This window comes from Triplophysa rosa, linkage group LG1 (assembly GCF_024868665.1).
Source record: "Triplophysa rosa linkage group LG1, Trosa_1v2, whole genome shotgun sequence".
NCBI classification, from domain to species: Eukaryota; Metazoa; Chordata; class Actinopteri; order Cypriniformes; family Nemacheilidae; genus Triplophysa; species Triplophysa rosa.
The window spans coordinates 14,128,661-14,189,608 of NC_079890.1; the positions used below are offsets into that span (position 1 = coordinate 14,128,661).

At 41.3% G+C, this 60,948-nt stretch overlaps 5 protein-coding genes and 1 long non-coding RNA gene across 10 annotated transcripts; 1 reads left to right on the forward strand and 5 right to left on the reverse strand.

Annotated features, from left to right (window-relative positions):
* Positions 1-13,546: 13,546 nt before the first annotated feature.
* LOC130558518 (uncharacterized) lies at positions 13,547-15,865 on the reverse strand. Of its 3 annotated transcripts, XR_008963434.1 has the most exons (4): positions 15,586-15,865; positions 14,847-14,897; positions 14,310-14,754; positions 13,547-14,178 (listed from the first exon to the last, which is right to left on the reverse strand). It is a non-coding gene; the product is annotated as an uncharacterized LOC130558518 (long non-coding RNA). The 3 variants fall into 3 exon arrangements; XR_008963433.1 differs by having other exon boundaries at positions 14,310-14,897; XR_008963436.1 differs by lacking the exon at positions 15,586-15,865 and having other exon boundaries at positions 14,310-14,606; positions 14,710-15,575.
* Positions 15,866-27,338: 11,473 nt separating this feature from the next.
* On the reverse strand, positions 27,339-30,360 carry her8a (hairy-related 8a). The gene is made up of 4 exons (XM_057339678.1): positions 30,204-30,360; positions 29,827-29,922; positions 29,633-29,711; positions 27,339-29,496 (listed from the first exon to the last, which is right to left on the reverse strand). Exons 1-4 carry the CDS (start codon positions 30,264-30,266, stop codon positions 29,018-29,020), a joined length of 717 nt encoding a protein of 238 aa, XP_057195661.1. The 5' UTR covers positions 30,267-30,360; the 3' UTR covers positions 27,339-29,017.
* Positions 30,361-43,836: 13,476 nt separating this feature from the next.
* Positions 43,837-47,846, reverse strand: LOC130556012 (lysophosphatidic acid receptor 6). Of its 3 annotated transcripts, XM_057336671.1 has the most exons (3): positions 47,768-47,843; positions 46,726-47,031; positions 43,837-46,635 (listed from the first exon to the last, which is right to left on the reverse strand). In XM_057336671.1, the coding sequence occupies exon 3, from the start codon at positions 46,591-46,593 to the stop codon at positions 45,610-45,612; it is 984 nt and encodes a 327-aa protein (XP_057192654.1). In that variant the 5' UTR covers positions 46,594-46,635; positions 46,726-47,031; positions 47,768-47,843; the 3' UTR covers positions 43,837-45,609. The 3 variants fall into 3 exon arrangements, with proteins under 3 accessions (XP_057192654.1, XP_057192637.1, XP_057192645.1); XM_057336654.1 differs by lacking the exon at positions 46,726-47,031 and having other exon boundaries at positions 47,768-47,846; XM_057336662.1 differs by having other exon boundaries at positions 43,837-47,031.
* Positions 47,847-48,357: 511 nt separating this feature from the next.
* tm4sf21b (transmembrane 4 L six family member 21b) lies at positions 48,358-50,610 on the reverse strand. Its single transcript, XM_057336683.1, has 5 exons — positions 50,365-50,610; positions 50,209-50,274; positions 49,624-49,760; positions 48,864-49,050; positions 48,358-48,719 (listed from the first exon to the last, which is right to left on the reverse strand). The coding sequence occupies exons 1-5, from the start codon at positions 50,554-50,556 to the stop codon at positions 48,711-48,713; spliced, it is 591 nt and encodes a 196-aa protein (XP_057192666.1). The 5' UTR covers positions 50,557-50,610; the 3' UTR covers positions 48,358-48,710.
* A 2,885-nt stretch (positions 50,611-53,495) lies between these two features.
* On the reverse strand, positions 53,496-54,859 carry mblac1 (metallo-beta-lactamase domain containing 1). The gene is made up of 2 exons (XM_057340309.1): positions 54,342-54,859; positions 53,496-54,219 (listed from the first exon to the last, which is right to left on the reverse strand). Exons 1-2 carry the CDS (start codon positions 54,744-54,746, stop codon positions 53,980-53,982), a joined length of 645 nt encoding a protein of 214 aa, XP_057196292.1. The 5' UTR covers positions 54,747-54,859; the 3' UTR covers positions 53,496-53,979.
* A 1,227-nt stretch (positions 54,860-56,086) lies between these two features.
* mpdu1b (mannose-P-dolichol utilization defect 1b) lies at positions 56,087-58,771 on the forward strand. The gene is made up of 7 exons (XM_057345900.1): positions 56,087-56,257; positions 56,816-56,881; positions 56,984-57,116; positions 57,240-57,325; positions 57,408-57,526; positions 57,619-57,729; positions 57,953-58,771. Exons 1-7 carry the CDS (start codon positions 56,134-56,136, stop codon positions 58,073-58,075), a joined length of 762 nt encoding a protein of 253 aa, XP_057201883.1. The 5' UTR covers positions 56,087-56,133; the 3' UTR covers positions 58,076-58,771.
* Positions 58,772-60,948: the final 2,177 nt, after the last annotated feature.

Below are 60,948 nucleotides of genomic sequence, written 5' to 3' on the forward strand. Positions count from 1 at the left end.
TCTCTTAGAAGACAATGAAAACGTCATCAATGAAATTGGTGAATTTAATGAAGTTGGTCATTAATGAAGTGGTGCATGAATGTGGTTCAAGTAGGCATGGGCCGGTATGATATTTTGACGGTATGATAACCTCTAGCAAACATTTCACGGTATTGCAATTACAACACTAAAATGTGTTGTTTTTTTTGGGGGGGAACGTATGACGGGCTTGATTTTGGACACGTGGAAAACGGGGTGGACTCTCTTGAGAGTGAGGGGCAGTTTAAGGCGGACGGTAACAGGGTTAATGACCTTGGTGATGGGGAGAGGACCAATAAACTTGGGCCCCAGCTTACGTGCGGGAAGATTGAGGGGAAGGTCTGAGGTAGACAACCAGACCTTCTGACCACACACGTAAGGAGGGGCCCTGGAGCGACGACGGTTGGCCGAGGCCTGGTTGCATTTACGTGTGCGAACGAGGGCCCGTCTGGCTAGCCTCCAGACGCGGAGACACCTCTTGGCGAACGCCTGAGCCGAGGGGACAGTAGCATCAGACTCTTGAGAGGGAAACAAGGGGGGCTGATAGCCTAGGCAGCACTGGAAGGGTGAAAGGCCCGTAGACGATACCGGGAGGGAGTTGTGGGCATACTCGACCATGGCTAATTTGGAACTCCAAGACAACGGTTCAGCAGATGCGACGCAACGCAGGACTCTCTCGAGGTCTTGATTGGCTCGTTCGGACTGTCCGTTAGTCTGCGGGTGGTACCCGGAGGACAAACTAGCAGTGGCCCCCAGGAGTCGACAAAACTCACCCCAGAACTTGGCGATGAACTGGGGGCCCCTGTCAGAAACCACGTCTGTGGGCAGGCCGTGGATACGGAATACGTTATTTAAGACGATATCCGCTGTCTCTTTCGCTGACGGGAGTTTAGGAAGGGGAATAAAATGGACCGCCTTCGAGAACCTGTCCACCACAGTAAGAACCACGGAATTGCCACAGGATGGGGGCAAGCCCGTGACAAAATCCATGGCTATGTGGGACCAGGGTCTCGAAGGGATGGGCAGAGGACGGAGGAGTCCCGCCGGGGGACGGTTAGAAGTCTTCCCCACCGCGCAGACTGGGCAGGCCGAAACGAACTCCTTAGAGTCCCGCGCCACGGACGGCCTCCAAAACCGTTGCTTGACTAGCGCAAGAGTACGAGCAGCTCCGGGGTGACAAGCTAGGTTAGAGGAATGACCCCACTGAAGGACACTGGTTCGGACTGACTGAGGAACAAACAACAGGCCCTCTGGGCAACCAGCCGGGGAAGTAACGCCGTCCAGCGCCTCGCGGACCTTAGACTCCACCCCCCAATTGACCGCCGCGACCACTCGGTCGGGGGAAATGACGGCCACCGGGGGGGTGGGGGTTGTCTCGACCTCGAACTGCCGTGAGAGTGCGTACGGCTTACTGTTCTTACTCCCTGGCCGGTAGGCGATGACGAAGTCAAAACGGCCAAAAAAAAGAGCCCAGCGAGCCTGCAGAGAATTCAGTCGCTTAACAGAGCGGATGTATTCTAAATTCTTATGGTCAGTCCAAACCAGAAACGGAATCTTAACGCCCTCCAACCAGTGGCGACACTCCTCCAACGCGAGCTTGACGGCCAACAACTCCTTATTACCGATATCGTAGTTCCATTCTGAGGGGGTTAGCCGGCGGGAGAAGAACGCGCAGGGGTGTACCCTGTCATCTGAGGCGGCACGTTGGGACAGAATCGCTCCAACTCCTGCCTCCGAAGCATCTACCTCCACAATGAACTGTCGAGACGGGTCTGCGTTAACAAAAATGGGGGCAGACGAGAAAAGTGTCTTTAGTTTAGAAAAAGCCTTCTGGGCATGTTCGGACCATTTAAAACGTCTCAGAGTGGAGGTGAGCTCCGACAGAGAAAGAGCGACCTGACTAAACCCTCGAATGAACCGCCTGTAGAAATTGGCAAACCCCAGGAATCGCTGGACCTCCTTGCGATTCACAGGGGTGGGCCAATCTGCAACTGCTTCTACCTTGGCGGGGTCCATTCGAATGCCCTCAGGCGACAGGATAAATCCCAGGAACGGAACCGACTGTGCGTGAAACTCGCACTTCTCCACCTTGACGAACAGGCGATTCTCGAGTAGTCGGCGTAAGACTCGTCGGACGTGCTGGATATGGTCCCGTTCGTTCCGAGAGAAGATAAGAATATCGTCGAGATAGACGAAGACGAACCGGTCGACCATATCCCTAAGCACGTCATTGACGAGTCTCTGGAAAACCGCCTGGGCATTCGACAGTCCAAAAGGCATCACCCGATATTCAAAGTGGCCTGTTGGAGTGTTGAAGGTGGTTTTCCATTCGTCCCCCTCTCTAATCCTGACCAGGTGATAAGCATTGCGTAGGTCTAACTTCGTAAAGATGGTTGCGCCCTGCAAGAGTTCGAAGGCTGACGACGTCAAAGGCAAGGGATGGCTATTCTTGACCGTGATGTCGTTCAGCCCCCGATAATCAATGCAGGGACGGAGGGAACCATCTTTCTTCTCCACGAAGAAAAACCCCGCCCCAGCCGGAGAGGAGGAGGGACGAATAATGCCGGCTGACAAGGAATCGGCCACATACCTCTCCATAGCCTCCTTCTCAGGGCCGGAAAGCGAGTAGAGGCGTCCCTTAGGTGGAGAAGTGCCAGGTAACAGGTCGATTGCACAGTCGTACGGGCGGTGCGGGGGAAGAGACGCCGCTCGAGACCTACTGAATACCGCCCTCAGGTCATGATAGACGGAGGGCACCCCCGTTAGAGTAATGGACTCCTTCTGAAACAGAGGGACAGGGTTCAAAGGAGACAGGGCAGAAAACAAACAATTGGAAGCACAATAAACACTCCATTCAGACACCATATTGTTCTTCCAGTCAATGTGAGGTTTGTGCTTAGAGAGCCATGCGTGGCCCAAAACGACCGGAGCGAAAGGTGAATGAATGAGAAAAAACTGGATTCTCTCGGTGTGGTTACCGGACGTGGTGAGTGACAAAGGTCTTGTGATAGCCGTAATGTTGGTGAGTAGGGTGCCACAAAGTGTCCGTGCTGTGATGGGTTGAGGAAGTGGAGTACTGGGAATCCCCCACTCCCTGGCCAGTTCAATGTCAATAAAATCACCCTCCACTCCGGAGTCGATAAGGACCGACACAGTGTGACTCATCCCCTTCCCTCGAACCACCGCTGGGAGCATCGTTCGGCTGCGAGAGGAGAGACGAGTAGGGGTGACGCTTACCCTTTGAGATGTTGAGCCGTCAGAGCGAAACCTGCTCAAGGGACAGGCGGCCAGTAGGTATCCAGACTCGCCGCAGTAAAGGCATAAGCCGTGGGTAAGGCGGCGACGTCGTTCCTGCTTGGAGAGGCGGGCTTGGCTGACCTGCATCGGTTCCTCCTCGGACGGCGGCCGAGAAGGTGGGTGACCTCTGTGCACGGGAATGCTCTCTGGTTCCTGGTTCCAAGTTCTTCCCCGGCGCCGTTGAGTTCGGAGTCCCAGGTGAAAATCTACCCGGATAGCGAGCTCCATCAGTCCGTCGAGCGTGGTGGGGGAGCTCCAGCGAGTATATTTCGTCTTGGATCTCATCTGCGAGTCCATGGAGGAACCGATCCCAGAGTGCCTTTTCGTTCCATCCGCAAGATGATGCCAGGGTGCGGAACTCGATGGCGTACTCCGAGACTGCCCTCCGACCCTGCCGTAGCAGCGACAGTGACCGAGCCGCCTCATTCCCTAATGCCGCCCGATCGAACACCTTTTTGAGCTCCTGGGAAAAAGCCTCGAACGTATTACAGCACCCATGCTTGTTATCCCAAACGGCCGTTCCCCACTCCCTGGCGGCGCCAGTTAGGTGCATCACCACGAAGGCCACTTTAGACTGCTCGGTGGCGAAACAGGACGGCTGTAAGGAGAAGGTTAAGGAACACTGGGAGAGAAACGAGCGGCAAGAGGTAGGCTCACCGGCGTAGAGGGTAGGCGGCGTGAGGCGAGGCTCTGGTCGGCGCGATGCGGGTGCATCCATCTCGGCCTGCGCTGCGCTGGCCGAGGCAGCTGCCTGGTCGGCGCGGTTCTGGTCGAGGTGTTGGGCGAGGGCGGCGAGTTGCTGGGACATGGCGGCGATGCCTTGTCGAATTTCCGCCATCTCCTGTTGCTGGCGACCCAATAGTATACCCTGACTGGTGACGGCGTGACAGAGGTACTGATCTCCTGCTGAGTCCATTGTTGGTGGCGATGTTCTGTTAGACTGGATAGTAAGGACTCAGATGCAGGAGTGACGAAAGGCAAAGTTTTTTTCAATGTCCAAGAAAACAAAAAATAATCCAGAATGAAACAGCAAAAATAATCCTGAAGGAAATAGTCCTTCCAGCCGTGCACATCGTGTCAAAGTCCACTGGCGTAGAAAGAAGGAACCGCCGTTTGAGAGAGAGATCCAAACCGGCTCTCTAAGCACCGCCTTACTGTGGGGAAACATCAGACTCTGCTCTGACAGCCGAACGACTGAAATGAGAACACTGGTAATCCTTCCGAGAAAAAAAAAAAACAATACATCGCCACGCTGAGTGAGAGGAGGCAACGGTATATATAGAGAGGCAGTAATAGAAAACAGGTGTGGGAAATTACTGGCGCTGATGTGAGTAGCTGAAACCAGGAACCAGACGAGGTGTGTTAAAGGGAATCTAACCAAAATACATTAAAAAAGAAAAACTAGGAACAGGCCTAACACTGACGTTTACAGGGCTCAAGTCTCACGCATACGCCCTTTTCACAATGACGTCACTTAACTTCCGCCTTTTTGCAAAGCAGTGTATCATAACATCCGTCTTGCAACAAACAAGAAGAAGAAGAAGAAGAAGAAGAAGAAGAAAAAGAAAAAGAAGAAGAACTTCCGTTTTGCCGTCGCGCTGGAATTTAACAACAGTGAGAAAAAAAACTGACAGAACACGTATTCAAGTACTTATCCTAGCACCTTCGCTAACACAAAAAGAAAACAAAACACTTACCTTCATAATCAAACAGGTACTGTTCAACGAAGAATTTGTATCCTTTCTCTAGCTTTGATCTTGTCTTTAGCGAAAATTTGTCTGTAAGACGTTGTACATCATCTAGACGTATTTGTGGCAGATGTGCAAGCCACTTGGTAAACTCCATTCTGAGGCGCTAGCGGAAGTAACTTCTTCTTGAGTTTTACTGGCGGTTGGCAAATCAGCTTATAGGTGCATTACCGCCACCTTATGAACTGGAGTGCTAGCGGAAGTAATAATACACTGCTTCGCGGCAGAACTGAAGATGCGTGACGTCATGTGAAAAGGGCGTATTGAGCGTGAGACACACGCATTTCAACCCGTTCACACGCTCACACGCCACACCTTGTATTTCTCACGCAGAGAAATTTCCAGGATAACGGCCACCAAGTTGCGCCGCTATTAGAAGAATCAAGCGAGTTCCCCATAGAGTTCAGAAGGCCCTGCCACGCACCAGCTAATCAAATAAAAAAATAGCTACCAGACATCCAATCAGAAAATAGCATTGCTGTATCTGGGTAAGATTTAGATATTCCCGCAACAACAACGTTTACATTCTGATTCCAACGACACATTCTGTGATTCACAGGCTCGCTCAACACGACATTAATTCAGATGGATCATTATCACTATATAAGAGCCTTTTGGTGTCCTCATCAGAAACACTGAGCCATCGTGAACAATGTAAAATAATGACATTTTGAGGTTTTATTATAAATGTCCTAATATTTACACACATACAACTGCAATAAGAAGATTCTTAAAATGTGTTTTATCATTTTATACCATTTTCTTTGATTCGATGTATGCAATGGTGTAAAGTATTGGAGTAAATGTACTTAGTTACTGTACTTAAGTATCTTTTTGGCTACTTTGTAGTTGTACTCCGTATAGGCATGTGCCCGGTTAACCGCGGTTACCACTAAATCCTGCTGAAACCGAGTTGGCTGCGATAATGCAAAATATCGATTATTTTATTGATGCGTCGCTTGTCCGTGAAGTACAGCTCTGGGATCAGTAGGAAATGCTGCTCGATCTAAAAGCAGTGCGAGTTTGAGTCGCTTATAACGTGCATTTAAAAAAGCAGCACCTGTCAAACATGATCATTATAAATATACTTTATTATCATGAAAATACCTGAGGAGACTTGAGGATCAGTGATAAAAACATGTCCTTACGCATTTCCTAGAACTACTTGTGTTATGGTCTTCTTCTGCAGTGCGTATTTGGAGTTTCTGCACGAGAGCGCCCTCTGGCTTTCGGATGCAGCAGCATTTTACCATACTTCACTCACAAATTGTGCATAAATCACGTGATATATATTTTCGGTTAACCGGGCACATGTCTAACTCGGTATTAAAGATATTAGCAACTTTTACTCTCTACTTGACTACATTTTTGAACAAGTATATGTACTCTTTACTCCACTACATTTGTAATGAATAATGCAATTGTACATTATATTTCGCCTGGTACCTATCATTCTTTTGCGGCAGTTTATTTTTGATACAGAAGAATTAATATTGCCATTTACAGGGCATTGAAGGTACTATATCTTGTGGGTTTTGCTCTTACTTACTAAAACTTGTCAACATGGCTTCTTTATGTGAATACGAGTGCAGTATCAATTAGGGTTTGGATAGGGTTATCAATGTCAATTGATTTTTATATGTCAATTGCGGTTTATATGTGAAATGAGGACATGACAGCAGCTGATGATGAGGCCAAAACCAGCATGTCCAGTTCGAAAAGGCTTTGACTTTTTAATTTGACTTAACATTATTTTATTTATCCGTTATATTGAAGAAACCTTTTGAAAGAGTTTGGTTTATTATGAGCACTTGAGCTTAAATGAGACTTGGGTGTTTGTAACAGATGTAGGTTATGGTGTCGACCATGATTTGTTGCAATTTTTAGGTGTTCAGTCTTATTTTGATTAAAAAAAATAAACGTGATTGCTCTCCTCATGAATCGACTGTTTCTTGTTTTTCACTGACATGTCTCTTAAGTGTTCAAGGACTAGTGCTGCTTTGAGCCTACATTCAGTACGAGTAAAATACTCAAGTACTGTTAAATTCAGATACTCTAAGACTTTTACTGAAGTCATTTTTGAATTGGTGACTTGTAACTTGTAATGGAGTAGTTTTCGCTGCAAGGTATCTGTACTTTTACTTAAGTATGGTTTTCAGGTACTCTTTACACCACTGGATGTATGTGATTTTGGCATGTCCCTCACACTGCTAAGCTAACTTCAGTGAGTGTAAAAAAAGTGGAAACATTGCCCAAAATTAAAATATTTTTTGAATGTTCTTATTGTCCTCAACAATGTATATAATAAAACAAATAATTTGGATAATTTATATTCTATTTTCATAATAATATTAAGCTTTTTGCATGCGTCCCTGTAATTTCTGTCTACCCTGTCATTTTGGGGTAAACGCCCCTTTAAGAAATTGTCTGATGTCCTCAGTGACATCCCCTCCCCCATTCTGCCTTTCCTCAGTGGAGAGATTAAAACATCTGCAGCACACACAGTAAGAATCTGCACTCATTTTTCCTAGTTTTCAACATAATGTGTTTGTAGTTAAATGCTGTCAAGCTTCACATGTCCACATTGTCATAGTGACATTTTAATTAACATAAAAACTTTTCAGTAATTGAAAATATATATCTTAAACAGTATACAGTCATATTTAACAGTGAATCCCTTTGCTAGCTGCAACTACACCATGTGTTCATCCCTGCTCATTTCAGCAGCTATTCTGACACTTGTTTAGTATTAGTTCTGATTCAGAAGGAAAGAAAAAGGAAAGAAAAAACTACTATACACATTTCACATTGTGAAAACCTTTGGCCTAGGCTATTTCATTATATTTTATCCAGACAATGTATAGTATTAAATATTACATTAGTCTATTTCAAAGATGTCAGGGAAGAGGCAAATGAGCATTCTTTCATGCTTCGCTCTAAAGGATCAGCTCCCTAAAAGGGTGGCCAGGTCAGAGAAGGAGACTGTGGAGAAGACACTAGATGAGGCAGTGGAGGAGACAGCTAGGGTGTCAGTAGAGGATGAGTCCATGGAAGAGACTGTGGAGGACACCATAGAGGAGACAGTGGAGAACCCACTGGAAACAGGGAAAAAGAGAGGATTAAGTAGAGCAGCCACCTATAGGTGTTTCTTTAAGAAGGAGTGGTCAACCCGATGGCCATACATCACAATGGGAACCAGCAGCTCCTTCTACTGGTGCTCAGTCTGTAGACAAGAGAACTCCTGTGCCCATCAAGGCGTGAGGGACATAAGCAGGCATGTTGGCAGCCAGTTTGGGAGGCTTTCTAAAATAGCTGCATTAGTGTTAGTGCACCCTCATTCAAATGCAGACGCTGAGAGGGTTTTCTCCATGGTTGGACTAAATAAAACCAAAACCAGGAACAGCTTGGCAGTTGGCACTGGATGGAACTCTGTCATCCATCATGACAGTGAAAATGGCTGGCCTGGAACCACAGTGTTTCAAGTGGGAGCCACCAACCCCTGTGCTGAAGGCCTCAAAACATGCTACCAACACCTACAATAAACAACACTAACCATTGTCGCTCTCTCTCTCTCTCTCTCTCACACACACACACACACACACACACACACACACACACACAAACCTGCACTAAGAAATGATGAATTAAATAAATATTTTTTTATTTGTACAAATTTATGTCACACTTTTCAGATCAGACCCCCGTCCCCACCCAAACCCCCCGCCGCCAAAATCTCACTCTGAACTCAGTTCAAAACTTGAGAGCCCTGCGTTTACGAAGTATTTGTGAATCCGCAGAAAAGTTTTCGGGAAGGTCAGTTTACGGGCAAATTACTCGGAATTTACTTTAGTTTCATGAATGAGGCCCATTGTGTTTATGACACAGTTGCTATAAGTATTAGAGTTATGTGGTATACAGATGCTTACACTTACCATTTAAAACCATATATGAAATGGTTGTCAGTCAGAGGTTTGTCAAGCTGTCCGACAGACACTCTTATGTCAACTTTATTAAACTGTTATGAGGAAAATTCTCTAATTGAAACCTGAGAGCAGGACAACAGTGGACACTTTGTTTGTCTGCATCCTGTGAAAAAAATGAAACCCCAAAAAAGTCCTTTATTACGGTTTACTTTAGTCAGACGGGCTTCTTCCAAGACGCCAAATCACTGTCCCTAAAAACCTGTCAGCTGCTTAACAAGCTTACCTTCACTAATCGACTCCATACAGGCTGCAATAATCTATTTAATTACTTGAGATAACTATGGCACAGAAACGCGCTTTAGACCATGTTGACCTGATACGAATTAAAGGCCAAAATACCATAAAAACAGTGGTCTCAATTTTTTAACACAGAGTATATTCTATGTGTAACGTGATGGCTATATATAATGCGCACGACAACAGAGTATAATCCAAAAGGGTCTCATTTATTGAATCCACAGAAGAAAACACATGAACACACGTAACACAATACAATAACCGACAAAGAACTGAGGATAACACAGGGTTTAAATGCACGGGGAATATAAGGAAGAGCAGAAACAGGCGCGGGACTAATTAACTAATGACGAACTCAGGCAAAGGAACACAGAATACAAAATCAAACAGACGAAAACTGTGACAGAATACAAAACCAAAACAGACTAAAACTGTGACCGAATACAAAACCAAACAGACTAAAACTGTGACACTATGATAGTCTGACTGTTTTCCTCTATAAAAAAATTAACGCACAGTTGTAAATAACTACACATCAATTAAAGCTTGTTTATTTACTTCTTCTTAAAATGTTATGCCTGTGCTACTCACCCAGAATGTGCCGTAGAGGCTTCAGGTCAAGGGGTATATCCCTTCACTCGAAATGCAATGAAATGTTAGCGCGCGAGGCACTCCAGAAATTCCCTCTAACGTAAATTAAGCCTGCAACAGTCTACCGTTATAAATCAAATCCTATCCGTCAAACGCAACAAAGTTTTGTTTCGACAAACAGCCTGTCATGCTGGGTGAGCCGAGTATCCTATATACTACAATTACTCCTCGTTTAAGAAGTTGAGTTCATCACGTCTGCGTGCAAAGACAATCCATGCGTCCCAACCCCCATCCATTACTGTATCCCGTCTTTCAATGCTTCCAGCGTGCCCGCGCAGCGCGCTCTCCCGAGTCTGCATGGAAGTGTAACTTTAGCCTGTTTTCTTTTCTGCAACCTCTTGATACCATGTTACATTTTTGTGGTATAGCTGCAACAATATTAAAAATGAAAGTTGTATCAGATGATAATCTTTTTTTCTAAATTCCCCTTTAACATGATGATCCATTTTAAATTGTTTACTTTTGCATGGAATGCGTGTTAGATTTAATACGTCTATTAAGTAAATACATTGGGCCTATATTGTACCCAAAAAGCCTAATAAATGATTACTCTAAGGTTCTTAAAACCTTGCCACTGTATGTGAAAGCTATCCAACCCCCATCTGTTTCATACAATATTCAAAGTGAAGTCAAACAAGCGCCCCATTCAGCTCTGAGCTCTTGCTCCACCAGCTGATTCTGAATAATGAACCTCAGGGGATCTAAGGCCCACACTGGTTTCCGTCTGCAACCAGTAGCTAGACTAGAGAGCCTGATCCCTCAACATGAATAAATCTAATTTCTTTTGTAGCAAACATAAACACATCAAAACAATACATGCTTAGCTATTTGAGCTGACAGAGATGAACTACTAAAAACCCTTTCTCTGAGGCTCAGATCCAGTAAATGAGAGGGCCAGTTAGGCGATAAATGTTGGGCCATTGTAGACCTGTTATGTCTTGTTGAAACAGTCCGTTGCCACCTGGGTGTACAATGAACATTCAGGCCTGTCATCAGGTTGGACAGCTGGGAATGTTGCCTTGTGCAAAGACTGCCCACTAATGCCCTCAGGCTAAAGTCTCAAAATTAATTTATGAGACCATGGCCCGGTTTCACAGACAAGGCTTAAAGGTTCAGTTCACACAAAAATGAAAATTCTGTCATCATTAACTCATCCTCAGATTGTTCCAAACCTGTATACATTTCTTTGTTCAGATGAACACAGAGAAAGATATTTGGAAGAATGTTAGCAATTTTCAGGTCTGGGACATCATACACTACCATAGTAGTAATAAGAATATTGTATTTTTTTGTTCTGTTGAACACAAAATTAGATATTACGAAGAATTTAGGAAAACAAACAGTTCTGGAGCACCTTTGACTACCATTTAATTGTTCCTATGGTAGTCAATGATGTCCCGGAACTTCCAAATATCTTTCTCTGTGTTCATCAGACCAAAGTAATTTATATAGGTATGACATTACACGAGGGTGAGTAAATAATGACAGAATTTTCATTTTTGGGTGAACTATCCCTTTAAGGCAGTGGTTCTCAACTCTGGCCAGCGAGATCCATTTTCCTGCAGAGTTTAGTCCCTCTGATATAAAACACCTGAACAAGCTAATCAGCGTCCTTAGGAATAGATGCGTTCAACTTAATGCGGCGCTGCGCAAATCTATCAGCGTAGGACATTAAAGTACCGCGATATCGATTCAAGTGCAGATCTCGCGGTACCTTAATGCGATATGCCAAACAATCTGCGCAGCCCAACATTAGCTGTTTTAATCTACATAAACGTGTCATATTCTCTAAAATAAAATATATATATTTTTCTGGCTCCGTATTTGTTTAAAAAAGTCAGAAACGTCACTGCTGTGGCCTCCTGCTGTCGCCACGCAACATGAGCAGCAGGTGACGCAATTAGGAAATCCTCCGCGAGGCTAGATCATCTCATTTCAGTTCGGTTCTTGGACTTTTCAGGCTGCGTGCTTTGAAAGACAAGTCCTCGTTTTTAATTCCGCGACCTCAGAAGGTTGTAGCCCCCGAATTGGGACACAGCTTAAATTGAACGCGTCTGTTCCTGAAGTAACTGATTAGCCTCTTAAGGTGTTTTATCAGAGTTGGTGCTAAACTTGGCAGGAAAATGGATCTCGCGGGCCAGAGTTGAACCACTGTTTTAAAGCTAGTCCCAGACTAAAATGAATGTGTGACCTGTCTTAATTTAATATAACTTGCCCAGAAATGTCTTAAAATATATCTGTGCCATTGTTTTGTTTCTAGATGCACACCAGTAATGTTTTCTTCTATGGCATTTTTATAAAAGTGACATTAATATCTAAATTCAACTAAGGCATAGTCATGGGGCCCGTTCTTCGTACATCGCTTACTACATAGATCAAATGAAACATCCAATATGACCTAATGAAAATTCGGTTCTTCGAACACACCTGTTGTTGATGATTAGTATATCTGGATTAAATTGTCTGGGATCATTGCACGCTCACGCACTTTTTGGAAAGGCAGCATATATCAAGTGGTGCTCGCTGCAGAGCAAATGGGCGGACGTTAGACGTCCAACGAGGAGGAGCTACAGATCCAGCGAGGAGGAGCTACGTAAGGTTCACCTCTATGGGTCGTACTTTAATTTCCTCTCTTTAACTTTTGTCATGTTTTCATGACATTGTTTCTATGAGAAACAGTATGACTTACACTATCTGCACCCCTGCTTTCGTCCCCCTACCATATTAACTCTATTTGTGAATCATATAATATATAACATATATAATTCATTAATGTAAAAAAACGCTGATATGGTTTTTGCTTTGCCCTTACAGGTGTGATAAAAAATAAATAAAATGATCACCTATTAGCTTGTCTCATCTTGTTTATTCCTTTTAAATGTAGACTTAGGAGCTCCACTTCAAAAAATTAAAACGGAGTGTCAATTTGAGTACAAATAGGTAACCTTGTTGTCGACGTAATTTCAAACAGCGGCCACAGTGCGTAAGGTATGGTGTGTAGAGGATTGACGCTGGAGATAGGGGGTTCTTATTCACCTTTAGCCTAATTCTCTTTTACCTAATTCCATTACATATCAGATCAGGGAGGCATTTGTTTTCAATAAAATCAATTTAAACTTAAAATGACCTTTTATTCAAAAAGTTTATGTTAAGGGTACGTTGGGTATTGGGGTTTATTATCTCAGTAAGTTACCATCCTTTTAATTATTTGGATAAATATAATGATTTACACGGTTATTATTTCATAATGTTTAATGCACAACAATACTGAGGTGCAAATAGTATCTGCCACTATTTATATGTATCAATATAGCATCTAACTCCTATTTACAGTTAATCAAAAGAAAATACAGCTATTTTTGGTTAGTGTAAATAGCATATCGCTAAGAAATGCTTCCATATTCACTTAGTATAAACAGAACCTACAGCTATTTAAACTTAGTGAAAATATCATCTGTCACTATTTTCACTTAGTGCAAATCCGCTGCCAAATAAAAATGAATACATGTACAGCAGTATAGTTGTGAATATAATGTATAAGGAATATAATCTTGGATGGACTCATTACCTTTTGATTAAGACAATCACATGGATAAAGTGACTTTTTTTCCCCACGAAACTTTAATTGGTCAAAAACAAGACATTTTACAACACCTAAAACTCCATGACAATACAAAACCATTTACAGAATTAACCCAGATCTACACCACCAGTTAGCTTTTTAAAGGTCAGCATTGTGCAGGCAAGACACACAAATATTTATTTTATCATATACTTCCTGCATGAAAAACTCCATGTCCTGCATTCTCTCAAAGGTGAAAAGGAAGGGAGCCTGGATTTTATCCTGACCCATGCCACCATCATAGAAAATGGTGTCAATAAATAGGTCCTGCATTGTTATAGCCAACAAGGAATAATTTACATTTGCATTTATTCATTTGGCAGACGCTTTTATCCAAAGCGACTTACAAGTAGGAGAGCATACAGTATAAACATTTTGTCAACACGCTAAACAGTACCGTTAGTTTACAAGGCCATGCTACTAGGATTAAAGCTGGAGTAAGCAAAGGAGAGAATGAACAACAAGATTTTTTTTTTTCAGACAGACAGACAGTTATTGGTCAATGATCATCCTCTTTCATTTTTGTGACCTGTGGTAGGTGAACTTTCCCAGCAAAGTGGGTTCGGAACTCCTCCACCCAGTCACAGTGAGCAGAATCTGTTTCATCACAGCCGAGTCCTTTCTGCAAAAAGATTATAACCAAATAAATAACGATAATGAATAATAATGTCAAGTGTTGCTCAAACACTTATGAAACAGGAAAGGTAATTGCATAAACAAGTCAAACAAAACATAAACATTCCCTGTACATACATGGATTCTCGTAGCTGGGGTGATCTCCATGACGTCTGGCACAGACGGGGTGACCTCCATAACGTTTAGATCCAGTTGGATCATTGGTTTGGTGACTGACTGTTGGCTTTATAGAAAAAGTGACAAAACAGTACACTCTATTCCACTGTGCATTATTTATAACAAATGACCTGTATACTGAGAAATGCACACAATGAATATCTTCATTCAAAGTATAGTTAGCAATATCATACCTTGCCAGAGGAAATGCCTGTAGTAACTGATGGCATCACCACCTCCTCTTCCAGGCATGTCAAACTATTGTCATTAATAATTGTCTTTTAATAATTGTCACTCATACTAAATTGTCTTTTCAGTCCATTTTGGTGAACAAATAACCAAAAAATTGATAAAAACTCACTGCCGAAAAATCGAAGGGCTTTCCAAGAGTCACATACATGGCGTACTAAAATACAAAATCAAAACTGTGTGTGTGCTAAACACTGCATTTGTTAATATAAGATCAGAAACAATGGTATAGCAATTATGAACACTTACCATTAACATGAATATTCCACAGTCATTCCCTTGAAGCTGAAGTGGTGCACCCTGTTATTTAAGAGTGGAATAAGATCATATTGTACATACAGTGGGCTATATAGTGTACTATGAATGTATATGACATTTCTCTGCTGTTTCTATAAAAATACATAAATTCAATTATTATACGACAATAAATCTGGGGCGGTCACAACAAAAAATTGATCATACTGTATTATACCATGGTCAGTCTCAATACTGGATTCTTATTGGCTGGAAGGTGGTGTGCATTAAAACCTTTTACTGCACATGTAGTTCCAGTAAGTTTGCATAGATACTCACAGTGTCTTTCCAAAATCAATGACAGTTTTAACCTTATTAATTGTGGCAAGACCATGATATAAGCTGGGTAATACGTGCACATCTGTGCTTCGGGTGGTTCTTCATGTCCATGTCATGCATTAAAATAATTGTATGCACACTTAGACCTGAATTACCCCTTACGTTAAAACAAGCATTGCTAAAATAAGTGGTGTCCACGTGTTAATGCAAATAATATGAAATGAATCGGTTATAATATATACTGTTAACAGTAGCGGAAACAAAAATTAAAAATGCTTCGCTGAACCACAAATTAGCCTAGGCCTACATGTATTTGGGTGTTTGACGCTAGGGTCAACTTATGCACGCTTACACATTCAGGGACATTCACATTCATTTTATGTTTGAAAGTTCAGTGTTTGCATTCTGCCATTACCTCAAATTGGCTGTGACTGTCTGCCATCTTTCTTTTCACGCATGTGCTGCGATGTAGCTCCTCCTCGCTGGACACGTGCTCCTCCTCGTTGGACGTCTAGCGAGGAGGAGCTACGAATAAGCTCCACCCATTTGCTCTGCAGCGAGTAGCCTCTCGCATATAGCGATAGAAGAACCAGTGATCAGTAGCCCTGCAATTGGCTGGTTTTTACGTCAAAAGACGTAGTTACGTCTATATTTTTTTTACCGCTGCTTGAAGATTATGACAAATTTTAAAACCTTTTTAAAATGTCAGGAACACTTCAAACAATGCACAGACCGATTACTTTCAGATTGATTTAATTTTAAAGCAGTTGTAAACTATGGAGGACGAAACCTGCAAAAACTATAAATAAATAAATTCGGAAATAAATACATAAATATCTGTATACACAGGTTGCTATTGAAATATGTATACAAATGATTGAATGTTTGGTGAGATAAACAAATAATGTAAATAAATCAAATAAATGGTCGGAGAAATGAAAAAATCCTCTCATTAACATGTTGTGTTGAGGAAAAAATGAATACGGAACTACATAAAGAAATAAATGAAAGATTAAGGGAGAATCGTTACTTTGGGTTTAGCTTCTCAAACATTTAATAATTTGTTATTAATTATGTATTTATTTCCGCATTTATTTATTTATAGTTTTTGCAGGTTTCGTCCTCCATATAGATACACATGCATCGGTGGGCGGGTCTTGCCAGCATGCATTAACTTCAGGCTAAATGTTGCTAAGAAGCATGGAATCTAAAGCATAAAACTGTTCTCAATACACAACAGGACGATATAAACTGACAACCCTACAACATATACAGACAGACGACATACGGATGCCCAGACACACACAATGACATTTGCATGTCTTATGAGTGGAGCAACCTGTTCTAGCTACTGTTCTTTTCTGACTACAACAGGATCTAAAGCCATGTCACGCGTAGCTGTTAACTGACCTAATTCGTGTAAACATGCATTTACTCTAAAAAAAAGCATATGCATTCATTGAACCTAAGTTAATACTCATGCACAGTCAAACGCGCAAGACCCCCCTATTGATGCATGATCAACACCCTCTTATTAGCCTGTTGCGCCAAGGAAAAATAAATAAACGATTAATGGGAAACGGTTATATGAGTTTAGCATTTTGTTAAATATTTTTTCATTTCTCCGACCATTTATTTTATTTATTTACATTATTTGTTTATCTCACCAAACATTCAATTATTGTATACATATAAAGCAATATGTGTATGTGGCAAGGGGTGTGTGGTTTAGCGAAGCCTGCAGCGGGAGAGAGAGTGGGGAGACTAACGGTGAGTGAGTGGTGCTCACACAAATAACGAACACCTGTGCCTCATTCCAGTAACTGGGTGGGGAGGCTTAAAAGCCAGCGAGGCAGAGACAACGGGGAGTGAGACCGGAGCTGACAACTGATGTGTGCGGAGTCTGGACGAGAGAGCGACGGACTCTAGGAGAAAGGTTCGAGAACCCGAAGAGACTTCTTATTGTTTAAAGTTAACAGTGTTGGTGTATGCGCATACAGCGCTGGTGTTACGAAAGAGAAATAAAACGTTTAAGTCGTCAGCTCTACCCCGATTCCAGCCTCTTCCTTCCTGTTCCCACGAACTCTTGTTACACTGGTGCCGAAACCCGGGATGGAAGGAAGTAGGAGTGCTGCGGCCGGGGGGACCGAACCCGTCCAGTTCGCCATTTGAGGAAGTAATATCATCGCTCTCGGTCCTCCACCAGGAACACCACCGGGCGCTGCTACAGCTGAGGGAGGACCAGGATGTACGTTTCCAGGCTGTCCTACGGGCTCAACAAGAGGACCGCGAGACGTTCCGGAGCTGGATGCACCGGGAGGTTCAGACGGGGGCTCACAATGACCTGGTCCTCCAGAAAATGGGCCCACAGGATGATCCCGAGGCCTTCCCCGAGCTCTTTGAGCAAGTGGCGGACTCCAGCGGTTGGCCTGGGGATCAGTGGGCCCTACGCATGATACCGCTCCTTTCCGGAGAGGCCCAGGTGGCGGCGCAGCAACTGCCCCCGGAGAACCTCCTGGTGTACGCTGAGCTAAAGAAGACCATCCTGCAGCGGGTCGGCCAGAGCCCTGAGGAGTACCGCCAGCGATTCCGGTCGCTGGGGTTGGCGGAACCCGGCCGACCCTACCTGCTAGCTCAGCAGCTCCGGGACTCATGCCGCAAATGGCTGATGGCTGAGGGAGGCGACGTCGGGAGCGTCATCGACAAGGTGGTACTGGAGCAGTTCACGTCCTGTCTGCCCCGGAGAACAGCTGCATGGGTCCAGTGCCACCACCCGACGTCGCTGGACTCCGGAAGACCACCTGGTCGCGTGCCCTGGAGTCGGGGAAGTTTTACCAGCGGTCTCACTCCCAACACCGACTACCCGACCGACACCAGCTCCGCGGACCTCCACGTGGACGAGGGGGCTACGGGGTCGGAGCGGCCGAAGGAGGTGGATCCATGGCCAGGAGATCCGCCGGGCTAGAGACGCCCGGCAACCCCTACACCCCGCCCTACATCCCGCCTGCCTCGCCCTCCCCACGTCATTTAGCGGGCCCACTCCCTGCCGCCAGGGCGGCGAGAAGGCCTGGGCCGGCTTGTTGGCGCTGCGGGGACCCGGACCATTTCGTAGACCGTTGCCCGATGATGGACGTAGGGACCATGATCCGGGTCACCGACGAGCCACGAGCTGCCCCTGGTCCGGCTGGCCTGTAGTAAATGCCCGTGAGTATTGGGGGGGTACATACCAGGCTTTGGTGGATTCAGGTTGCAACCAAACCTCCATCCACCAAAGCCTGGTTCGTCTCGGGGCGTTGGGTAAAAGCCGCGAGGTTAAGGTGCAGTGCGTACACGGGGATGTGGTGAAATACCCGTTGTTGAGCCTGCCCATTAAATTTAGGGGGAAAAAGCATAGCGTAGAGGTGGCGGTTAATCCTCACCTCAGGCATCCGCTAATTCTGGGGACGAATTGGCTGTCTTTTCCAGAATTACTGGGGTTATTGTGTGCGGATGCCTCTTGGAGAAAGAAGCATGGTGGGGGGGTGTGCACACGGGCAGTGTGGAACCGGGTTCTGTTGGAGCCGGACTCCGGGGAGGCGCGCAAGATTTAGAGGTTGGTACTCTCCGATCGTGACGACTTCCCCCTGGAGCAGGCCCAGGATGCGACGCTGAAACGGGCATTTGAGCAGGTCGCATCCATCGACGGACAGCCGGTTCAGCCCACACGGGGCCTCTCCTACCCGTATTTTGCTATAAGAAAGAATCGGTTATATCGAGTGACCCAAGACACTCAGACAAAAGAGGATATAACCCAGTTGTTAATTCCAAAAAGCCGTCGGGAAATGCTTTTCCAGGCGGCTCATAGTAATCCCATGGCAGGTCACTTAGGGCAAGGCAATACACTGAGTCGCCTCATGGCCCGATTCTTTTGGCCGGGCATTCACAACAACGTGCGCAGGTGGTGCGCATCTTGCCGGGAATGTCAGTAGGTAAACCCACCGGCCACCCCAAAAGCGCCTTTGCGCCCTCTCCCATTAATGCAGGTCCCCTTCGAGAGAATTGGTATGGACCTCATCGGGCCATTAGAGCGATCTGCACGGGGCTATCGCTAGTGATGCGTAGTAGAGCCTACCGTTTACCTGAACACAAAAAAAAGGTGGTTCAGGCAGAATTAGAGGCCATGTTAGATTTGGGGGTAATAGAAGAGTCCAACAGTGACTGGGCGAGCACGATAGTTTTGGTTCCCAAAACCGACGGCTCGGTTAGGTTCTGTGTGGACTACCGCAAAGTTAATACAGTGTCGAAATTCGACGCTTACCCCATGCCCCGGGTCGACAAATTGTTGGACTGGCTGGGCTCTGCTCATTTTTAGTCGACGCTGGACTTAACAAAAGGGTACTGGCAGATCCCCCTAACACCAGTATCCAAAGAAAAGACAGCCTTCACCACGCCGTTCGGATTACACCAATTCGTGACTCTTCCGTTCGCATTGTTTGGAGCTCCGGCCACCTTCCAGTGCCTGATGGACCGTGTCCTCCGACCTCATGCGACGTATGCCGCTGCTTACCTAGACGATATCATTATCCATAGTAATGATTGGCAGCGGCATATGGAGCATCTGAGAGCGGTCCTGAGGTCGCTGAGGGAGGCTGGGCTCACGGCTAATCCGAAGAAGTGTGCGATTGGGCGGGTGGAGGTCAAGTATCTGGGCTTCCACTTAGGTCATGGGCAGGTGCGTCCCCAAATTGATAAGACCGCAGCAATTGCGGCATGCCCGAGGCCCAAGACCAAAAAGGAGGTGAGACAGTTCCTGGGGTTGGCGGGATATTATAGATGGTTTGTGTCAGGATTAGCGTGCGGAAGAACCCAAATGCAGGCAGGCAGTGGTGAAGGGGTTAAACAATAAATATTTATTTAACAAACACCAAACAAAAACCCACGATGGGGTATAAATCAGTAACAAAACTAAGAACAAACAGAAACCAAAAGACTTCCCACGTAGGGCAAAACAAGAAAAAAACAACTAGACTTATTAATCAAAAAGATAAAGACAAGACTAAACTAACACACGACATCCAAACAAGGCAAGACTCCATCAAGGTAACTCACAACAGACAGGGCACAGAACAAGGTACATACAACGAAATCCACGAACACAAGACAAAGAAACAAGAGGGTATATATAGGAAAGACAAACGAGGGATAATTAACACAGGGCAGGTGTGGGTAGTAAAACACTCAGGGAAGGATAACAAGGAAACGAGAGGAGCGGGGCCAATGACGAGACACTGGAAAGAACGCATATTATTGTCAAAAGGACAATAATATGTTTCTCTCCACACATAACCAAAGGCTTTGCCATGGCTCTGCTACAGGACCAAGAAAGACATGACTAAATGAAGCAGAGCCATGACAGGTTTGTACATAATTATTCGGAGCTCACCAACCCGCTGACTGATCTCACTAAAAAGGAAGTACCAGATACGGTCCAGTGGACGGAGCGGTGCCAGCAGGCCTTCACCAAACTGAAGGCCGCCCTGTGTGGCGGGCCGCTCTTACATTCTCATAACTTTTCTCTCCCTTTTATCCTGCAGACCGACGCGTCGGACAGGGGGCTGGGCGCAGTCTTGTCCCAGCTGGTGGAGGGGGAGGAACGGCCAGTGCTGTACCTGAGCCGCAAGCTCTCGAAGAGGGAAGCTAGGTACAGCACCATAGAGAAGGAGTGTTTGGCCATCCGGTGGGCCGTCCTCACCCTCAGATATTACATGCTGGGGCGGGAGTTCACCCCTGTTCGGACCACGCTCCTCTCCAATGGCTCCACCGCATGAAAGACACCAATGCCCGGATCACCCATTGGTATCTCGCTTTACAGCCTTTCAATTTCAAGGTGATCCACAGGCCGGGTGCACAGATGGCTGTGGCCCTCCCGGCAAGGGGGGAGGACTGCAGGCCGGATGGCTCCCCGGCCTGAGTGGGGCGGTGGGGGTATGTGGCAAGGGGGGAGTGGTTTAGCGAAGCCTGTAGCGGGAGAGAGATTGGGGAGACGAACGGTGAGTGACTGGCGCGACAAACGGTGAGTGAGTGGCGCTCGCACAAATAACGAACACCTGTGCCTCATTCCAGTAACTGGCGTGGGGAGGCTTAAAAGCCAGCGAGGCAGAGACAACAGGGAGAGAGACCGGAGCTGACGACTGATGTGTGCGGTGTCTGGACGAGAGAGCGACGGACTCTAGAAGAAAGGCTCGAGAACCCGAAGAGACTTCTTATTGTTTAAAATTAACAGTGTTGGTGTGTGCGCGTACAGCGCTGGTGTTACGAAAGAGAAATAAAACGTTTAAGTAGTCAGCTCTACCCCGATTCCAGCTTCTTCCTTCCTATTCCCACGAATTCTTGTTACAGTGTATTTATACACATATTTATGTATTTATTTCCTCATTTATTAATTTAGAGTTTTTGCAGGTTTCGTCCTCCATATAAGTGTAGTGGTTTGGAGATCATCCACAGGCTGCACCTCCATCACAGGTCTTCTCTCTTTTTTGATGATGTGTGTAGTGTAGCACATGCAACCGTACAGGCCCTGTCAGGTTCATTCCTTAGACTTTTTATACACTGAAATCCTTAATTCCTATCAGTTGCCCAAAGGTCATTTCATGATCCTGGCTAGAGCTGCAGTGTAACAGGTTTGCGTTAGGGAATGGTGTCTTCAAACAGAGTCCCATCATAAATGTGACTGAAGATTGTTGACTCATGCAGATTCAGGTCATTTTGCTTCAGTGCTGGTGATACTGTAGGTGCACATNATCTGGGCTTCCACTTAGGTCATGGGCAGGTGTGTCCCCAAATTGATAAGACCGCAGCAATTGCGGCATGCCCGAGGCCCAAGACCAAAAAGGAGGTGAGACAGTTCCTGGGGTTGGCGGGATATTATAGATGGTTTGTGTCAGGATTAGCGTGCGGAAGAACCCAAATGCAGGCAGGCAGTGGTGAAGGGGTTAAACAATAAATATTTATTTAACAAACACCAAACAAAAACCCACGATGGGGTATAAATCAGTAACAAAACTAAGAACAAACAGAAACCAAAAGACTTCCCACGTAGGGCAAAACAAGAAAAAAACAACTAGACTTATTAATCAAAAAGATAAAGACAAGACTAAACTAACACACGACATCCAAACAAGGCAAGACTCCATCAAGGTAACTCACAACAGACAGGGCACAGAACAAGGTACATACAACGAAATCCACGAACACAAGACAAAGAAACAAGAGGGTATATATAGGAAAGACAAACGAGGGATAATTAACACAGGGCAGGTGTGGGTAGTAAAACACTCAGGGAAGGATAACAAGGAAACGAGAGGAGCGGGGCCAATGACGAGACACTGGAAAGAACGCATATTATTGTCAAAAGGACAATAATATGTTTCTCTCCACACATAACCAAAGGCTTTGCCATGGCTCTGCTACAGGACCAAGAAAGACATGACTAAATGAAGCAGAGCCATGACAGAAGCCCCCCCTTTAATGAGCACCTCCAGGTGCTCACCAAGGGGTAGACGGACGAGACAAGACCGACTGGGTGACAGACAGGACAAGGCAAAACAAAGAAAATAAAATCAAGGGCAGACAAGACAACATAATAACAGGACTAGGGTGGGACAGTAAAAATAACAAACAAGGGTGGGGGGGTGGGGCCAAACAAGGGCGCATAGGGGGCAGTCCATGGGGGTGGGGAATAGTCCCAGTCCCCGGCTGCGCTCGAGGGCGCGGAGTCCTGGGGGACTTAGGATAAGTCCTGGGAGGGACAGTCTTTTACCCTGGGAGTCTCCTAGGGACCGGCTGGAAGGCCGGCTGGACAGGGCTTGACGCCGGCTGGAAGGCCGGCAGGACAGGGCTTGACGCCGGCTGGAAGGCCGGCAGGACAGGGCTTGACGCCGGCTGGAAGGCCGGCTGGACAGGGCTTGACGCCGGCTGGAAGGCCGGCTGGATGGCCGGCTGGATGGCCGGCTGGGACGCCGGCTGGAGGACCGACTGGATGGCCGGCTGGATGGCCGGCTGGATCGCCGGCTGGGACGCCGGCTGGATGGCTGGATGGCCGGCTGGGACGCCGGCTGGAGGACCGACTGGATGGCCGGCTAAATAACCGGCTGGGACGCCGGCTGGATGGCCGGCTGGATCACCGGACTGGATGCCGGCTGGATCACCGGACTGGATGCCGGCTGGATCACCGGACTGGATGCCGGCTGGATCACCGGACTGGATCACCGGACTGGATGCCGGCTGGATCACCGGACTGGATGCCGGCTGCACCGGACTGGACGCCCCTCTCCTTTGCCTCTTCTTCTTCAGCCGAACCACACGACTGGTGGTCGGCTGAAGGAATGAGGTCAAGGGCGCAGCTGGCTCCGGGTTGGACGCCTCCGACGAGGAACTCCAGGACTCCCTCCTTCCTCGCCTGCCTCGAAGGCTGACTGGTGGGGGAGAGGCTGCAGGGAGTGAGACGGACGGTGAGGTGATGCCCACGACTCCGATCTGGATGGCACGATCCTCCGGGATCGTGACCAACGGGGACGGAGACTTGGAGTGAACTGAGACCCCTGGCTCCGACCGGTTAATGGCATAACTGACCACATTCTCGAAGCGCAGGGGCCTCAGCATCCTCATCTCCGCCCGCGAGATTGGATCGTTTAGGTCACTGTTGTAAATCACTGTTAGCTCCGCCTCACCAAAAGCCATATCCTCTGCAGCCTCCAGGAACCTCTCGGTGTACTCCACCATGTCAGCCTCACCCTGACGGATGCTACAAAGGAGGTGAGCCTGGCGAGATCGGAGGACGTCCATAATGCTGCCTGCTGGGTTCAGCGTTGGTTCGTGGATTCTGTCAGGATTAGCGTGCGGAAGAACCCAAATGCAGGCAGGCAGTGGTGAAGGGGTTAAACAAGAAATATTTATTTAACAAACACCAAACAAAAACCCACGATGGGGTATAAATCAGTAACAAAACTAAGAACAAACAGAAACCAAAAGACTTCCCACGTAGGGCAAAACAAGAAAATAACAACTAGACTTATTAATCAAAAAGATAAAGACAAGACTAAACTAACACACGACATCCAAACAAGGCAAGACTCCATCAAGGTAACTCACAACAGACAGGGCACTGAACAAGGTACATACAACGAAATCCATGAACACAAGACAAAGAAACAAGAGGGTATATATAGGAAAGACAAACGAGGGATAATTAACACAGGGCAGGTGTGGGTAGTAAAACACTCAGGGAAGGATAACAAGGAAACGAGAGTAGTGGGGCCAATGACGAGACACTGGAAAGAACGCATATTATTGTCAAAAGGACAATAATATGTTTCTCTCCACACATAACCAAAGGCTTTGCCATGGCTCTGCTACAGGACCAAGAAAGACATGACTAAATGAAGCAGAGCCATGACAGGTTTGTACATAATTATTCGGAGCTCACCAACCCGCTGACTGATCTCACTAAAAAGGAAGTACCAGATACGGTCCAGTGGACGGAGCGGTGCCAGCAGGCCTTCACCAAACTGAAGGCCGCCCTGTGTGGCGGGCCGCTCTTACATTCTCATAACTTTTCTCTCCCTTTTATCCTGCAGACCGACGCGTCGGACAGGGGGCTGGGCGCAGTCTTGTCCCAGCTGGTGGAGGGGGAGGAACGGCCAGTGCTGTACCTGAGCCGCAAGCTCTCGAAGAGGGAAGCTAGGTACAGCACCATAGAGAAGGAGTGTTTGGCCATCCGGTGGGCCGTCCTCACCCTCAGATATTACATGCTGGGGCGGGAGTTCACCCCTGTTCGGACCACGCTCCTCTCCAATGGCTCCACCGCATGAAAGACACCAATGCCCGGATCACCCATTGGTATCTCGCTTTACAGCCTTTCAATTTCAAGGTGATCCACAGGCCGGGTGCACAGATGGCTGTGGCCCTCCCGGCAAGGGGGGAGGACTGCAGGCCGGATGGCTCCCCGGCCTGAGTGGGGCGGTGGGGGTATGTGGCAAGGGGGGAGTGGTTTAGCGAAGCCTGTAGCGGGAGAGAGATTGGGGAGACGAACGGTGAGTGACTGGCGCGACAAACGGTGAGTGAGTGGCGCTCGCACAAATAACGAACACCTGTGCCTCATTCCAGTAACTGGCGTGGGGAGGCTTAAAAGCCAGCGAGGCAGAGACAACAGGGAGAGAGACCGGAGCTGACGACTGATGTGTGCGGTGTCTGGACGAGAGAGCGACGGACTCTAGAAGAAAGGCTCGAGAACCCGAAGAGACTTCTTATTGTTTAAAATTAACAGTGTTGGTGTGTGCGCGTACAGCGCTGGTGTTACGAAAGAGAAATAAAACGTTTAAGTAGTCAGCTCTACCCCGATTCCAGCTTCTTCCTTCCTATTCCCACGAATTCTTGTTACAGTGTATTTATACACATATTTATGTATTTATTTCCTCATTTATTAATTTAGAGTTTTTGCAGGTTTCGTCCTCCATATAAGTGTAGTGGTTTGGAGATCATCCACAGGCTGCACCTCCATCACAGGTCTTCTCTCTTTTTTGATGATGTGTGTAGTGTAGCACATGCAACCGTACAGGCCCTGTCAGGTTCATTCCTTAGACTTTTTATACACTGAAATCCTTAATTCCTATCAGTTGCCCAAAGGTCATTTCATGATCCTGGCTAGAGCTGCAGTGTAACAGGTTTGCGTTAGGGAATGGTGTCTTCAAACAGAGTCCCATCATAAATGTGACTGAAGATTGTTGACTCATGCAGATTCAGGTCATTTTGCTTCAGTGCTGGTGATACTGTAGGTGCACATTAGGTCACACGCCATCTAAGAGATTTAATCAGTTAGCTTCCTTATTGATTAAATTCCTTTTTGCTTAATACTATTACTAACATTAAAATTTATATTACCTGCAAATATTATAATATATTTTCAGAAAATAACCTGAGGTCACAGAGGCCTATGATGTCTATGACATAAATCAAGAGTTAGACACATAGCCTACTCATTGACATGATCCCCAGATAGCACAATCCATCTGGTTTATGTCTATTTGACGTTTGCATTTAATTCAATTCAATTCAATTTTATTTATATAGCGCTTTTCACAATGTGCATTGTTCCAAAGCAGCTTTACAGGAGCAAATAAGAAAAACACAGAAAGGTAAAACACAGCACAGAGCATGGTGTTTATAGACCAAGCAAGATCATTATAATAAATAATATCTAATAAATAAATGAATAAATAAATAAATAAATGCAGTCTCCCGGTGAGCAAGCCAACACCGCACTGCTCTGCTGTGGCGAGGAACCCAAACTCCAATGTTGAATAATGGAGAAAAAAAAACCTCGGGAGAAACCAGGCTCAGCCGGGAGGTCCAGATCTCCTCTGACGTGTCATAGCTGCACTCAGTGACCCCGACCAAAGCCACCGAGCAACTTCCACGAAGAACAGGGAGAGCCCACGAGCCGCGACCCAAGAAGCCCCACCCGCCGAAACCGTGCAGGTCCAACCTGGTCCCATTCCGCGATCAACAACAGAGGAACAACCAGGGAAAAATAGTAATGGCATAATTAACTTTATTCCTCTGTTGTCTGACATCGACCACAAAACAAGACCTTTTACATCTGCAAGACATCTTAAATACATAGTTTGCTCATCTGCAATACGTCTCGGAGACGTCTGAACATCTGTAATACGTCTGCTAAAGATCTGGAGATCTGCTGCTTAAAAACATCTGCTAAACATTTTAGAAAGAGCTGTTGTACATCCATTCTAAATCATAAACATCTTACAGACATCTTCTAGATGTCTATATGACGTCTGACAGCAGACACCTCAGAGACGTATTGCAGATGAGCAAACGATGTATTGTAGATGTCTTGCAGATGTAAATGCAGACGTCAAATAGACGTAAACCAGATGTATGTGTGCTATCAGGGTCATGACTAGATATTCTTTAGTTCCCTTAAATAATATTTATTGGAATAAAAAACAGTGTTACAAGCTAGGGTCTTAAGAATCTTAAATACCACAAATTTGCAAATGGCAAGACAGACTGTCTTTTTATAAAATCCCTTTTTTATGAAGGTCCAACAAATTAATATGGCAAATATCTCATTCACAAGAAAAAAACGATATTTGATTTATTTATTCATTCATTTATTTCGGTCCTCATCGAAGACTTTTCACAGCAAAGAAACATACAATTTGTTCTAAATATATTATATTACAATAAATATTGTTCTAAAAGCGAAAGCTAAATTAATTAAAGCTAATGGGCCTGTTGCTAAGACAACAAGTCCAGGATGAGCGTTGAAGAACCGAACCATCCAAGATCATGCGAAGTCGTCAACAACCAAATCCAGCTAAATTAACTGAATTACGAGGTAGGAAGAACAAGCTTAAACTAAACTGTGTCTGTGACACAGGGCCGAGTGTCAAAGTTTAATTGTATAATATATATAGTAGGCCTATAATATATATTATTATAATAATGTAGGACAGCAAACCGTTCTGGGGCACTTTTCACTAACATTGTATATTTTCCTACTATGGTAGTATCCCATTAACTAAATGTGCCATGCGAGAATAAAATATTATTTCATGCAACACTGCCATCTAGAGGATATTTTAGCAATAGCTTTTTTTTAGACGATGGAACAAATGCTACTGGCTTTGGTCAAAATGTTGTTACACAAACATACTTTGACATTTTGTTATTCTTGGACTGTTTTCATCTTTCTCTCTGATGCATAAAATTCTCATTTGAGGAAAACAACCAGGCATTTTGAATTGATTTGTCATTTTAAAAAGGATTTACTTTTTTGGTTACTCTGTTAAATATATGAGGGAAAAATCATAAAGTCCAAATTATTGATTTAAGAACTGAAAGTACATTGTGATGTACAAAAAATTGTAGGTTATATAATTTATTTAAAATAAAGGGCTTGTGCAGTAGGCTGCTTTCAGTGTGTCTATTACAATTGAAGGTTAGTTGACTGTAGAAACAAATCTAAATTCCAAACCTATTCTGTAATAGTTACTTATGTGAGTGCAGGAATGATACCGATTCAATGTGTAAAAATTACTTGATAATTTACAAATCCATAAAAGAGAAAGAACAGTGAACAGAACTTTATTTTTAAATAGCCTTTACTACGATTTATTAACAACATAATCGTTTTCTAATGTTTATCAGTGTAAAATCAATACACAGTTCTGTTTAACTGCTTCAATATGAGGTACTAGTCTGACTCCTCTTTTCTTGTAATATACAAGGATGGAGTATTATTTCACAAATGTTCGTCTCCTCCATTCCACCCTTTCACAGCCACCATTTGTCCACAGAGTTTTGCATTTAAGATAAAAGAAAAAGCTTTTACTACCGGGTACAAAATAAATCATTTCTACAACTCAACTAAAAGAACAATGCAAACATAATATAAAATGCACAAAAAATACACCCAAGTAAGATACTCTAAACTTATTCTAAATAATTGTATGAAAAATGGCCAAGACCGCAATTACACTAGATGCAGACCAGTCAACATACTATATCTAAATTTCAGTCAATGAGGGCAACTTTGGTGTCATTACACATTTGTGTTCAAACCCTCAAAGCATGAAATAGTATAATCATCCAGGCATGCACTACAGTACTTCAAATGATACAACAAACCCCCTGGGGACTGTGTAACCCAATATCATGTTTTAGCCCCCTCTGAGTGGAAAGCACTCCAACCTCCCGAGAGATCAAGTGTAATGGAAACTATTAAGTATGGAAGGGAGGGCCAGGAAGGGCAAGAGGAGGGCAAAAGGGGGCTGGGATGGATTCATTCACCAGGGCCTCCACATAGAGGGATCGCCCCCCAGAAAGAAGGGGGGAAGGGCTGATTGTGCTGTAGGAGAAGGAGACCTCGGGGGAGAGGGCAGTTCTTGGGGTACGGAGTAACTTCGCTCTCTGACAAGTGGAATTCTGGGCGAGTGGGAAGGGCTGGAGGGGGAAGAAGGTGGTGGAGGGGAGGAAGGAGTGTGCAGGTGGAGAGGGTGGGCCTGTAAGGAGGGCAGGTTCAAAGGGGAATGAGTCGGGGATAATGGAAGAGAGCCGGAGGTACCAGTTGAACACGTGCTGTTGGCCTCAGCACCGATATGGGGCAGAGACTTCAGCAAATGGTTGAGCAGACGTGCACCCAAAGATTTGTCCATGCCGGGGCAGCTCAAGAGCAGGTTGTGCACCTCATGCATGCACTGTATATAGCCAGTGCTGTATCTTTGTCGAGACTCGAACCCACTGCCTGGTCCATGATTACTACTACCTGAAAATCGAAGCAAAATGATACATAGAAAAACCGAGCGCTGACTTTTTAACTTTAGGTAAATTCGCATATACTTAAAAGTGTCCTAATAAATTGTTAAGAAAAAGACATGTGGTCTATGGGAAAACAGTCTGACCTGCTCCATTGCCTCTCTGAAGGTTCTCCATGTGCTGAACTGTTATCTCAAGCACATCAGCTTTCTCCAGTTTTGATTGCTGTGGCACGTGAATAAAACAACATTTCCTCAAAACACATACAGAAAGTCTAACAACATTTTTTTAGAACACATTGAGGGGAAGAGATAAAATAATGTGTCTGTCAATCACTTACATCCAAATTGTAGGCATCCACCATTATGCCCTTTAGTTGCTCGAGGCTTGAGTTTATCCGCTCTCTGCGTTTCTTCTCTATCAAGGGTTTGCGCAGCTAAAATGAACAACATGCAAGTTTTGGAGTTGACTCAAATGTTATTTATTTATTAAGCATGCTCAACAATGTCAATTAACCATATTTATGTGCAAATACATGTTCAAAACGTTATGCAGTTAGTTACAATACAAGTTAGTACATTTTTTGTTTTCAGACAAACAACACAGTCTCCCATAGTGAACGATATTTGATAAATATTTTGTGATAGGTTATCTATAGCTTTTTCACATTCAAGAAAAATATAAAACTTATGATAGCGTATTGTCAGCAGGCTTTACCTTGCGCTCTTCTTTGGCGTTGAAATTCTTTTCCGGACCGTTGCCGATATTGGAGGCCGTCATCGTTCTGCAGCGAGAAGCTTAAAAGTATTTTCGACCGCGCCGCTGCTTTCCCACGCCTACGACTGAAAGTGAGGTTACAGTGTTGTTGCCTTGATGCGATAAGAAACCAAACAGACTCACTTAACCTCGTTTAACGTGTACTCACGCTCCCCCTGAAACCTCCACCCACCGAAATTACCATGACAATACATGGGTGCTTTTTGCTGCACAATTTCCCACAGTCTCGGGTTAGGCCTATTAGGCAATCCCACGTTTCAAAAAGCTTCAAAAGTTTGATTTTCTCAAGGGAACCACTGTCCACGAAATAACTTATTCGTGTCTCAAAAGTTTAAAAGCACAAAAAGTTTAAAGCAAGTTTACGAACTTTAAGAAAAAAAAGATGTTATTACGAGGATGCACCTGTAGCTGGATAAATCAATCAACGTCTTTAAATGCGTGCATTTAAGTAGGTTAACTTGCCATTGGGAGTAATATAGCTATAACATATATTGTATTGCTAAGTTAAAAATATATATTTGACGTCATGTATAATTCCAGACGCAAAGCTTAAAGTAAGAAAATAATGAAGAATGTGCTACCACAACAAAGACGGAGGACTTTTGGAGGATGGTAAAGCGCAACAATAGCAAAGAAATCTTAGTTTTTAAGTGTTTTCACAGTGGGAGAACTAGCATTATCTCCTAGTTTCCCACCCCTTTCTTAACTACGCGCGACCCCATCCCCTCTTCGCCTTTCACCATTGTTCTGTTCACCTATGGGACGGGCACACTCCACTGAAGCACGCCAAGATCTCTTTTTCTGCTGTTGTCCAGTCATAATGACCCCTTAGCTAACAGGGTGCCAAATCCGTAATGGTCATTAAAGGCTCCTCAGTAGCCCAGAAAAACAAGCCCCTGTCAACTATTTTAGGATGCACAGAAATAGGCTACTGTTTCGCTCTCAAAAAATAAGCACTGGATTTCAGCACCATTTGCGTAATATTTAGTTAGAAAATGAAAAATGAATTAACCTATTGATAAGTTTGAAGGCAAGCTGCTTTTATACAAGTAAATTCATTCAAACACGAAACACACACGCAATTTTTTTTCAGAAGTTGCCAAAACATGTTTCAAATAGTGAAAACAGCCTTTACGAAAATTAACCATGCTTTTTTATATAGTTTAAGTGTTGTAACCATGTGCTGTGTCTGAAACCGTTCCCTCGCTCACTCCTATTCCCTATATAGCGAATGACATTTGAGTCCATGGGGAAGAAGTGAATGAAAATGAGTGAACGATTTCAGACACTGACGTAATATACACAGCAAAATCGCTGGTGTCAAAATGTTCAGGGACGGTAGGGAAGGGTTGCTCGACACACGTATCGAGTTTTCGACACACTATTGCTTCGAAACAGTGTTCCGGAGGTATTACTTGAAATGAAGCTTCGTTACCTCACTGACACGTCACGCAGGGATCAAACTCAAAGCGCGTCGATTGCACTGAACCATAGGAATGTTATAATTATATATTTAATTTATATAATTTTATCATTTTGTATTGCTAATTAAAGTACTATTTAAAACCATGACATGTTAATGTCTGTTGTCAAAAAGTAAATTGCAGGTTTAACACTGTTCCCAAAAAGTATAAAAGTGTTTCTTCAACCACAAACTGGTTTTCTGCTAGTAAACGCCGTCCTCGGTTCTCTGCAGCTTACACGTGCAGAAGTGTGTTTGATCTTTAAATGGAGAATGCACGCAAGAGACCCCGTTCTCAAGTGTGGGAACACTTCAGTCTCGACACTGCTAATAAAGTGTCATGTCTGATATGCGAGCAAACTTTGTCTTATTCACATCCAAACGCTCTGGGCAACGATACTCAAACAACAGAGCACCAGTCTGCCCCATCTGGAGAGAGGGTAAAATACATATTAATAATAAAGAAATTTCCGTTGGGACAATAAAAACTATCTATTTCCCTCAACAAATGAGCAATAAAGTAATTAAAATGCAAGAAAAGTCACCCGTTTTGAGTTTAGATTTTCATATTCTATTCCATTTTTATTTGTTGTAATAGATTACACTATTTAAGAACACAGAGTACTTTAGTATCCATTAGTTTGGTGGGTTAATCTATTGTATTTAAGGTTTACAGGATATGTTGGATTTAAGGACAACACCAACCAAACACTTAAAATTGTGTCCACATTCACACTATATTATTATTTATTATATATATTTATTATATATATATATATATATATATATGAAGAGTTTGGTTTCAAACATTTTTTATCATGTTTTTTTGTGTTAGATTGCCGCATTTTTCGAGTTATTATGGTTTAAACCAACTACAGTTTAATTGATATTAAGTGGAATGCACCATAAAAAACATAATTTGTTAAAATTTTGAAAACAGAAATTTAAAAAATCTAATTTTGGAAGTCTTCATATATATTAAATTATTATTCATGTTACTTAAGAACTGGATGTGCTTATTTTTCTTTGTTACTTTGAGTTCTAATTCTATATATTATTAAATTATATATTAAATATACAAATAAAACTTGTAATAACATTTCAATTAACAAAATATCTGAGTGACACAGTTGGTGTAGGAATTTTTATTGACCACCAGATGGCGAAGTAGAGCACTGTGTCAAAAGCTTCGAAGCACCGATACATTTTTTTTGAAAAAACCTCATTGATTCAGAAGCTTCATTCGGCACATCTCTAAGGGACGGTGTTGAATTCCCAGTGTTGACATTATTTTAACACTATATAGTAATAAAACTACACTACCATTGTTTTCTGCAAGACAGTGTGTGTGTGTGTGTGTGTGTGCGTGCGTGCGTGCGTGCGTGTGTGTGTGTGCGTGCGTGCGTGCGTGCGTGCGCGCGCGTGTGTGTGTGTGTGTGTGTGTGTGTGCGTGTTCATGTTTGTATATCCCGGTGGGGACCTAAACCTGAATACACACCAACACATGGGGACTCGTGTCACCGTGGGGACCAAAATTTGAGGTCCCCAGGGGGCAAAAAAGCTAATAAATTGTACAGAACAATATTTTTTACAAATCTAAAAATGCAAAAAGTGTTCTATGATCTTTAGGTTTAGGGATAGGGTTAGGGATAGGGGATAGAATATACAGTTTGTACAGTATAAAAACATTACGCCTATGGGTGTGTGTGTGTGTGTGTGTGTGTGTGTGTGTGTGTGTGTGTGTGTGTGTGTGTGTGTGTGTGTGTGTGTGTGTGCGTGCGTGCGTGCGTGTGTGAAACAAGAACGTATTCTCAAATCAGGTCACGCCTCCACTGAATGACTGCCACCTGTCTGAAGGCCGCCATTTTATTTTGCACGAGGACGAGAAGACAGCAGGTAAATTAGATGTTATTGCATGATTTAGCTAAATATAATTATTATTAAACCAAACGAATGCACGAAATGCAGAATCGCCACGTTGTGCTAAACTGTTAATTGCCGTATTTTAAACTATGGTTAACACGGCCACAACTTGATTAAACGAGAGGACGAACTAGTTTGCTAAAACTGTTTTAAGTCATAATTATAAGTTATGTACACGAGATAGGAACTTTATCATATTTATTCGTCACATAATAGGTAATGAGCCCGTTTATATATGCACAACAACAAGCTGATAGCTGTTCAGTTTGTATGAAATTATGGAAAAACACGTTCAGACATCATGTTGTTGGTTCGAGGTAACGTAGGCTATGTGCTACATGCATTGTAAAATATGCGTTAAATGCCCAAATCTACTCTCCTCCATCCAGTGTATTGTGTTTGTTTGACCATTGACGTTGTCGGTTTGTTAATCATAATTGGTGGACCAACTGCGCTGGATGGGTGCAGACTGCAGAGGCAGTACAGTAGATAAAGTTAGTGGCTTTCTAACTGCTGATTTACAGCACCTGCGACACAGACAGGAGAAATAATAGCAAACTAACGCTTTATAAGTATCATATATATTTGTAAGCAAAACTTGATGGCTTGTTCAATTGATAAATTGTATAATCCATGTATTATTTTAGCTCTTCCTGTCGCCATTAGCTAACGAGCATGGCAAATAGGCTACAGCTAACACGTGCATGACAAACGTATGGTTTTCTGCATTTCGGCGGTATCATGTGCTAGTTTAGTTACAATGGCTCTGTTTCTTTCATTTCTAAGCTTCATACAATTGTTCCACTTGCCACAACCAATGTGCTCCTAAAAGATTGTGCAGGAGTTGATGTGGATGCTGATATTTTTGGTAGATTAAATGATAGGGGTGTAACGATACTTCGTACTACAATATTTCGTGGTGCAAAAATGTCACGATGCGCATCAAAGAAAGATGGGGATATTTTACGATATGGTGCTTAATTGTATTCGTTGAGCGGTCAAGACGCTACATACGAAAGGAGTCAAAGGACCCGCTGATTCTCGTTCGTGAACGACATGAACGAGCTGTTACTTCTCACTCGTGAACGAAAGATGAGGTCTCTTGTTCAACAAGTACAGAAACTAAAAAAATAACACATAGAAAATGTTGATCTGAATATTCAATGACACATCATTTAAATACATTCAGTGTGAATACAAACACTACACCAAAACAACAGAACTCGAAATTGGAAGCGACAATGTGTTGAATTTTTTTGCATTCTAAAAAATACATTTTTTTAATTATCACATACTAAGCTGATGCATGTGGTGACAGTTACTTCTCACTCGTGAACGAAAGATGAGGTCTCTTGCTCAACAAGTACAGAAACGGACACAATGTAAAGATCCTTACGAAAATAATAAAATAATGCAAGCTGATGGTTAAATGTAACAAAGACAAATCAACATTGTCATTTTTATTGCATGGAAAATGTCAAGCCCTGTTTACTCCGTTATTGTACTGCAAGCACAGGTGTTTTGTGTGCATTTTGTATCATTTATTGTTCTTTCAAATAAAAACGACTTCATTATGTTTAGTTCATGTCATGCAAAAACTGTAAAACAAAAAAGTATTGGTTAGCTCTCATTCGCGTCACGTCAGCAAATAGCATTCCAGTTCCGGCTGTGAAGGGACATGTCAGGTTAGATCTTCCACTGAATGAATACGCCCACACTGACCAAGTCGCTGTTGAGTCTGAACGAGAGCGATAGATCTCGTTCGTGAACGAATTGAACGAACTGGTACATGTCGTTCATGAACGAAATGAATGAGGGTGTACACTGTAGGTCGGTCATTTAGCATGTGAGTCTCGTTCAGCAATCAGCAGAAAGCGGATGCAAAGCGCAGTTACAGGTAGGCTACTTTGCACGCTTGTTTATTTAAAATACATAAACTTCACGTTTAACATAATCCCTGATTTTTGAATGTGTAAATGACCAAACAATTCACTTTTTAATTATGCAGAAAAACCTTGTGCGTTGGTCATCTGAACCACTTATTTAGACTTATTTTATTTATTTAATGAGTAGATCAGAGACACACATTTTAAGAAATCCCGTAATCAGTTTATACGTCCATTAATACGTTCGTTGACATAACACAGCTCTTTTTTGCCACCTGCTGGCATATTATAGAAATGGTCACTGAACGAATCAGTGAACAAATCTGAATGAATTATTTTGGTGAACGAACTGAAAAAGAACGAATCACTCAAATGAATCATAATTCACAGTAGTGATGTAGTGAATCAGCGGGTCTCGTTCAGACTCAAACACAGGCTCGTTTGTTCAGTGAAGGGCGTATTCGTTCCGTACATTCAACCAATCATATGCTCTGTCAAAGCTCACTCTCGAACGCCATTGGCTCGTGCTTTAGACACTCTTTTAAGCCAAGACGCTCTGTGCTCGAGGGAGAGATTTCAGTGAACGAGAAATATGAGTCATTGCATTTTGTGAACGAGAACGATTCGTTCACTTAAAAGATTCGTTCAAAAAGAACGATTTGTTCACGAACGAAACATCACTAATCACTAGAGAGAACTAAAGAGAGACTAGAGAACTAAGGAACTACAGGCCTATATCGAATCTACCTTTCATATCTAAAGTTCTGGAAAAAGTAGTTTCAACTCAATTATGCTCCTTCCTCCATAGGAATGACATCAATGAAGAATTCCAGTCTGGATTTAGAGCATGTCACAGTACAGAGACTGCTTTGATCAGAGTTACAAATGATCTGCTATTGGCGTCTGACCGAGGTTGTATCTCGTTATTGGTGCTGCTAGACCTTAGTGCTGCATTCGATACCATTGACCACAGCACACTCCTACATAGACTCGAAAATTATGTTGGCATTAATGGAATAGCCTTGAAATGGTTTAAATCTTATTTATCCGACCGTTTTCAATTTGTAGCAATAAACAATGAGGTGTCACGCAAATCGCAAGTCCAGTACGGTGTACCACAGGGCTCAGTCTTAGGGCCTCTGCTCTTCGCATTATACATGCTACCTCTAGGAGATTTAATAAAGCTACACGGAGTTAGCTTTCACTGTTATGCTGATGATACTCAACTTTATATTTCCCTCGAAGCCTCATGAAACACAGCAGTTCCATCGAATAATGGAATGCATAGTCGATATAAAAAACTGGATGAGTAACTACTTTTTATTACTGAACTCGGACAAAGCAGAAGTGTTACTTATTGGACCGAAAACTGCTATAAGTAACAACCAAGAATACTGTTTAACTATTGACGGATGTTCCATAAAACCCTCGTCGTCAGCAAAGAATCTTGGCGTTCTATTCGATAGTAATCTGTCATTTGAGAGCCACGTCGCCAACACCTGTAAAATTGCGTTTTTCCATTTTAAGAATATATCTAAACTACGTCATATGCTGTCAATCTCAGATGCAGAGAAGTTAATTCATGCATTCATGACATCAAGACTAGATTACTGTAATGCACTGTTAGGTGGTTGCCCTGCAGGCTTATTACAAAAACTCCAATTGGTCCAAAACGCGGCAGCTCGAGTTCTTACACGTACAAAAAAGTATGAACATATTAGCCCGGTTCTGTCAACCTTGCACTGGTTACCTATAAAGCATCGCGTTAACTTTAAAATCTTGCTTATTACCTATAAAGCCTTACATGGTTTAGCTCCTCAGTACTTGAATGAACTCCTTTTGTATTACAGTCCTTCACGTGCATTACGCTCTCAGGCGTCCTGTCAGTTGGTAATACCTAGAATTTCAAAATCAAGTGCAGGTGGTAGATCCTTTTCCTATCTAGCGCCTAAACTTTGGAATAGTCTTCCCTGCACTGTCCGGGAGGCAGACACACTCTGTCAGTTTAAATCTAGACTAAAGACGCATCTTTTTAATCTTGCATACACTACTCTTCCATAATATAAATCTTCAGAGGGTTTAGGCTGCATTAGTTAGATCAACCGGAACCAAAAACACAACTGATGTACTTGTTGCATCAAAGAGTACAGAACAGTACTCTACTCTCAGCCAGTCTTGTCTCATTGTTCCAAGGTTACCACAGCGAGCAGGATGCAGTTCATGGCCTGACCTGATGGTAGAGCGGAGAATGGGAAGTGGGGACCTGACAAGAGCTGAGATGATAGAGCTGGATAAAGAAGGACGCAGTCACCTGACATGTCTTCACCACAAAATTTCAAATGCTATTAGATTATTAATGATAATCTTAAACTATAATTTATGTTATTAGTAAGTTTATTTATTTTATTTAGCCTTGTTGTGCAAGTTCTCTGGAGCTTGTGCAGAGGCAGCAGCTTTTGCCAGAGGGGAACTGGAATCCCCTGGTTGGGCCTGGGTTCTCCTGAGGTTTTTTTTCTCGATTAGAGTTTTGGGTTCCTCGCCACCGTTTGCATACTGTTTTTGCACTATCTGCCTGACCGGGGGGGCTGCTTTAGAATTTTAAAGTTTTACTTAATTAATATTGCATATAGGAATTTATAGTCTGTTATATTTGACCTGTGCTTCTCTCTCCTTTATCTTAAATGTGTGCTCTCACTGAGCGTGTGTGTGTGTGCGTACTTGTCTGTGTACGTACGTGCGTGCGTGCGTGCGTGCGTGCGTGCGTGCGTGCGTGCGTGTGTGCTTGTGTGTGTGTGTGTGTGCGTTAGTGGTGTCAAAAATATCGATATTTCGATACGTATCGATACTGAAAAATCTGAAACGGTTCCAATACGCATATCCCACGTATTGATACCAGCTGCACGTTCCCGCTCACTCTCTTTTTTCCGACAGTGAGTTGACACACACTGCACGTGAACGCAGTGACAACAGAGCCCGGCATCCTCTCACAGACTTGACTCGTTTGGGGCAGTTAAAAAGTGTTAATGTTAGAAAAGATGGCCAGTGCAGAGTCTCAGTAACACATCTGGCGCTTGGTGAACGCTCGTTTACGCTTCCCATGTTTACCATAGCGCTCTATGTGTGTGCGCTTATCAATAATTTCATCCACTCGTTTTATTCGCCCTGGTTATATGTTGTTTATGTTTTAACAGAGTCTCCGCAACAGTTCTCATGTTTAATGCACGCATTTCTGTCTTTATGTGCGCTCATGATTTCATCCACTCATCTCGTTCGCTCTGGTTAAGTTGATGTTTGAAATGATGCTGGTGCGGGTAAAGTCTCCGCAACAGTTCTCGCGTGTGATACACGTTTGCACTTCCGTGTTTACCATAGCGCTCTATGTGTGTGCACTGTTCAATGATTTCATCCACTCGTCTCATTCGCTCCGGTTAAACGTTGTTAATGTTAGAAAGATGGCCAGTGCGGAATCTCTGCAACAGTTCTTGGGTTTAAAGTTTGCGTTTCTGTCTATATGTGCGCTAATCAATGATTAAATGTGAATAAAAGCCAAATTAAAAAATTGTAATCATATAAATGTAGGCTATTAACTAACATTAACGAACAAAGAATGAGCAATACATTTGTTCATGTTTTTTTAAATCTCTTTTAAATGTTAGGTAAAAAATACAACTATTTATGTAAGCTCTGGTCCATTAATACTGACAAATACAACTTTGATTTTAAATAATAAATGTATTAGTAAAATGAACATTAGATTAACAATTAATAAGTAATGTAAAAAATATACCTCATTGTCTAATCTTGTTCAATTTAACTTTAAATAAAATGTAAAAACATTAGGGCCTTATTGTTATGGAAGTTTTTTCCCCGTGGTATCGAAAATGCTATCGAATATCGATATTTTTTTAGGTATTGTATCGAAGTTAGAAATTCCAGTATCGTGACAACACTAGTGTGCGTGCGCATCCGCGTGTGTGTGTGTGTCTCTATGTCTGTGTGTGTTAGTACGTGTGCATATTGTGTGTGTGGAGTGTTTTGTATGTGGGTATGTCTGTCTTCTGTTTTCAACTTTTTCTTGTTTTTGCAGGTACAACTTTAATTATTTTGCTTATAGTCAATATGTCTCATGTACAGCTGCTTTGTAACAATGAAAATTGTAAAAAGCGCTATATAAATAAAGTTGAGTTGAGTTGAGAAGTCTCTGGGAGAAGGGGAAGCACAAGACACAATCTGTGTCTCCACGTGGTTTACAAAGAGTCCTATTTTCCCTCACAATCGCCGTTAAAACACAGCAAACTTGAAGCGTGACTGCAGGCGAGTCACCCCGGAACTCATTACAAAGGCAGCACAGACATTTTTACATGGCAATGTTAGTTTATCCGCTAACGTGAGCTGCTGCATAACGTTATATACAACATAAAGCCAAATGAAACCAGCGCTGTACCGATTAGAGAAGTGAGTCGTACTGTAGATTAAAAGATCGAATGACGTGCTAAAAATCGAACCAAGTATGTGATTTGCATGATTGAAGAAATGTAATGCAGTTTATGCAATATGTATTTTGAAAGATTTTTCTCATTCATTACTGTCTCAAGCAAAGACAGCGCAGCTTCAAAGAGACACGAGCCAATAGCGTTTGAGTGTGAGCTCTGTCAGAGCGTTTCATTGCTTGAATGTACTGAATGAACACGCCCTTCACTGAACGAACGAGTCAATTGAGTCAAAATGAGACTGAATGAACTGCTATATGTCGTTCATGGTCTAATATTCTCTGTGTTGTCGACTAAAACTAAATTGATGGGGATGACTAAAATATGACTAAAACTAAACTGCATTTTATTCAAAAGACTATGAGTAAACATAAAACTAAATTTGCTGTCAAAATTGACACTCAGTGACAAACCTGCAGTACAGCAGATTCAGTTGAGCCTTAAAATGTTAAAATTCTTTATTAAGTTGTATGTGCAACATATTAATATTTGAATATATTATATTAATATATTAATGTTATTTGAATTTCAGTTTCATTTTTTAATTTTGTTCAAAATTTCGAGATGTGTTTCATATCGTGAACCCAGCATCGAGATATGTACCGAATCGTGAGCTGAGTGTATTGTTACACCCCTATTAAATGAACATAACTACTACGTTCAAATCCTAACAACGAGTGTTTTATTCCGAAGAAATGCTGGTTCAGGAGGAGTGCAGAGGAGACCTGAAATGCATCCGAATCTCTACCAAAAACGACTGTGTAAATTCTGTAAATTCATTCTTCAAGGTAAGATTACATACACTACTTTCGTTGTATTATAACAGGTATAATTACTTGATTGTCAAATTATATGAGCCTATGTCTACTAGGCCTATTCATGTTTCATGTTAAATAGGGGTGTGATGAGACGCTTACTACACGAGACGAGACACGAGATTGGGTTCACGAGAACGAGACGAGACGAGATTTTTACACTATTTTTAAGAAATCCTCAATGATGAAATATATGAATGGAAAATAGTCTTTTATTCAACTGAAAATCACAAAATGCAAAACAATTTAAGTGCATTTTGAAATCAACTTGTAATGAATGTATATAAAGAATATAAGCATGTCAACGATTTCTGAGTTGAGACCTTTTGGCAGTAACTATGTCTCCTGCAGTTGAAAAAACACGCTCACTTGGAACAGAGGTAGCAGGGATGGAAAGGTATGCTTTGGCAAGTGGAGGTAGCAAAGGATATTTAGAGCTGTTTTCTCTCCACCACTTCAGAGGGCAGCAACTGAGTGGGATAGAGGCCTCTCTTCTGTAGAGATCAATTTCCTTCTCAATCCCTCTGCTGGACTTTTCTGTTTTAGAGAAAGAGTCCCCTAGTAGATCCTCAAGCGCTGTCTTCTTGGAAGCAGGTTCTGTCTCTTCTGACTCGACTCCCAGAGCCCCCTCTCCCCCATGTGTGGAACAGTGAGCTGCTGCCTCTTCTCTCCTCTCTGTACTCTTCTCACCTGTGGTCTTTAAACAGCAGAAACACTGGCTTTAACCTTAAGCAGCAAAGCAGTCCCCCCTCTCCCTCTTAACACAAACACACCCACTCTGATGCTGTCATGTTTCTAACACACACACACACTTTGCATTAATCCATTAAACATTTTCAGTTGGTACTGGGAACATAAATCTAGTAGGAAAAAAATTCACACACACTTTCACACTTACAAAAAGAGTAAAGCAATTCAAATTGATTTATACCTGATTTTGCTGCAATTGTTCAGCCTTTGTCTGCACCCTCAGGAAGACGTTGGTTATGGTCTAGCTGCGGTAGAGTCTGGAATCTTGGGTCCAGCGCAGTGCTCTCTAACAGAAGGTTGTATGTATCTCCCTGAAATATTACCGAGGATTGCTCTCTTTGTGTCGGCCACGGTGGGGGAATCGCCGTCATTTGGTGCCATGCTCTGTTCAATCATGCTCTTCAGTGGCACAATGAGAGACACTGTGGGGCTCTTCTCCTCACATAAGACTGTGGTGGCTGTCTTCAAAGGATTCAGCAGCTTCACAAGGTCTTCTGCATTCAAGATATCGCTGCTGTCCAGTGTATCATTGTTACGGGCGTTTTGTCTCATCTCAGGGCTGGTGAGAGCTGCTGATATGGCAGCTTGCTGCTCCAGGTAACGAACCAGCATATCTAAAGTGCTATTCCATCGCGTGGAAACGTCCATGATTAATTTGTGTGGTGGCAGTTGTAGCAGCTTCTGCTTGGACATCCGGTGAAAAAAAGCTGTAACTCGTCTCACCCGCCCAAGCAACCGAGTGACACGCGCAACACCGAGGCCAGCCTGGGTAGCAAGGTTTATCGTGTGTGCAAAGCACTTGATGTGCGGCTCCAATCCTGCCTCGCGCACAGCCACTTCCATATTACGCTCTTTGTCAGTCACATTTGCGATGCCATGGTTTGTTTTTTTAATCTTCCAGTCAGTGACAGCTGCTTGTTAAACTTCAGCTATGTTTGCCCCTGTATGGGACTCTAAAAGTGGGCGATTCTTCAGTACAAAATTTACCATTTCCCAGTCACTGTTGATTATGTGGGCTGTAATTGTGATATAGCCCTGCGTACACCTAGAAGTCCAACCATCAGTAGTAATGGCGATGCTTTCTGCCTCTTTCAGAGTCTGTACAACCTTGACCTTGGCTTCTTTGTAGAGTGTTGGGACCACAGTGAGTAAAATGCGCGCGTGATGGGATGGTGTACCTCGGTTCCAGTGTGTGGAGGAGTCGCCGAAATCCCAGATTTTCCACCACAGAAAATGGCCTCATATCAGCTGCAATGAAAACGCCGATGTCTCTCGTTATTGCCGTGGCTCTTGCACTTGACGGTGGAAGAAATGCAAAGGCATTTTTTCCCTTTTAATGTTTTCGTCACAGGTGCGGCTGGTTTTAGTAGAGAGCTGTGGTGGTTCTGTATGTGTTTTTGCATAGTGCTCGTGTTAGCCGCGGTGTACGGCATTGTTTTCTTACAATGTTTACATATTGTGTTCGTCTTGTCTGTCACTTTTTCGCCTTTTCTTATTTCCACTGGAAAACCAAAATGTTGCCACACAAATGATTTAAAAGTGGCAGGGGATTTTCAATACAAATTTCACCCTCACGCTCCATCATGCTGACATCACAACTCACGAGACAACTTTTCACCTCGACGAGAAATCTTGTCGCGTTTTAATCTCGCGAGATCTCGTCACACCCCTAATGTTGAAGTATGTTACCTGTATGTGTTATGTGGTAATGTTAAAATTAAACTTCTTATTTGCATCTCTTACTTTGTTTTTAACTACCATTTAAGTTCACTCTTATGTTATCATATCTGAATGGTTAAGCAATTATTCTTTTTAGTGTGTTTTAATCAAATTTGACAGTATCACTAGCATTTGAAAATGGTAAACAAAAATGTATTGTTTCAATTTGTTGACATGACATTGAACTGTTTCTTTCATTTCTAAGCTTCATACAAGTTCCACTTGCCACCTGAAACCAATGTGCTCCTAAAAGATTGTGCAGGAGTTGATGTGGATGCTGATATTTTTGATGAGTTTGTGAGCACATATTTTGTATGGAAACTTGCTGAGTGGTCGTGGAGGCAACCACCCTCCGCTTCACGTCGGGTGGTTCTTCGCCTCCACGTCGTGCATTAAAATCCTTTAATGCATGGCTAGCCGTGGATTATCCCTTACATAAAGCACTATGTCTATAACATTCATTTAATCTGTTTATTCTCAAAACGAAATAACTGTCAACAAGAACAAACACATGTGTATAAACGTGCATTCGTGGCATTAACGGCCACTCTCCCAGCTGATTCTAATCAAGCAGTCGTCGCGTGTTGTATCATGGGAAATAGTGAGTGAGCGAGTGTACATTGAATGTACACTCAAAATCAGAGTGCATTGTGGGTAAAAGAGAGTGAGCTAATGTAGGGATTGAAGTAGTTCACTCAGGTTTCGGACACCACTACAAAATGGCGGAAACACGATATAGTGCACTATATAGGCCTAGGAGATAGGGAGCTGTTTCAGACACAGCCATGGTTTATTTGACGACAGTAACCATGATTTAACCATGACGGTCCGTGTACCATCTGATTATTGCTGCATTAAATTACTAATCAAATTGGCTTCACAAGTCATATCAAGTTTACTGATGCTGCAGAAAGACCGAATGAAAAGTTTTAGTCTTCTTGTTTTAGGGTTATACGCCAAATAATAACCCCATGTAGCCTGCAGCCCTATAGGTGTAGGTGTGAGGGAACCATTTAAGATGTAGTTGGCAAACTATATTTGAATACATATATTATTAATTACCAATGGAAAAGTATAAAATCAGCAAATCTACAGAAAATACAACAAGCAACACAACAATAACAGTACAAGTTGATTTAAACTGTAGTACTGAAATTAAATCAAGTATGTGCAATGACATTTAAATGCAATAAATGCATGAAGTGATAATGTTAGCAGACAAATAAAATGGGAATAGAAAAAGTATGTAACCTGTGCTGAAAATATACCCATGAGATTGACAACAGCAGCTCAAATGTTGCCCCTATAAACTGCGCTGTGCTTTCTGAATTTTATGAACTGTTTTAGCAGTAACTATAAAAATCAGCAGAGAGTGAACTGCTGATTATCAGATGTGTTTTCTTTTACATTGCAAATTATATATCACAGGTTTTAGCAGACGAATGTTTTGATCTATACTATAGTTTATTACAACCATCAGAATATACTTAAAAAATCAAAACATAATGAAAAATCAATAAAAAAATAATCTGAAACTGTATTATTTAATGTTAAGACATGAGAAGGGGTTGTACTTTGATTCAGTGCACATGCGGATGTGTTAAAGAAATGGAAGGATGTGGAAACTGATAGGGCAGAAAAAGGGTTTTAGTGGCTAAAAACTACTTTAAAAAAGGCTCACAAGAATACCAGAAAACCTAAGCTAAATTAAGCACATACTGTATGTGGACACTTGCAAAAAAGCAGTACAATGTTAAACATATATCTAACTTACAGTTTATTGTATCCCACAAACTACTGAAGATAAAAACACTCTCTCATCGTAAATGTAATAGGGATAAAATCAACACCTGTCATTTAAGTATTAATGTTTAACAATTCATGTTTCCAATAGGTCAAAATTCCTATGCACAATAAAGGGGCAGAATTTCCCTCAGAAGAGCATATCTCAGAAAGACAACGAACCTCTACTAGAAGAGGCTGGGCCACTGTATCGAGTATACTTCAGACAACAGTCAAGAAATGTGTTAGGCATCTCTTGTGGCTTTGACTCTTTTTTTATACAGCCAAAGTTGAACTTTATGTCATGCAGAGAGGATAGCTATAAATGCCATCCACGATTCTTCAAACAGTGAAGACACTCATTCTGTTGCAAGTGAAAATGAGATGCTGCAACAGTCTTACGGTTTTCTTTCCTTCCTCATAAGCTGTATGAGTAGGCATACAAACTGTAATGTCAAGCACAAGAGACCTGCATGAACACTCATTTCGATCCTCAGTTTATGCAGTTCGAAGTATTACTCATGTATTGAGAGGGGCTCGAGGTCGGTTGTTTCCATCTGAGCTGTGACTGTTCATTTGCCATATTTTGCGTACAGCTCCTACATCCATCTTTCTACGAAAAGTCTCTGTGGTGAAGTAGTAAGCAAGAGGGTCCAGCACTGCATTCAGACAAGCTATCATCAGGCTGTAGTGGTAGGCTGGCACCAGGGAGCATGGGATGCTTTCAGAACTTGTATAAACATACAGTATCAACAGCATCAAATGATACGGCAGAAAACAGAACAGAAAGATGGCCAAGTTAGTTGTTATCATCCTCTTGATCCTTTTGCTGTCTACTAGATCACTGGTCTGGGCAGCATTGCTTTTACTTATAGCTCGGACGAGCCCCCATGAGCTGAGAATCATAACAGTCAATGGAATCCCAAATCCAACAATTAACGTAGAGATGAGAGTAGCAGTTTGAGTGGCATATACAGGAAAGCTCCCGAAACAATGTTTTTGCATCGTCGTATTGGAAGAATGGTGCAGTAGCACCTTTCTGAAGTAGATTGGCCAACTCGTTCCTATAGTTAAGACCCAGATTCCCAGACAGATGCACCAGGCTTTCTTTCGGCCCTCGCGAACACGAGAGGACATCGGGAAGCAGACTGCTACACACCGGTCGAAGCTAATGCTTGTAAGGAGGAAGATACTTCCATACATATTAGCTAGAAGTATGAGTCCAGCAAATTCACAGATTTTCTGATGCAGATCTTTAAAACCTCCATGGTAATAGATTCGCAGAGGAAGGGTACAAATCAGGAGAACATCTGCAAAGGCTAGGTGGATCATGTAGACGGTGGTGTGCGACCGTGACTTTGAGTTGCTAAAGAAAATCCAAAGCGCAGTGAGGTTGAGGGCTAGTCCAGCAATGAAGACCACTGCATAAACGGCAACAAAAATCACATCCTGCTCGCCCTGTGTTGTGTTCTGGCAAGACTGTGACACTGTAGAATTAAACATTGCTGCTTTTAGGATTTTTCTCCTTGACCAATCTTCAACTGCCTGAAACAACAGAGAAACAGATGGACGTATCACACTTGTTAAATTGCAAAGTATAGCTTGTTTCAGTTGAAAACAAGAGAGGGGTCTTACTTTTGTCTTACTAGAAACCAAACGTACAGTTAACGGATATGTTGCTGAAGATCAAAAGACAAGAATGTTCTCAGAATGTGTGCACACGCATTACACATCTTGCCACTTTGACCTTATTTCACCTACTGTTTTGTTCTTAAGAAGTGTGTACAGGGTTTAGTGTCAAAAACAAGCTTATGAAAAAACTGTACTTCAAGTTAGAAACTTGACTGCTTTCACTGTGGTCTCTCACTTGTTTTCTGTCTATCGTTCTCTTTCTTCAGTTTTTAGCATCAGACTCCTCTTCACTTGTGGCTTAAGCTCCAGCTGTTTGAATTGCGATTACAGCTTAGTCATCTGTGTAATCATCACTACAGTCTCGGCCAAAAATGATGTCAAACTTTGGTCAACTGACTCTCTTTTGATTTAGATGTATTATTAAAGATTATTAAAACATTTGTATTTATGTTCCTAGTTGTACTTGGGGCTCATGAGAATGGCTACAAACTATCATCATTGTATATTTGAATAAAACCCATGTTGCAACACATTCTCTAGTTTGCTTTTTTAACAAATATTTTTTTCCAATAAATACCTTTAAAGTTTAGTGTTTTGTCCATTTTGGACCATACATCTCATATTTGATTGAACCTAAGGGAGCATTAAAAGCCAATATTTTACAAATATACCCCTGAACATCACTTTTGGCCACTGCTGTATTTGCCACATCTGTGCAATATTGTAACACCATTTTCTAAATATAAAGTCAAACACCTTTTATAGAGCAGAATATTTTGCTGCAGATATGTTAGCATTGTCAGTACAAAAACAGTTTGTTTAAATTCCTGCATTTGGCTTTGGATGTGATACATTTTGAGCGTATATTTAATATAGATAACAAGATAAGTCTTTAAATACAGAACAAAACAAGTATTCAAATTTCATTTTGAAACAAATGGTAAATAGGTTATATATTACACAAAGCTCAATGCTGTCAAAGTTATCTTAAAAAATAAAATGATTATAAAAATAAAATGATGTTCATGTTGTTGATTGCACTTACTGTTGGTTTTTCTAGAGGAGTTTCTTCTGTTGGTCTCAGTGCTAAAAAACTAATCTGTTTTTATGTTACATCTCCTCGCGCCTTCAGTTCAGGAAATGCATTTTGTGGTGAGGACAGTAGATGCTTAGTGACAGTAGTCACTAAGCGTGAATAACCTCTACAAATGTACAGATATATGCAAAAACATTAACACAAATGCAAATAAAATGTTGCACTGCCCCTCAGTCATAAGTCACACAATTATCGCTTAAAAAGAAAAGTGTAATTTAGGAACTGAAACCTATAAAACATCGCTGTTGCTGTTAGACATTTTAATTTAAGATCACCTGAAAGTCACACAAGGCAAACAAGGTCTGCAACTGATCGAAGAACCAAAAACATCTATTTGTTAAAAGTCTGCTACATTTTAAGTTTGAAATGCCACTTTGAATAAAAGCATGCGCCAAATGTATAAATGTAACGTAAATACATACTATAACAACGTTTTTGTCACCTCTCCTATGCTAATAAAGCAATAAATGAATAATCAAAGCTGTGTTATGTACAAAATTATTTTATTGAAGTAAATTAACAAATTGTATATCCTAAATGCGAACTGTTTTGTTGATTTACATACATGAATACAGTACATACAATACATTAACAGTAACGTCATTTACTTATCATGTAAAATATATCCAGTTCTCAATATTTCACAATATTTACATTTCTATTTTAAAAAAATATCAGAGACCATTTGCTGTCATCGCTTATCAAGCTCAGTATGCCACTTGCAAAATATTGTTCAACGTGCAAGTGTGATGTAAAATCAGTAAGTTTCACAGTTCTTTTGTGTTCACTTCCTCTGATGGTCACTGATCTTGAGGAAACAGAAAGTGTGAAGGGTGTGATAATTAATCCGTATCCTGTATTTACTTGTAAGTGGTCTGTAGTCGTTTTGAGTTTATTGTCCCTTAAAGAAACGATATGATTATGAGAACACTTAATAAGTGAATGTGATGAAACTTTAAAACTAGTAACAATATTTCACTGTCAGTCATTTACCAACAAATAATGCATTGACCTGTGGAAATCAGGTCGTGTTTGTGTTACCTACCTCTTTGTTATTGCATGTACCACAGATGCAGCCAAAGAGGCCATTGATCACCTGAAATCCACAGAGCAGCAGTTCTAAACAGCCAGCTACCAGCAAGGCACTAAACAGGCCAATGTTAAACTCCACTACATTTTTTGGATCTCGGCACCAGTCCCAAATTTTAGAGTCTGACAGGTAGCTTTCACTGCTGTAAAATGTAGAAATAAATAAATCAACAACAGGTTACTTTTCATATACACAATATGGCCACTCACAGTTTTGAAGTTTAGAGTTTTGGTTATAGAGCTTAGCACAGAGGAAAGAGAATAAAACTGAATTAAATAAAGATAGGTAAATAAAAAAGTAAACAAAAATGCACAATAGTCAATTAAACATATTTGCACAATAGATACGATATCAATAAAAAATGTTAGATAACGTTGTTGTCGTTCCGAAACCTTGTATGCCCAAATGTGCTGTTTTTCAGGAAATGAAAAAACACTGTACTTTTTAAATTATTAAATACTGTCTTGTCAATGCTGACAAAGACTTTTTAATAGGCTACTTTCTATTGGTTAGATATTTGCAAAACCCATATAAATTCATAATTATAAAAAAATCACAAAATATGGAGATACAATGTCTCAGAAGGACAGTAGTGATATTTATTATACACAATTTTGCTGCTAATTTTCAATTAATGCTACGTACTTTTGAGTTTTGAAAGTCGTCTGTTTATATAGTACATGCTTTAACATTAATATAAGATTAACTTTCATACATGTTAATGAAAGGTCTTCCCCAGCTGCCATTTGGAGTCATGCAAACCGGTCCATTAATCAGTCCAACGGCAGCTACAGCAATACTGTACAAGGCACCGACCACACCAATTGCAGCAAATAAAATGGACAGGAACATCTAAAATACAAAGAGAACACAAAAGGCATGGGACATAGGTTACTAGAAGATTGTACTATTTGGACATAATAATCTCTAATAAACTTACAACGTAACAGATAAACTCAGTTTTTGTTTGTAACAGTAATGCAATTTTGAATGTATTTTTTATTCCATAATTTTTAGATGGTTTCATTGAACACATACACCTGGCCTGAAGTTAACTTCTGGTCTGTGTTTGGTTATAATATAACAATTTATTTTAGATTTTATTTATATTAATTTATATTAATATTTTATTGTAGGCCTATATTAATTGTATTAAATTAAACGAAAACTACTCAACAGTTATTGATTCTTTGCAGAGGCCTACCGGAAGTTACGTTTGGGTCACATAACGTTTATGTTGTTGCGGCTGAAATCTATAGACCCCTGAATATAATTGTTAAACTAATCATCAAAATCTCACCCCACAGCGATTCGCACAACAGCCTTTTTTCCCAGTGCTATGGATATGAATTGCAGGGATCAACACCTAAAACAGTAAAGCAGTATATACTGTAAACATACAGTAGAAATATGTTAAATTGAGTAAAGAAATAAATTTTCTTTAGTTGTAACTCACCAAGATGCCACCTCCAATAACACCTCCCATGTATTTGACCTCATCTGTAAGACGGTAAAGTCCATCTGCGTCTAGTTTGGCATAAGTGCTTTTCAAATCAGGAAAGAACAGAACAATGTTGCAGATGATGGACAATATTGCCAATGGATATAGACTGATGCCAATAAACGTGGAGCACTTTCCTGTACACATGATTTTGCGTTGTAAAAAGCTCAGACTTTAATTAAATTTGCCAGAATTTCTATGCCAGTTCTTCTATACTAAACCGAGACAAGTACGACTTATAAATACTACATGATCAGACAAACACGCCCACCAGTCATCAGATCGAATACTGACGTCACTCTTTATCATAAAGTTGTTGCCACAGATAAAACGGTACTTTGAATTGCTAATGTCTGTCATAAAGGTAAACAAGTGGTGTAAAAGGACGATCCCTAACAGAACTATTCTGACCGAGTATTCACATCCCACATAGTATGTTTTTAAATATAAAATGCAACTCACACACCATAGGATCCCCCATTTTTAAGCACCACATGCTATTTTAAATTGCCTGAGCTCTACTTGTACTTGTATGACATCTATAATAAGGTGTCATATGATCCTTATGTCCATGAATAAACTTATCACTCCTTGATCATAGTGAACGTTATCTACAGTTCTATAGTGCATAGACGTGTAGGCATGTTTCTGTGTCTCAACAACAAAAGCTGAACTCTGGACCTCATTCACTCATGTTAACTTCCTGTAAAGTCTCTAATCATAAAGACTATAAATCAGCAGTGGAAACATTTTTTAATTCCATGTAATAACGGCAGATTAAGCCAAGTCTATTGGACCATGGACCTGGCAATGAAGAGATCAGTATATGCTTGTAATTGTTGTCATAAAAAAGGTAAAAAAAATAAATTTCCTGTGTCAATATATCTTTAAAATGAATACAACTCAAAATTAATCAATAACAGTTAATGGTTAACATTTTAACAGTTATCACACGGAATATGTATTATATAGCACCCAAAGCTAAAATAAGATACATTTGTGACTAGGGCTGTGCAAAAATATCGATACATGTAACTATCGCAATATCGTATCGTATGACACCTCTACTATCGATAATTTTTTTCAAATCATGTCATATACATACGGCCAAAAGAAAGAGGAAGTGAGCATGGCGCAAAAAATATAAGAATGCTTCGAGCTCTCCGAGCTGATGTGTGGGTGTGCTTTGGTTTTCAAAATAAGTCATGGAGTAATGAGTTATTTAAAATAATGCTGTTTGTAGGCTTCGCAAGTCATGACACAAGTCACTGCTACTGCAGTGCATTAGACAAAAAGTTTATTAAGAAAAGTAACAATGACATTTATAGTGCTTTCACGGATGTGACACCAGCGCATTTACAGCACGGATGAACCAGAGGTTTTATACTGCCCATGTTCAGTGTTTTAACTGTAATGCAGCCAAGTGACTGTGATGTGAGCCACCTTATTCCCCTGTGCTACCCACTTGAGGGGCGCAATCCACAGTTTGAGAACCCAAACCTCTGATCTAAAGGTCCATGCATCGCACATCATGGTACATGCTAATACACAGCCCTATTTGTGACCCTGGACAACAAAACCAGTCTCCTGGGTAAATTTTTCGAAATTTAGATTTTACATCATCTGAAATCTGAATAATTAAGCTTTCTATTGATGTATGAGTTGTTAAGGATAGGACAATATATGGCAGAGATACAGATATTTATAAGTCTGGAATCTAAGGGTGCAAAAAAATCTAAACATTGAGAAAATCGCCTTTAAAGTTGTCCATCAGAGGTGCTGTAGCAGGCCATCCACTCACAAAAATAAAGTTTTTTTATATTTAAGGTAGGAAATTTACAAAACATCTTCATGGAACATGATCTTTACTTAATATCCTAATGATTTTTGGCATAAAAGAAAAATCGATAATGTTGACCCATACAATGTATTTTGGGCTTTTACTAAAAATGTTCCCGTGCTACTTAAGTTTTACTTTGTTTTATCTAACATCACTAACATAACCTGTCATGTGATTAAGAAAATGTGTGCTGGAAACGTACACGACCTTTCATAACATTTGTTTAACCAGTGTGAGAAAACTTTAATTTGACAATACAGAACCTTACTTGTCATACTGTAACCTATATAAGGAAGTATAACCTTAACCAGAAATAGGTCATAAAACTCTTGGATAACACATGGACAAGCAGCAAGGTGGAATTTGAATAGGAAGATAAATATGGAAGTGGAGCTTTCAAAGCACTGTTACCTCACAGGAAGGGTACTGGCTTGAGTCTTGGCTGATCCAGAAGACCTTTCTGTGTGGAGTTTGCGTGTTCTCCATGTGTCAAGAGTGTTTCCTCTTGGTACTCACACTCCAAAGACATATAGATCAGGTGAATTCAAGGCACTAATTTGCTCTTGCGTGTGTGTGTGTGTGTCAGGGTGTACCCTGGTTTCTAGTCCTCCCTTGACCATGCATAAGCAGTTTTGGATTATAGATGTTCTAAATTCAAAAGGGAATGGTAGCCCCAATAAGGCTGAGAAAAGATTATTAAATAAAATACAAATAAATACACATTTTTAGTGGGGTCGTTTTAAACAGATCTAATTTGTCTGTCTGTTCATCTGCCTGTAAGGCCTAGCTTGAAATCAGAATGTTTGGACTGGGGTAAATACAAAAACACTAACACAATTATACTGTGACTTACTTTTGTAATGACATAAAAGGTGTCAATATATTTTCAAGGGTTATAGGCAATGGCTCTAGTATGAAGCAATGAGTGTAGGCAGATAAATGGGCTTTTATTACTCATTTGCAACACTATTCTACTATTTATAACACTTGCACAACAACTGCTATCATCCACAGAAAGGGCAGGACAACGTAAAATAGGTTACGCACCCTTAACCATTTTTTAAATTTACTTACAGCTTTTTGACTATTTAACTGTATATACTGTAGGTTGTTGATGAATAAATCGTACATGGGTTCTATTGTGTGACATATCAAAACTGTTAATATTTCATTGTTTTATATTATTAATGTTTATCATATAAAATAGCTTAAGAAAGATTTATCTTCATTGTTAAGTTTTTATTTTATTTTGCCATCACACCACAGGACAAGTTTGCATATTAGTCTGTTAACTTACCCATTTAATAATGTAGTACAACACACCAGCCATATTTTTTACTGAACTGAAGTATTTATTATATTCATTTATAGACATATTTTATCAAAAGATATATTTAAAATTTAAAACCACTAAGAACATGCTTATATGTTATAGATGATTTACTAATAAAGTGACAAATGAAGTGAAGGGACATTTATAATGTTTTGTAAGTAATCTTGAAAAAGACTAAACATTTCTTATTTCAGTTAAGCATGTGACAAACTTTCCTTTATCTTAAAAGGAACCATCATCATTTTAGACATATATTTGAAACGTGAACGGAATTCGTTAACAAGCAGACCAAAGTTCTGTAACGTTTCTGCGTCACTGGTGAAATAAATTCATAAATTTTTCTAGGCCACGGTTTCATCAAAGCTTTATTTGATCTTTATTTCCTTAACTAATACCGCTATTGTCTGTGCACCCTAAACAATGGCCCATGTCCAGGAATGATGACATCAGCTGTCTCCAACGCTGTCTGTCGGTTGGCCTCTTGTATCCGAGGATTCTCGCTCAACTCCTTCCAGGAATCTTCATCATGACAACGTTCAAACAAGTCCCCAGCAACCAGGACCGTACCTTGAGATGTGCCCTTTACCAAAACACTGACATCTCTGCCTGTGTGGCCAGGGGTGGAGATGACTGACACCTTGTGGTTGAAGTATATTACTGAATTAGCATCTTTTATAACACTAATAGTTATTATTGTTTAAGTTCTACACCAGCCACGATGTCATTTAAAAGCATTTACTTCTGTGACGTGTAACTTACATGATCATCAATAGGATATGGTTGTCCATCGGCTAATTGATTCGGCAGATATCGATCGCCCACGCTTATATCACATCCCACGATTATTTTGGCGTCTTGAAACAACCCCAAGTTTCCCACGTGGTCAGAGTGACCATGAGTCCCGACAACTACCGCCACCGAGTCTGGTGTCAGCCCCTTCTCCTTAAGTTTTGCGACAAGAAATTCTCGGTCCCACGGACCCCCGGTGTCTACTAGAATAGTCTGAGGCCCGGTTATTAAAGTAATAGTACCGTCAGCTCTAAACGTGCCGTCTGCTTCAGCTGTGCAGTAGCCCTCTTTCAAAACAGAGACGCCATAAGGTTGCCCTGTAATGTCGGAAACGATGTCTGATTCACTTTTTCTTATTGAGCGATGCTTGTCCATTTGAATTAACGTTATATGGTTGGTTTAATTTGTGTTTAACAGAAATAAAGCACACTTAAACGCTACATTTACGGTTTCGGTTTCTCGTACTCTCGTACGGAAAGTCACCGTGGACAAATAGTTTTTCGTTTTGTATTATTCGCATTATTGAACAATAGCGCCACTCCGTGCTGACAGAAGGAACGAATTCAATTTTATAAAAACTGGTGAATATACGTTACTAATACCAACAACAACAACAGCATCAATAATATTAATAGTACGTTCCCAAATGTAAATGTTTTAGAATATATTTCCTCATTTAGGATCATTTACCTCAGGATGTGAAAGACATCGGTAAGATATATTTACCATTTCACTTAATTTTCACTTCATCCGGCCAAGATGAAATATCACACAGGGTTGTTAAAGCAACTAAGCAAGTTGGGTAAACAAGGTTTATCATTTGTGGGTTTTTTACATTTTAATATATTTTTATGTATTATATATATATATATATATATATAATAAAGTAGATAACTTTAAAATACATTTATTTTTATTAAGTGCACCAAGTGGTGGAACACAGGTCACCAATACGGGTTTTACAAATAAAGGGGAAGAATTACACCAACGGACGACGCGTGTGGAAAAAAGGAAGGAATGCATCATGATTAGGTTATACAGTCTACGACAGGTGGGAATAATAATTCGATTTATGTGGGTACCAGCACACGTGGGAATTCAAGGTAATGAGGAAGTAGACAAAATAGCCAAAGAATCAATAAAGATGAATGAACCAAGTATAAATATTTCACTTAGTAGATCAGAAGGAAAATGTTTTATTTTAAAAGCATGCAATAAGAAATGGCAGAGAGGTTGGGACTCGTGTCATACAGGTCGGCACTAAAGATTCAAAGAACCATAAAGAAGAGTAAAGTCATTCATAACTTAAGCAGAAGAGAACAAGTTATTTTTACACATCTGCGAACAGGTCATTCAAATCTAAACCATACCTTACACATTATAGGGAAGCATAACACAGGTTAATGTGACGCCTGTTCAATGGAGGAGACCGCAGAGTATGTCCTGAAGATATGTAAGGCATATGAAAGAAGGTGTCTTAAGGAAGAATTACAAGCATCGGGGTATCAGGAATTTACACTAACCAGTTTATTAAATGACGGTCTAAATTCGGGAATACAAATAAACGCAATCATGAGATTTAGGCTATTAGGAGTAGTGGGTTATATAATAGGATTTAGGAGTGAATAGTTCATTCTCTTCACACTCCATCACAGTAGGTGGCGATATGCACCTATTAAGTTGGTTCGCAACCCGCCATAAAATCCAAAGAAGAAGAAGAACGGACGACGCTGTGTGACGTCATATACAAACGTTCTGCATCATGGCGGCATCAGAAGCAAGTGTACAAACATCATTCATGGATCCTTTCAAAGATATACTGATTAATTATTTAATGCCAGAGAAATGTTTTGACGAGTTCTTTTTACAGTTCAATCTTCTACATGGTAAGACCTCATATTGCTAGTTTAAGGGAAACCCGTATAAATGGATGACATTTAAATGTCTCCTACGTAGTGTAAGTTACTGAACAATTCAATGACAAGGTGAATTTGTCTTCTTTAAGATAACGTTACCAGAACACCTGTCACTTCAGCAACTTCAGGATTAACTTCATTATTGCCTGTGTTGTTTACTAGAATGAAAAACAAATCCATTAATAGGCAGGAGTTATTTATAATGCACGGATGAATATTGTAGTTAACGTATTGTCCGGTTTTCTGATGTGTTATATGTCAATGTATTTAATAACTCTTTGAAGTTATAAATTCACTGATTCGCACTTGCTTGAAGTTAGTAGGCGGAACCATAAACACGGCACATTCTTACTGGATGCGTGTGTTCGTATATCATCGGCAGTTTCCGTAAATCTGTCAAAACTATTAGGTCTTTTTGTTTGATCTCAGTTTTTAACAAACATGTTGAATGCAAAAGCTTGTGTACCGTCAATCAAGTATGTTTAATTGATTTTATAACAAGAAGAAGGTATTTTTTATTGTCTTCAGTTGATTGTCTAAAGATTGTAATCAGCAAAGGCCTAGGCATTGGGATTATCCTTGGCTCTGTATTAGGTAAGAGAAACTTCTCTCCCTTCTAACACACACACACACACACACACACACAAAATATAAATCAGTCTTAGCACTGATATTTTTGTGAATGTTTCTCAATAGTGAAACTACCTCAGATTCTCAAGCTGATTGGTGCTAAAAGTGCAGAGGGACTGAGTTTTAACTCAATACTACTAGAGCTGTTCGCTATCACAGGCACCATGGCCTACAGCATAATCAACAGTTTCCCTTTCAGGTACATCAATCTATAATGACTCTTCTTAATTATGTCAAGGTTACATTGCTGTCTATTTCTTGGTTCTTGGTAAAATTACATTAAACATGGTTCATGATTTATTTTTGTGGTTATTTTTGACAGTGCCTGGGGTGAGGCTCTTTTCCTTATGATTCAGACTGTGATTATTGGTTTCCTCATCCAGCACTATGCAGGAAAGACCATCAAAGGTAAAGGACACTTTCCATTATGCTTCTGTTTCATTGTTTTAGATGCACCTTATGACTGTGCTGAAACCTATGATTTTTCCAGGTTTGGGGTTTGTGGTAGTCTACCTTTGTCTGTTGACCATCCTCATCTCTCCCTTGGCCCACAGGGATGTAGTTACTGCCATGCAAGCCTCTAATATGCCAGCAATTATTATAGGACGGGTAAATTGGTAACCAAGAGACACAACCCTGTTCAACATGTAACCCAGTAATTGTAATGCATGTATTATCTGGTATTCTCTGTGTGTCTTCAGTTAATTCAGGCTGGGACCAACCACAAAAATGGCCACACTGGGCAGCTGTCAGCTATTTCAGTGTTTCTGCTGTTTGCAGGCTCCCTAGCACGCATATTCACTACAGTGCAGGTATAACCACAGGTTTTTTTGTGGTTTTTATTTTATGCAAAAAAAAAAAAACGTTTAAAATAGGTTAGTGTTTTTTTTTTTCTTATTTGCTCCTGTATTTTTCTTATTTGCTCCTGTAAAGCTGCTTTGGAACAATGCACATTGTGAAAAGCGCTATATAAATAAAATTGAATTGAAAGTTAGTGGAGCAGTGACCATTTTGACCATTTATGTCTCTATACAGGAAACAGGAGATTCCCTCATGGCTTTCACCTACGTCATCTCTTCTTTTTGTAATGGTGTAATTGCAGCTCAGGTCCTGTACTATTGGAACAAGACCCCTGCCCATAAAAAGAAGGCTGAGTAAATCTGAATGAAAAATGGACAACTTGAGTGCTGTAAACAGATAACTGAAGATCGGATGTCTCCTAATCAAAATGACAATTATAGTCAAATTGGTCCCTGTCCCTTGATCAGTTGTTGTAAAAGGCATATATTTTTAACCATTCAGTGCATGCTAACGCTGTGCTATTTGAGAGTCGAGTATAAATACTGTATAAATGCACATATTCACTTATTCCAGGTTCCCAAAAATGGACCAAAAACCCAGTATACTATATAATTTGGGGAAGGGATGATTCCATATAGTAAGACCTTTTATATATTCCTTGTTAGGGTAGTGGGTTATTCATTTCTTGTACCATTTCTTAGCTCAGGGAAGGGAACAATGTCCAGAGTATTTTTATTTTCAACCGGTCCAAATCTAAATACACTTTTTTTTATGTAGTCCTTATGTATTTTTTCTGCGGTACTGTCTACCGTATTGGCCCATTTAATATGTACCCATTTGCTGTCTGTATATTTGCTAAAACCCATGGAGTAAAAATGATGCTGTTTGGCCTTTATATTCTCCAGTTCTCTTTAAGAGCTGGTTGTAAAACCTGTTGCTGAATGCTACATTTGGACAGGTGTTTTATGTTCCAAGGTTTTCAAACATGAATTCCAGAAATGCAATGTTATACAAAGCTTTTTTGTCCATTCATTAAATGATTATTTGATCATGCTGAAGGCAGTCCTGTTAGAACTTAAGTAGGGACCTGTTATTCCCTATAAGTAGATGATCATATGTTTTCCTTTTGGGTAGACAAACCCTGTGGACACAATTTCACAGTCTTCCAAAAATGCAAACCTGTTTTTGGAAAAACTAAAAAAGGTGATGTTTCTTTATGCATTAAATAAAGACATTTTTCTTTGTGTTGCATAGAGACTATAGTAAGTCTGCACGCACTTCTTATGTAGTTGTCATCTTAAAGGTCCAGTCAGTGAAATCTAGCGGCAAGGTTGCGAATTGCAACCAGCTGCTCATTCCACCCCCCTCCCGTTTGAAACATTACAACGGCTGACAGAACATGGCGAATTACATGCAAGGGGCCCGCGGTGTATGTAGATAGAAATATCTTATTCTAAGGTAATAAAAACATAACGCTTCATTGTGTAAGCTCTTTATACACCTCTGAAGACATAGTTATGTATATTATGTTGCATTTCTGTCAATAGATCCTCAAAAAAATGACACACTGGACCTTTAAATAAATCATAAATTGTATTGTCATTCAAAGTGGGAACTGGGTACAATGTGAAAACTTAAAGTTTACTGTAAAGCACTTTGTTTTTATAATATAGTATTCACCCATCAAATGCAAGTAGATTCAGATTTTTCTTGTGTAGGTTAAAGGAAAATTTAAATGGTTATAATCATCTGTGCATGATACGTTATTCACTACTATCATTTTAAACGATGAGATATTCCAAAACGTTTTTAAATGATACGTGTCCAAAGTTGCAGCCTACTTTTGACAACAGAGTAAAGCATTTAAAAAAGATAACCTGTTTTGTGGTTCCTATCTTTTTTATAACAAATCATTTCTCGTAGATACAATTGGTTTTAGAAACAAGAGGATAATGTTTAATAGTGTTTTTTGACCAATCCGCCCTAATGGAAAGAAAAAATTGATAGCCATGATTGTCATACATATTCATGCCACCAGAGAGGGGCAACGAGTCAATACTACAGAAACAAATGCTGTGGTGTATGTTGATATGAGCATCATGCAGTTGCTATTTTAGTGACAATTGCACTGGTTAATGTAATGTATATTATTTTCAAACAAAACTTTAACGTATTTTTTTATCACACTGTATTTTTCTTTTTGGTTTCAAGGCTTAATGTTAGTGAACTGAACTCTCCACTCTGAGAGTTGTGTTTTTCTTGCAGCTGCTCTTTGGAGTGAGTGTTTTTTTTACAAATCACTTTATATTACTGTGTGTCACAATATAGAGTGTACTCATGGTTCAGATATCCACAGCAGTAGCCGTCAGGAACTGTCACCTTTTAGTCTTCATGTGAGTTGATCACTGTTTAATTCTGCCAGCTCTGACATTCTTGATTGTGTTTTTATTTGTTCGTTATAAATCTTTAAGAAACACTGTGCAATTTTTTTGACTATCTATTGACAGAAATTAAATATAAAATACATAACTATGTCTTCAGGGGTGTATAAAGACTGTGTTAAGTGTTATGTTTTTATTATTCTACCTACACCGCGGGCCCCTTGCATGGAATTTACCATGTTGTTTCTACAGTAGCCCTAAACGGACAAACTGCTCTACAGAGCGCATTTCGTAAATGCGTTATCTCCTTCGGCCAGAGCCATTGAGAGAGAGAGTTCTGCCAACGGAAGTCCAAAACGCTGGAGCGTCACGTGATTCATGAAGCCTTCAGATAGTTCCAGGAAGTTGTGTTTTCTCTTTAAATGCTTTATTTCTTTCATCTTTTTATTCATTAAAAATCTGGAGCTTTAAACTCTTGGTAAATATCCAGAATACATCCAGTTGTGCCAGAAATTATAATGTTTTTATTTCCAAGATTTAACATGATTCAATAATTCAAAAGTGGATTTAGAAAAGAGGTCATTACCAGAAGGTTGCCGGTTCGATTCCCAGGGCCGGCGGGTAACAACTGAGGTGCCCTTGAGCAAAAAGCACCTTACCCCTACTTGCTCCCCGGGCGCTGCAGTGATAGCTGCCCACTGCTCCGGGTGTACGTGTGTTCACCACTTGCTGTGCGTGTTCACTACTCTCTGGATGGGTTAAATGCAGAGGTCACATTTCGTTGCCTTGTACATGTGCAATGACAATAAAGTTGAATCTAAATGGCTTTTGTCTTTAAATGGGTTAAAC

Coding starts and splice junctions, on each gene's coding strand:
- mpdu1b (XM_057345900.1), top strand. CDS start 56,134: ATGGCGGCATCAGAAGCAAGTGTACAAACATCATTCATGGATCCTTTC. Junction 57,527..57,618: donor CAGCAATTATTATAGGACGG/GTAAATTGGTAA, acceptor GTGTGTCTTCAG/TTAATTCAGGCTGGGACCAA. Junction 57,730..57,952: donor GCATATTCACTACAGTGCAG/GTATAACCACAG, acceptor GTCTCTATACAG/GAAACAGGAGATTCCCTCAT.
- her8a (XM_057339678.1), bottom strand. CDS start 30,266: ATGACGGCCTCCAATATCGGCAACGGTCCGGAAAAGAATTTCAACGCC. Junction 29,923..30,203: donor ACGCCAAAGAAGAGCGCAAG/GTAAAGCCTGCT, acceptor TGTTCATTTTAG/CTGCGCAAACCCTTGATAGA. Junction 29,712..29,826: donor TGGATGCCTACAATTTGGAT/GTAAGTGATTGA, acceptor CACGTGCCACAG/CAATCAAAACTGGAGAAAGC.
- LOC130556012 (XM_057336654.1), bottom strand. CDS start 46,593: ATGTTTAATTCTACAGTGTCACAGTCTTGCCAGAACACAACACAGGGC.
- mblac1 (XM_057340309.1), bottom strand. CDS start 54,746: ATGGACAAGCATCGCTCAATAAGAAAAAGTGAATCAGACATCGTTTCC. Junction 54,220..54,341: donor CATATCCTATTGATGATCAT/GTAAGTTACACG, acceptor TTCAACCACAAG/GTGTCAGTCATCTCCACCCC.
- tm4sf21b (XM_057336683.1), bottom strand. CDS start 50,556: ATGTGTACAGGAAAGTGCTCCACGTTTATTGGCATCAGTCTATATCCA. Junction 50,275..50,364: donor TTATTGGAGGTGGCATCTTG/GTGAGTTACAAC, acceptor TTACTGTTTTAG/GTGTTGATCCCTGCAATTCA. Junction 49,761..50,208: donor GTTGTGCGAATCGCTGTGGG/GTGAGATTTTGA, acceptor TTTGTATTTTAG/ATGTTCCTGTCCATTTTATT.